Source organism: Cupressus sempervirens, chromosome 2 (assembly GCF_028749045.1).
Source record: "Cupressus sempervirens isolate cs-2001-9-10 chromosome 2, ASM2874904v1, whole genome shotgun sequence".
NCBI classification, from domain to species: Eukaryota; Viridiplantae; Streptophyta; class Pinopsida; order Cupressales; family Cupressaceae; genus Cupressus; species Cupressus sempervirens.
The window spans coordinates 671,027,081-671,099,169 of record NC_143119.1 but is presented as its reverse complement, the minus strand read 5'-3'; the positions used below and the strand labels follow the sequence as shown (position 1 = coordinate 671,099,169).

At 34.3% G+C, this 72,089-nt stretch overlaps 1 protein-coding gene, 1 long non-coding RNA gene and 1 pseudogene across 2 annotated transcripts in view; 1 reads left to right on the top strand and 2 right to left on the bottom strand.

Annotated features, from left to right (window-relative positions):
* LOC149575134 (uncharacterized) overlaps nucleotides 1–696 on the bottom strand; it is a 1,554-nt gene extending 858 nt beyond the window's left edge. Inside the window, exon 1 of the long non-coding RNA XR_016359672.1 lies at nucleotides 589–696. This is a non-coding gene — a long non-coding RNA (uncharacterized LOC149575134). The remainder of the gene's footprint in view (nucleotides 1–588) is intronic.
* A 30,840-nt stretch (nucleotides 697–31,536) lies between these two features.
* On the top strand, nucleotides 31,537–32,179 carry LOC149575133 (peroxisomal 2,4-dienoyl-CoA reductase [(3E)-enoyl-CoA-producing] pseudogene; annotated as a pseudogene).
* A 9,278-nt stretch (nucleotides 32,180–41,457) lies between these two features.
* On the bottom strand, nucleotides 41,458–43,002 carry LOC149575132 (uncharacterized). The gene is made up of 2 exons (XM_089814981.1): nucleotides 42,869–43,002; nucleotides 41,458–42,179 (listed from the first exon to the last, which is right to left on the bottom strand). Exons 1-2 carry the CDS (start codon nucleotides 42,920–42,922, stop codon nucleotides 41,583–41,585), a joined length of 651 nt encoding a protein of 216 aa, XP_089671107.1. The 5' UTR covers nucleotides 42,923–43,002; the 3' UTR covers nucleotides 41,458–41,582.
* Between the last annotated feature and the right edge of the window lie 29,087 nt (nucleotides 43,003–72,089).

The window sequence follows — 72,089 nt, the reverse complement described above, 5'->3', positions numbered from 1 at the left end:
GGAGAGATTACTTGTTGATCAATCATTATGACATTGGCAGACGGCTTAAAATCACACATTAAGGTTTGATTCATGAGTAAGAAGTGTTAAATGGTCAAAGTTGACTTATTTTTCCAAGCTTAATTTCTTCCTTAGTGTGATATTATTGGAGAGCTTGAACAAACAAAAAAATAAAATGTTGTGATCTATTATCAAGATGTTGGAAAGTTCACTTCATGATCTCTTGTTAACATGTTGGAGAGCTTGAGAAAGTAAGAAAACACTGTGAATCATCATTGGGATGTTAGAAAGCTTACTCCGTAATCTATCATTGGGATGTTAGAGACCTTACTTTGTGATCTATCATCACGAATAAGAGAACATTGTAATCAATCTTATGGATGTCGGAGAGCTTACCTCATGATCTATCATCATAAAGTTAGAGAGCTTTAAGAAGAAAAGAAAGAGAACGTTATGCTCTATCTTTATGATGTTGGAGAGCTTAAAGAAGTGAAAAATGTTGATACTCAAAACACTTACACAAACTAATTTGCAGACGAACAACAAAATATCATAAATTTTAAAATAACACAACTTTTACTCACATACCAGCTTTATGGTTTCAAGGTATGCCTTGATTGCACTCTCTTTGTACCACTCCATGACTTGGAAAATTCCTCCTCCTTTTCACATTGCCTATAGAGAAGGGATGTGTTTAGCAATAGGCCATGTAAGCTTGGCCATTTATAGATGGTGAAAACCGCTTGTTTATCCAAACCGGCTGCGTTAAAACCGCCCAATGCACGTCACCATCTGTCCCGTGGGAAGGTTGACAATTTCGTTACGCCACTGAAGACTTTTGCAACTTGCATGTCTTGAATACAATACACTTAGACGTACAATGCTTTGTCGTCTACTGGAAAGTGTACTTATCTTGTGCGCCATATCTTTAACACTCATGAGATTCCCATGTAAAATGTATCGCTTGACTTGGATTTTCAATCGAAGTCAAGGACATGTTTATCACATGTTTAGTTGTTTTAAGAGTTGATATAAGGTTTTTCTATGTTCTTTGGATAAGAACTAAATACGCTTGCACTATATTTTGAATTTCAATGATCTTTTATTCAAGAAAGTGGGTGGATGGTTGTTATCAAAAGGTACATTTGATATTGTCTAAGATGTAATATTTTTTATATTGTTAGAGAGGGTTATTTATATTTTTAAATATTGAAAAATGAAGTATTAATATGAAAATTAAATTGAATAACATATAATGCAGATATATTCAATGTCATATTATTTATTGTTTTGAAATAATAGAGAATATAGCAATGTGTCCAGACCTTGGAGTTCTTCAACTTGGCATAGGAATGGAAGACCTCTTTAGTGAAATCCTTTGATGTGGTCATTCTCTAGGCTCCATCTTGTTGAGTCTTTAACACAATCTACAATATATAACAATAGAACGTCATAAATTTGTCAATTATTATATTCGATATAACACATCACTAATGTAATATAGATGTTAAAAATTATTCTTTTATCTTTTCTTTGATTTGATAGGTGAGAACATAATTTCCCTTCTATTTTTATATGCCCATTTGAATTCAAGCTAGAAGGAAAGCATGTAAATTGTAGGGTTTGTGCACTATTTATTAAATTAAGGATGAAAGCTTGTTGAAGCAGTGTACAACTATAAATCAAAAGTACATGAATGATATAATCACATTCCTATAAGAAACCTATCTTACAATTTAAATCAGTTACTCATAGCTTCATAATTCAAGTAACATATCACAATGCTAATGCATAAAGAAATTAAACAAGGGACTTTACTCTTGAAATGAACTCTTTAACTACTTCACTGCTTTAACTATTTTCCTCTTGCACACCTCAAGAATTTAATCAATACTAAGCTTCATTTAGAACACATTCCATAATTTAGAATTAATTGTCACAACATAAAAGAAACAACCATAGTTACAATTTCATTCTCAAAATTAACATTTAAAGAAAGATTAAAATCATGGTCTAATTTACTACAAAGATTTACTAGTAACATTTTCCAACATAAAGTGTTGTGACCAATTTGGTATTAATGGCTCATTCATGAATCACATCATAAAATTTCATTTAAGTGAAACTCTTATTAATAATAAGTTTAAAATATTAATGCTACCAACCAAAATTTATGAACAGGTAGATCAATTAAAGGTATCTTGTGTCATAAGTGAAATTTCAAATTTTAAAAATTCAATAGCATGTCCTTGATGCCTACTAAAAACTCTATGTAGATGAGATTGTTCTTTTGACACATTTTTTCTTTCAAATTTAATGAATAGTGATATGTACCACTATTGCAAGTAGGGTAATAAACTACACAAGAATGGTAGTTTCTTTATACATGTTGAGAAGACAAAAGAACACGGAGTATTCCTACCAATAAATTGAGTTGATTTGTTTGTTATTTTATCTCTGAGTGCTTGCTTGAACTTATATTTATTATCATTCAAATTGCCTAGTATGTTAGTGATTGTTGATTACTAAGAAAATTTTGAAAGAAATTTATTTTGCATTTGAAAATCACAGTTTATATGAAATTGAACTATCATAAGATTTATTTTGTGATAATTGAATTGGATAGGTGCTAGCATGTTTTGAATAATTACTAAGAAAACCTAGATAAAAAAATTCAAATCCATAGTGTTGTCCTAGGGCTTGTAGTTGATTAGAAGAGAAAAATGTTATTATATATGTTGGTGTAAATAAGTATTTACTTATTACACTTACTTAAGTTTACTTAGGTTAATGCATTAGTTTATTATTTTGCATTATTTTATTTGCGAGACACTTAGGAGTTTGTGCACTCTTGTGTGTTGTCATGATGACATCACAGGGGGTCTGCACCTCTTTTAAGCACATGTTGTCTACAACACAGGAATCTTCTACGCACATATGACACTTTGTCATTCTTATCCATTCATCTAAAATGTTGGATAAGGTGCTTAGTTTTCTTATCTTCTGGTTGTTTCTAGAGACATTCTAGGTGCTTCCTGAGAGGCCTTTATATACAGGCACTCCTAGTGTACTCTTAATTATGGCATATTGAATACATTGTCATTCTGATCATACTCTCTATCTCTCTTTGGTCTATTGTGTGCTTGTGTTTGAGTTCTTAGTTCCTGGGTGAATTTTTCCCTTAGGCAAATTCTTACAATATAGAATGAAGAAAATAAAATTTCTTGATCATTTTGTTTCCACACTTTATTGCCCAAATTTGGCCTAGAGCCCTAAATTGGCATGTTAGTGGGAAACTAGATCTTGTGTCTATCCTAGAATTTTTTAAGTCTTGTTTTGGTGAAGAAAGTATATAAACACCCTATCTCTCCTCATTTTTAAATATCAATTCATTTTCAAGAATTCATTATTAAGAATCATTCAAGCAATCAGGCAATTAAGATATTACATTCAAATAATCCAAGATCTAGTTTCTCAAATCCATTTTAGTTGGTTCCAAGGAAATATTATGCATTGGAGCAATTTTCTATCCAATCATGGCCAAGAAGAGGAATTCTCAATCAAGCAATAAAATCATTCATTTCATCTGAATTCCTCTATCCTTGATTGCAATATACTATCAAGCATATGTACAAGTAATTATCAAGCATATCCACATTTCAGATATATAGGAGTGGTTTTCATAGATTTATGTATTGGTGAGGATATCCTTGATTACTATTCTATATTTCAAGCTCAAATACTTCATTCTAAGTACATTCAAATATATCCATAGTTATGGGTGATTTCTACATCTATTCATGAGAGTTGATGCAAGGTGAATTAAATATTTAGTTGTTTACATTCTATCCTTTATGCAATTTCATTTCATTTTCAAGGTTGACTTCCAAAAATGGGTTTGACCATGGCAAATCCATTTTACCCAACCTTTTTCCTACTTTTATATGTATAGAAATAGATTACAAAGTTGTCAAAAAAATTAAAGCAAATCAAGAACAGTCTGAGCATCCTTGGAAATTTTGTGCAAAATCCCAAGGTATAGAACATTGCAAATGCTCTATACCCCCTTGGTCCATCTTGATTTGATCATAAGATAGGCTACAATGTTAGGATCTCAATCAATACTTAAAGGTATTTATGGGATATCATCTATCGTAAATTTAGATCTAAAATAATATATCTCCTATTTTGATTCTAGGTGCAAATATATCTTTCATAATTGTCATTTCTTATCTCAATATCATTTTGTATTTCAATTTTACTTCCTAGCTTATTGGGACATCTTCATTCAAAATGTATAGCTTTATAAAAGAGAAGTGGTCTAACTCTTTATATTGCTTCCCTTTTCCAATTGTACAACATCATAGATTATATTGATAGAAAGTTAGTATGAAGAGGGATTAAAATAAAAAATGAATGGTAATTGTATTGATGTAATTTTGAAACTATGTAGGTGTAGCTCTAGAATGTGGACTTGTGATGTCTAACATGGCACATATTTTGTGTCAATTGTAGTATCTAACTTTTTCAAAAGCAATATAAATGATTCTAGCCCATATTATCTATTAATTTACCAAAAAAAATAACACCCTTTTAATAAAATTTATTTGTTTATGTTATCATTTTTGCATTTACAAGTTACTTTAATCTAGGAATGTCACATTAAACTCAAATATTGATACTGGTTGTGTAAGGGAAAGGGGTCAGAGTTTGTCCAACCTATCCTTGAAAAAATTGAGCTTCTAAATGAAATGTACATTCTAACAAATCTTTTTTGGTCATGTGACTTAAGAGTTCAGGACTAGTATTTTGTTTTTTGGGTAGTTATGATGAATGTGAGAGGATTCATTATGTGCACACAAGTAGACATATGATCATTTAGAAATGATGTTTGATACCTATTTATAGACACTACAATATTCATAGGCTACAATGCTAAAAATGTTTGCACAACTAGTCTAATATATATTCCTTGATTAGGCTATCCAAAATGGGAGCACAAGTGTTTTATTGAAAGTACTTTGCCTAAGAACCTAGGACCTAGGAGTACCCATTTTGTCAAACTTGGAAAGGGTACAACCTGAACCTCGCGATGTTAAAGTCTTACTCTTGAAAATATTGATCTCTAATAGACTCATTAAGAACCATTCAATTTCATGATACACCAACAACCTATTTCAAATATTCAAATTTAACTAGTAGATGTATAAGTTAACAACAAATATGATTCTAAATTGTCTTTTTCTAGAATTAAGGATTAAACTTTTAAGTCAATAAAAATATAACCATTATAACTTAGGGATGACGAGGGAATCATTTCCCTAAGAATATGATAAAAATAATTTATTCTAATAAACTCTAATGATGGAGGTCTCCACAATCCAAATTATATAGTTGACCAATTTTCAAAAAATCAAAGACATCATGGATTTTTCTAAAAATTTCAGCATTTGATCTTCATGATCTACAAAGTTTATAGTTGAAAACAACAAAAAAAATTGGGAAAAAAATCACTACATTTTCATGAATCTAGAATAAAAAAAGTTTGACTTTATTTTGCCTTTAGTGCATTTTGGATAGAGATTACCATGTCCCATATGACTTTGTAAGTAAGTCTAAAAATATATGAATGCAAAGTAAATTAAAAACAATAGACATGGCTAAGAATCTCATGTACAAAATGATCATCCATCTTTAAGATGAGTGTTTCTTTTTTAGCATTGACTTTGTAATGGTCCAAAACAAAAAAGCTTTCAATAAATATATTAATCGACATCAGTCTGATCATAATTCCACCAAGATTTCAAAGATGAAAGAATGACTTTATCAAAAAATCCTGAATCGTGTCTTTAAAAAAAAACTCCCTACATCTCACATAGGTAACTAAAAGTAATGGAAAAAAACACAACCCAATCAATGAAAATAGATAAAATTCAAGATTAAGAACAATTTTGAGATATTAGATTTTTTAAGTTCATTATATTGTGTAAGATTGTTAATATTTTATAATGGTCTTTCAGATTTATAAGTTATTAAGAAGAATTTTATTTATCTAATAAGAGCAGGAGTCTATAGGCTAAAATATCTTCAACTAAGAGTTGAGGATTTAAGAATGATGGTATCCATTGTATTCCTCATTCTAAAGACTTGCACTCAGTAAGGCAGAATCTCTAATAGACTCATTTGAAACTATTCAACTTTACTAAAACAATTAACATCTACTTGATTATATCAAGATTCATATTAATATTTTGTATCATATTTAATTATTTCTAACACCAAAAAAATAGATAAAAAGAAACTAGAAACTTTGTGAATGATAAAATCATGCTCTAAAACTTTGATGCAATGAAATCTTTAATACCATTATACAACAAATTAAATTATATTTTATGTCTTCTTTCACTTTGAAGAGCTACTAAAACTATATATATATATATATATCCTATTACCAGCTATGCTCAATAGCACATACTTTTCATATTTATAATTCATGAGTGGAAATATCATCTTCAATAATAATAATAATCCCATTCTATCAAACCACCACAAGAGCGAAAAACACCAAGAGATTAGAACTTCATTATCATGTTCTCTTTGATACAATTCAATATATCTATTCTAATAAGTCATCACTTTATTTTATATTTTTACTTGTATTTTAATATCATGTAATGGATTATGAGTACAATTTGAAAGTAAAAAGTTAGATTATGAATACAATCTGAAAACCACTAGAAGAGAAAGATGCCCACAGATTAAAATTCATTATTATATTCTATTTGATACTACTCAATAAAACTTTTCTAATAAGTCATTTATTATTTTGTATTTTCAAGTATCTTGATAATGGATATGAGTACAATTTGAATGGTAATGAGAAAAATACACAATCTAATTAAAAACAACTTATTTCAACATCAGATTCTAGAGTTATTCCATGTTCTAGCTACTTGAACATGGATGGACAAAATTTTTAGAAATCTACATTAAAAATACCAAAAAAATATCTTGTTATTCATCTAGCAGTTTCTATGGATATGAAAAACATGTTCCTCTCTAGTGTGGCTATCAATCTGAACAATCCAATGCTTCTTCATCTGGCATGAATTGACAAAACCCTTTTTAGTTCTGCTAATTTGAAGACTATCCCCAATACGGTGGGTTACATATACACCCACATCTTTCATAGCTACTCTTATTGAAGAGATTATTAGTACTAATAATAGCTCCCTTGGGGTTAAAATTCAGCATCTTGAAAAAACCCACAAATTTATCATTACTACAATCCACAAGGGCAAAATCAATGCTAGAGAATGGAGAAATGAGGTCTTTGGCCTCTCCTACCACGAATTCCACATGATCACCCAGAAGATCAACGACCTTCATTCTCTCCAAGGACTCAGGAAGGCTATCTGGCCTTGTCAAAATGCAAATAACATGGTTGCCAGTTTGTCTGGCGATGGTCGCCAGAGCTATGGTGGTGCACGTCATGGTACTGCATATTTCAATTATGAGCAATGCATTTCTACCAGCCGCCAAAGCTATTGCTAGTATTAATTTCTCCCACTGTCCACAGCCATAGACAACTCATTTTCCATGTGCAACCATCTAAGCACCATCCAACTAACTCAGCCATCCATCTCAGCTACTCTCATTAATATTGTAGCTAATTCTATGCCATAGTCAAGATAGCATTTACTATGTATTTTCTATAAATACAATGAACTAGGCTTGTGATTAGCAGAGCCCATTTTGGGTTTCTCGTTGTGGATCATGAGTGGATGGAATGCTATAGCATTCTAAGGATTTGTAATAGAGTTTAGTTATGTTAATGAGTATGAAGTGCTATAGCACAGCTTGATGTCTTTTTGTTTTGCTTATTGATTTGAATGTTTATCATTGCATTCATGATTGTCTTTGATCCACTCTATCCACCTCCTATAAAAGCCGCCATCAGCTCACTATTTTGATACCCTAGATTCCAAAATGAATGGCACCTTATTTCATGATCAAGCTTGCACTGAACACAGCAAGACCCATTAGAGATAATCAGAAAACCACAAACCCATCACAAGGAAAAAAAGCCAAAAAAAAGGAAGTTTGTTTTCAAAGTTGATTGTGTAAGGTTTTCGAGTCTCAATGTTTTAGATTATACTGCAAGATTTATCATTAGAATGTTGACTAGTTTAAGTAAGAAGATCTTATGATCTATCATTAGATTTTGGAGAGATTATTCGATAATCAATAGTTTCTTATGATACTGGAGAGCTTGAACAGACAAAAAACAAATGTTGTGATCTATCATCAAGATGTTGGAAAGTTTACTTCATGATCTATTGTTAAAATGTTGAAGAGCTTGAGAAAGTAAGAACACATTGTGAATCATCATGGTTTTGGAGAGCTTAATCCATCATTGGGATGTTGGAAAACTTACTTTGTGATCTATCATTGGGATGTTAGAGAGCTTACTCCATGATCAATTATTGGGATGATAAAGGATGTCAGAGAGCTTACCTCATGATCTATCATCATAATGTTAGAAAGCTTTGAGAAGAAAAGAAAGAGAATGTTATGCTCTATCTTTATGATGGTGAAGAGCTTAAAGAAGTGGGAAAATGTTGATACTCAAAAAACTTACATAATCAAACTCAATGGCAAACAACAAAATTTCATTGTTTATAAAAGAACACAACTTTTACTCCCATACCAGCTTTATCGTTTCTATGTATGCCTTGATTGCACTCTCTTTGTACCACTCCATGACTTGGAAAATTCCTCCGCCCTTTCACATTGCCTAAAGAGAAGGTATGTATTTAGGAATGGGCTATGTAAGCTTGGCCATTTATAGATGGTGAAAACCGCTTGTTTATCAAAACAACTCTATTGAAACCGCCCAAAACATGTCACCATCTGTCCCGTGGGAAGGTTGACAATTTCGTTATGTCACTGAAAACTTTTGCAACTTGCATGCTTGACGGGAATTTTCAATCTACGTCAATGACATGTTTAGTTGTTAAAGAGTTAATTTAAGGTTTTAAATGTTCTTTGGATAAGAACTAAATACGCTTGCACTATATTTTGAATTTCAATGGTCTTTTTTTAAGAAAGTGGATCGGTGGTTGTTATGAGAAGGTACATTCCATATTATCTAAGATGTAATATTTTTGATATTGTTAGAGAGGGTCATTTATATTTTAAATATTTAAAAATGAAGTATTAAAATGAAAGTTAAATTGAATAACATATGTGTTATACTCAATATTATATTGATAGTTGTTTTAAAATAATTGAGAATATAGTAATATGTCGAGGTCTTGGAGCTCTTCAACTTGGCATAGGAATGGAAGACATCTTTTGTGAAATCTTTTGATGTGGTCATTCTCTAAGTTGCCTCCTCTTAAGTCTTTAACACAATCTAAAATATTTAACGACATAACATCATAAATTTATCAATTAATAAATTCAATATAGCACTTCACTAATGTATTATAGATGTTTTTATTCTTCTATCTTTTATTTGATTTGATAGGTGAGAACATGATTTCCCTTCTATTTTTATATGTTCATTTGAATTCAAATTGCAAGGAAAGCATGTAATCATACAACTGCAGGGTTTGTGCACTATTTATTAAATTAAGGATGAAAGGTTGTTGAAGACCCACACTAAGAAAGAGGGGTGTACAACTATAAATAAAAAGTACCTAATGATATACTCACATTCCTGTAGGAAACCTATCTTACAATTTAAATTAGTTGCTCATAGCTTCATAATTCAAGTAACAGATTGCAATGCTAATGCATAAAGAAATTAAACAAGGGAGTTTACTCTTGAAATGAACTCTTTAACTAATTAACCACTTTAAATATTTTCCTCTTGAAATGAACTCTTTAACTACTTAACTGCTTGAAATTGGCATAAATGGTTTTTCCTTTCATTTCTTTTTTTGAAATATCAAAGAAACCCTATCTTTTTAGACTCAATTTACTAGTCTACTATGGTTTGAGACAGGTTGCATAATAGCAAGACCCAAAAGTAAGCTACTAAATCAATCAAAACTCCACCATTTCATTGGAGGTTTTCATAGTTACATTATTTTATCCATTTAAATATGAATTGTGTGTGTGTGTGTGTGTGTTATTGATATTACTTTAATTATAAATATATTATATTTATATTTATTAATTGAAATATATAACTTATATTACAATATATCTCCTAATAAGTGTTGAGAACATGTGTCTCAACTTTGCAATCTTTTTTTGGAAAATTCTAGAATTTGTTTGTGGAAGTTTTCCACTTGTTTATATCTTGGAAAAGAGTGTAGGAAATACCAAAAGGTGCCCTATCCATAGTAGAATATAGGAGGGCTATTTTTAGAGCATAGTTAGCTTATTTTATGACTTTTATGGGGGTCTAAACTAAGAGACAAAATTATGGATCAGATTACTATTTTAACCTGGTTGTTTTTTCCATCTTGGAAATGTAAATGTCAAAAATGGGTAACATGTGGCATGGTAGTTTTGCCCCATGGTTTTTTAAAACCACAAGTGGTTTCTAGGTTGTAAAATCACTATAAAAGGAGGGCTTGGGGAGGCGTTTGGGTAATTGAGTTTAGTTTGCAAGACTAGATGATAGAAGGGTTCTCTCTAAGTTTGAGTTTGAGTCTGAGTTTGAGTTGTGGTGATGCACCCTTGTAAGAACTTGCATTGCAAGTGTATTGTAATCTTCTTGATTTGAGAATACATTGTGCGAGTTTTGGAGGGTGAGTTTTTTCCTCTCGGAAGGGTTTCCCTATGGTAATCATTGTGTTATGCATTCATTGTTATTTTGATTATATCATTATCCATTTCTTGAGATCTCTGCAATAGTTAGTTGAATTTTCATAATCGTCATCTCAAAGATTAGTCTAGGAAGCGATTTCATGTACCTTTGCCTCCTTAGAAGTGGTATCAAAGCCTAGACAATTTTGGTTCTATTTGTTGGGTATAAGGTTTTTTGAGCTAATCAAGGTTTGAGTGGAAGCTTGTGCATAGTATTTCATTTCTATGTTGCAAGATTGAAAAGATGGCTAGCATGTTGGGGAGAATTGATGTTGAAAAGTTTTTTGGCACAAACTTTGAGATGTGGAAGCTAAAGATGGAAGATCTATTGATTGATTGGGATCTATAGGATGTGATTGATGAGAAGAAGCTAAGGCCCATAGATCCAACTTTAGCTGCACAATATGATGTGATAGAAAGAAAAGCTAAAGGTCTCATCAAATTTTGTCTTGTAGGCTTGATTCTGATTAATGTCCATGAAGAACCTACTGTGAAGAAGCTTTGAAATAAGCTAAGTGAGATCTATCAAGTGAAATCACTTGTGAACAAGATTTTCTTGAGGAAGAAGTTGTATTCCTTGAGAATGGAAGGTGGACAAATTACTGAGCATCTTGAAAGTTTTAATATATTGGTGACTCAATTAACTTTAGTTGGGGTGTCGATGGATGAAGAAGAAAGGTGCCAAATCTTGCTATGTTCATTGTCAAACTCATGGGACAACCTTGTTATGGCCATAGGGAGCACTTCAGATGTCTTGAAGATGGAGGATGTTGTTGGTTCTCTACTTTCTAAGGAGATGAGAAGGAAGGTCTCTTTGAATGCCAAAGAGGCTTTGAGTGATTGAGGAAGACCAAAAGAAAGAGGCAAGAACAAAAAGAAGCATGGCCATTCTAAGTCCAAGAATAAGGGGAGATCTAAATCTCTTGGTAAGTCCAAGGCAATCTATTGGAATTGTGGCAAACCTAGACACTTTCGAAAGGACTTCAAAGAGGGAAAGAAAAAGAAGAAGAAGAAGCAAGATTCTAATTTTGAGTCCGAAAAGGAAGATGGAGATGCTTTTATCGCAGCCTTGGCCACTCGTGCAAGTGAAAATGCATGGTTAATAGACTTAGGTGCATCTTTCCACATGACTCCTAATAGAAACTAGTTTAGTAAGTATGAAAATTTTGATGGTGGTATGGTGTATTTGGGTGATAACTTAGTTCTTAATACTATTAGTCATGGAAGTATTCATGTGAAATTTTCTGATGGTAGAATTAGAAGATTTGATGGTGTCTTGCATATCCATGGACTAGCGAGGAATTTTTTATCTATTAGTAAGCTAATAGATGTGGGTGTGCATGTACAGTTTTCTGAAGTAGGTGTAGAAATGGTGACATGTGCTATGTTAATAGCAATAGGAAGTAGATTGGGTACATTGTACCAGCTTGATGCATGCATAGTTGAGTGCAATAGTACTTTTGATAAGATTGTGAAAAAGACTACTCAATTGGGAAAGGAGAGGATTTCTCTTTCAACAGATGGTCATAGTTTTTGGGTACCCAAGGGTGCTTTGTCTACCAAATCAGATTTGCTTGCAAAGAAGACCATGTTATGGCACTAGAGACTAGGCCACATAGGTGAGAAGGGTCTATAGACCTTGAAAAATAAAAAAACCTTGTTGATGGGTTGAATGACTACAATCTTGAATTTGATTTTTGTGAGCATTGTATCTATGGTAAACAAAATTGCATTTAGTTTTACTTGAGTTCTCATAACTCCTCATGTATTTTAGATCTAATCTATTTGGATATATTTGGTCCAATTGATGTTCTATCTATTAGTAGATCAATTTATTATGTTTCTTTCATTGATGATTTTAGTAGAAGAACATGGGTTTATTTTCTTAGGAGTAAAGTTGAAGTTTTCAGTCGTTTCAAAGAATTTAAAGCAATGGTTGAGTTACAGACTGGAAAGAAAATAAATTTTTTGAGAACTAATAATGGTGGTGAATTTTTCTCCAATGATTTTGACACATTTTTGTAAACATTATGGTATTAAAAGAGAGAAGACAACTCCATATTCTCCATAATAGAATGAAGTTGCAGAAAGAATGAACAAGACCCTAATGGAGAGGGCTAGGAGTATGCTGAGTGGAGCTAGTCTAGAACAAAATTTCTAGGCTAAAGCTATAGTCATTGCTTTCTACATGAGAAGTAGATCTCCTACATCAGCTCTTATTGATAAGATACCAATGGAAGCATGGTTGGGCCACAAGCCTTCACTTAGACATCTAAGAGCTTTTAGTTGTGAGGCATATGCTCATGTGCCAAAGGAGAACTGGACAAAATTTGACAACAAAGATGTCAAATGCATTTTCATTAGATATGGTTATGGTGTGAAAGGATAAAAGTTTTGGGATCCTATTGCATGAAAGGTATTTTATTCTAGAATTGTTATATTTAGAGAAACTAAGCCTTCTTCTATTACAGTGCAACTAGAATAGATAGAAGAAAAGAAAGATGTGATTCAACTTCCTACTACACTAGAGAAAGTTGAATCGAGGCTCTTAGAAAGATGGGATGTTGAAGAGAGCTCCACGAGTTCTAAATCATCAGAGGAAGAGGGAGAACCTAGTCATGAACCTGAACCTAAACTAGATCTTGTCTGAAGGTCTAATAGATAGAGGAAAGCAGCATAAAGGTATGGTATTCTCCTAATGATTGGAGCTGTATATTTTCTTTGAATGCTAATATTGATGAACCAAAATCTATAGAAGAGGCTCTTGGTATGAATGATTTAGAGTCCTAGAAAATAGCCATGGAAGAAGAGATGATAGCTCTTAAGAGGAATGACATGTAGGACCTTGTACCATTCCCTGAAGGACGTAAACCTGTTGGTTGTAAATGGATGTTCAAAAGGAAGATGGGTTTAGATGGATGTAAATGGGTGTTCAAAAGGAAGACGGGTCCTAGGATGTGATACTAGAAGTTTGATACATAAAGACTTTATAAAGAAGTCAAACCTTTTTGTTTAGTTCATATTCATATGTGGCCTCCATTGAAATAATTATAAATTATGTAAAACTTTAAATCATGAGAGAATAAATAAAGGGAATTGAAACTTTCTATTTTAATGTGAAGTATAAGACAAAATTTAACACAAAGGAATAAATGAAGACAAATAATATTCGATAGAGAAAAATAGATGGATGGAAATAGAGAGACTAAAACTTTCAAAAGAAAACATTAGAGAACAAATGTAGGAATATGTGGCAGATTGAAAAAATGAAATAGGGAAAATACAAGCTTTCTAAATTAAATTCTCAAAAAGTTACAGAAGAAACAATGAAACCTGACAAGAAACAACTATTGAAGGTAACATTAATAAAGATAAGTCGCAAAAGAAAACGTCTCTAAACCAGCTTGCAACCGTAGAAAATAAAATGGGATAGAGGAAAGTGCTAACCAGAATCAGGCTTTGTGGATGCGAAATGCAAGGCATGTTACAATAGCAAAAAGGGTGGCAAAGAACGATAAGAGGGAACTCTGCCAATATGGGGTGAGAGAACAGGAAACACCTGAGAAATGAGAAAAAAAATTAAAAAAAATAAAGAAGAGGCTCATGCAAGAGCCACAATCCACAAACAATGGCTTAAAGGGAACTGATGGAAGAAGGCCGACTCACCACCAAGGAGGGGAAGAAACAAAAAAAATTGGCAAGCCTCCAAAGCCAAGGGTGAGAAAAGAAGGAATGTTGAAAAGAGCTAGAGAGGGGGATGACAACTGAGAATAAATGAGGGGAAGTTACTAAAAAAAACTCACACAAGGAGAAGCCAATTAAGGAATAGTGAATGAGTCGCAACAAAAAAGTGAATGCACAGAGGCTCACACAAGAGGTAAAGATGAGCAGCAAGAACTTAACAACAAAAAAACATAAATGAAGAATGTAAAAACTGCAAAATAAGGAAAGAACAGATTAGAATTTTTCAGACTTTGTAAAAAAAAAATTAAATTAGGATTAAATATTTAAAAACCAAAAAAGAAATAGAGATGAGTGAAAATATAATATTTTCAAAGACAATATGAATAGGTTTTGAACTATTAATTTAAGTTGAATAAGAATTTAATTATAAATAAGTTGTTTTTAAGTGTTTCTATAATAAAATATTAGGGAAATAATATTTTTTTTGATTTTAAATATTTAATCAAAAAAATGCACATTATATAATAAAAATTCTATTAAACTAAGAATTGATAAATGCTACTTGTTAAAACAAGAGAAAATTTTATTTATTTATTTTTAATATAAATACCCTTTGGCAGCAAGCCTTCCAAAGAGGGTTAGGGAAAAAAATGATAAAATAATAAAAAACCTACACACACAAGATGTTAGAATGAGCTAAAAATCACAACACAAATTTCTTCTCTCAATAACATCTCCAAATAAAGTGATCTCCAATGAATGGCAACCTTCAACACTAAACTCAAAACAAGGATTAGTAACCAAGCTCTAATACCATGTAAGAAACGATAAACTAGAGCAAGGAAAAGAAAACAATCCAAGTGAGTTAAGCAAGAAATAATGCTACCATGAGATAAAAAAAAATCCAAGAGCATACACCAAAGTAGATCAATAATGCTTGAGAGAGAGAGAGAGAGAGAGAGAGAGAGAGAGATTAGTGGAGCAAAACAACTCAATACAATAACATCAAGGTGGTGTGGGTGGAAGAAAGAGAAAGAAGCATCTCTTTTAAAGAGATGAGAAAAGAGTTGTATTTGTTTTCATGTGTGACTCCAATTTCTATGAATGTCACACTCATAATAAGTGTGTGCAAATTGTCAAGATCCTCTTAAGGAGGATAAACTAAATTCTTTAATAAAAGAAATTAAAAAAATGAGTTGTCCTCACATGTGGACTAGAGGACAAGAAAATGACATGTTCTCCACATGTGTATAATAGGACAAGCCACATTTAGGGATCCTTGGAATATCCAAAATTAAATACATCCAAGAAAAGATTAATATTTCTAACAACATTTCTAGCCCAATCATCATGTGTGTAGACTTTAAGATTAAATTCACCATCATTTTATAACATAAGCCATAATCCTCAGTTCCCTTGAGATATTTGAATATACTTGTAATCCATTTAAAACATTAAGCTCACCAAACATAGACATCTCAAATTTTGTACTAATTTGATTAGCAAATGTTTTACACAACATGTAATTTCCTCCAAATATTATGTCATCGATAAATATTTTAGCAATTAATATGGTCATATCTTCAAAGTCATTTTTCATATATAATTTAATGTTAGATAACTTGTTCTAGCAAATCTAATCTTAATCAAATAAGAATGTAACCTTTCATACCATGCTCTCAGTGCTCATTTCAATCCATACAACTCCTTGTTCAACTTAGAAACCATGTTCTTCTTTTCAAATTCAATAAAATACTCGGGTTGTTCAATATATTGTTGATCTCATACTAGTTTTGACGAGTGTCAACACACAGGTTAAGTCATTTACTTAGTTCATGTCGAACTAGTAATACATGTTGAACACAACATGTAAATATTAGACCATGCCAAGTTGCAATGAATGCTAAGTCACTCATTTGCTGAGTCACTCTAGTGCCGAGCAAATAGACCATGTCGAGTGATTCAGATGTCGAGTAAATAGTGGATGTTGAGCAGTACAGGTGTTGAGTTAGAAGTAGAAATATAGTGTATGGCGAGCATCAAAGACTGCATATGCTAAGTGACACAGTTTGGACATATTTGTTTGTAATGGCACAAACAACTATGTAAATCATTGGTGAGCTGACTTAATGATAGATTACAATCTTTTGGAGATAAGGACAAATCTATATGTGGATTTCCTATGTAATAACATGTAGCCAATCAAAAAATGGGAAGGTTTAAGTGGAAAAGTGGATGAATCTCAGTTGTAGATCCATACCTAACCCTAAGCCACCTAAGTCTTCTTAAGGAGGACGAAGCTCTAAATTCTTTATGACTGTAGAAGGGGTAAATGATTGAATTGGAAGAGCAAACAAGATAGTTTGCAGAGCATTTAGCATGACTTAGTAGTAAGAGTAAATTGTAGACACTACTACATTTGACCCTAATTTTCAACCAAAATTTTTGACCATCAATTAAAAAGGTTTAGTTTGGTTGGATTGTAGAAGGAAATTTTTCTCTTTTGTAAAAATCTAACCCGTGTTGGTCGAAATTTCGACCAACACGGGCTTTCACTTAAAATGAAAAATCATTTACCTGAGCATGCGAAGGAGCGGGAGAATGGTTATGGGTTTAAGTTTTAATTTGTGATACCGGGACCAAACACACAACAAGAAATGGAGTACTGAGAACGGTTGCAGCAAATCATTCCTCCGCCATGGTCGCCAAAGGCATTCTTTCTGCCTATAGCTACTTATTAGCCGCCTATCCTACCTACCTCGAACTACAGGTATATCAGGTATATTAAACTTCATAAAATGCAAGTGAAGCCCTATTCAATTGTGTAGATGAGTTTGCTTGGCTCTTATAAATCAAATGTGAACATACAGCTGGGAGAATTTATGGCGACACTCCTTGGCGAGAATTTGTAATGAATGGATGTGAAGCGGCAAAAGAAATTTCTTCTTTCCCATCATACAAAAGAGTTGGCGATGGGTTGTTACATGGATGATGGAAAAATGGTTAGAATTATCAAAAACCTTCGAGTATGTGGTGATTGCCATACTACAACCAAGTATATTTTGAAAGTTGTTGAGAAAGAAATTATTGGTATGTGCACAGACCATTTCCACATTTCAAGCATGGAAAATGTTCCTGTGCAGATTATTGTTGACTTAAAGTGAATTAAACTATAACATATGCTTGCACAGTAGGGGTTGCAGTACAGTGATGTTCCTGCAAAAGAGTGGATTGGATTTTTTGCCAGATGTTATTGTTCCCAATGGCCTAATAAACATGTATGCAAAACATGTGCAGGGCCCAGATATCCATGAAAGCATGCTAGAAAATATTTGCAAAACCTTGGTGGGGCTCAAATGGTATTTCACAGTTGTCCTGTGTGCGTTGAAACTCTAGAGAAGGGTAAGAAACACTAAGTTACTAAAGTGCTGTAACTTCTTGGCAAGCATTCAATAATACAAATCCTCAACCCCATCCAAATATAGAATAGACATTCAAATTGTGAGAATATCCATTCCAAATGAAAGTGGGATCATTACTGTTAGTGCTAGTTGAGCTGCAAGAATACACATCGAGAGCTACCAATTGAGCCTTTGCAAAATATGTCCTGAAGGCTCAAATTGGATTTTGAAAGTGCTCTGAAGGAAAACACTTGCAGTATGGGTTTCCTGATGAGTAAAGGCACATCTTTTGATTCTCTTGAAAATTAAAGACCCACATGTTAATTTTGAATGTCACCTAAATGTTTGTTTTTCCTTTAATAAAATGACTGAATTTTTTTATTTTTTGAACTTCAGCTAGATGTTTATTTTTCTTTTCATAAAACAATTAAATTTTTTTTTCTATAAAATATCTCTGAAGTAGAGAGATTGAATATTATGTCATGTGTACTGTATAGTATGAGCAGCCAATCAAGCCACCAGAAATCATTACATTATCTGTTCTCATTTTGGGCTCGGGAATTGATGGTTTATAGCCATTTTTTTGTGCTGTAGGCTTTTTTTGTTGCCTTAAGGCCCACAAGTTGATGACCTCCTTATTATTTTTTAGGGAGTGCTATGAGCATCAAGCCATGCCTAGCAAACCTTTAGTTTAGTCCTTAAAATGTCCATCAGACTATTTTCTAAAATTTGTGATTTAGACTTGTCCTATTGTTGATTTTTACACCTAGAAATTGATGGTTAGCATTTTATTTTTTGTGCTATTGGCATCATTTCATGCCTAGAAAGCATGTGTTTTGATTGCAATAAGTATAATGTGCCATGAATCATGATATCAAAATAAGTAGATAATATTATAATGCAAACAAAAACTACAAGTCTCCCTGCACCCACAATAAAGGAGACTCCATTGCGTCTCCCTGCAATAAAGGAGACTCTGTTGCATCCCCCCTCGCCCACAATAAAGGAGACATTTTTCCATCTCAGAGACCTCTCAACATCTCTAGCAGAGGTGGCACTCTAAGTGGTGCTGGTTGAAAGGTCAAGATGTTGTCTCCCTGTCTCGGGGATGTCCCCGTCTCTGAGATGGCCCAGTTTTGGGGAGAATGCATCCCCATGTTACACTAATTTTTATAGAGAAACCTACATGTTATGCCAATTTTAAAGGTCTTTTCTTTTTAGGTAAAGAAACATATCTTATTTAGGTTTTCCTTACAATTTTTTTCTGAAAGAGATGAATTGTTTTTTCTGAAGTAGATTGCACTAATAACTAAATCACTGACCTTAATTTTTTCCATGGTACAACATGATTATGCTTTACATTGAGAATATGTTTCATACAGTGGGATTGCCAACATAGAGCCTGCTCCCTTTGATTGGCCTAAAATTCTATGGCAACTGGTTACCCACCTGTTAACATTAGCTCAGATCCTGCCAACTACTGAACCCCTGGTCCCAATGCCCAGTTCGGAGTTGCTAGCATGCAGGCATGGTCCAATAATTATCCATGAATATACTGATTCACAACAACTATATCTCCATATATCATATTTTCTTTGTATTCATTTGTACATTGATAGCAACAAATTATTATTCATATGTTGTAACAACCTCTTGAATGGCTTCCATAGACATGGCCATAAGATTACAGTGTTGTAATGGTCACCTAAATATTTTGCACAAGTTATAGTGCACTAGTTTATTTGAGTCTGAAGTTGAAATCTTTAGGAAATTTGATATAATAACTGTGGGTTATTCATGCATGTATCTTGATTACAAATGATTTAGCATTTCATCCTCTTTCTCTATCATTACATGTTCTGTCATGCATGTTAATAACCTTCAAAACCTGTTTAACTTGTGTGCTAGTATTGTGTCTGGGACATCAGATTTGCCCATTGTTTTTGTCACCTCTTAGTGAATAGTGGCTTTAGAGGACTGCCATCATGCATTCTACTATCTCCTTGGATCTGTTTTCATTCTGATGTGATGTTGAAAGTCATTATATTCAGACATATTAACAAATAATAATACTGTAGACAACCATGCCATATTTGATGCTTCCTTTTGCTTTTCATAGACAAGGTGCTATCATGGCTTCCATAATAGACTTCACTTTCTTATTTCTCTTCCTTATTAATATTTAGCTATCTCTTTGTGAACTTGCCCTTTTCTCTATGGACTCCCAATAATCAACAGTCATAAAACTTCTAAAACTTGTGAGTTGTCCTATGCTTCCATTCGTGACTGTGGTTTTCTCTATTAATGACTGTCTTTTCTTGACTGTGTTCTATTAAACAGTCTTTTGATCGGTTCTTTGCCTTACTGATACACTTGCAAATCACAATGTCCTCACAAAGCCTTTGAACATTCCAATCAGATCTCATGCATTAAGACCATTTATAAGTTCCTTCTACTTTTGGAGCTTGCCACTTATCTCTTGATGCTATCATGTTCATACATCATTGTGAGATCAAGAAAATGCAATAAGCAGTTTCACCACTATGAACCAAGACAGTCATACAAGGGTATCTGTCCTTTCAGGAAAAAAATGGTATTTCTTCTCCCTTATTCTCACATTCTTGACTGACATACTATCATTCCTTTCATGAATTTTGTTTGGTCTTTCTCTCATCTTCACACTTTCATCTTTTCAGGATATTCGACCTCACTATTTTGTCCGATTGCCCTTTCATTTTGCTATCATTATAGTCATGATCATTGAGCACTATCCAATATTCTTGTAGATCTTGTGCATGGTTTCTTTCTACTACAAGAACTCTGCTCTTTTATCTTTGCTTCATAATCAGTTCATGATCAAAGGTCCAACTCTTCAAAATGTTCCATATAAAGGTTGGCAATGATTGGGGAGAGAGGGTAACCCATGGCCACACCGTCAACTTGCTCATATATGACACCTTGGAAGGAGAAGAAAGTGGATTTAAGGCACAACTCAACCAAACTTTTGATCTCTATATTGGTCTTATGCTTCACAATTTCAATTGAATTGGGAATTGGGACCTTTGTGAAGAGAGAGACAACATTGAAACTCACCAAGACATCATTACTATCAAGATGAGCATCCTTGATGAATTTGATAAAGTGGGCTGAGTCTTTGACAAAGGAATTAGATTTGCCGACCAAGGGCAAGATTAGTTTGGCAAGATGGATAGCTAGAGGGTACGTGAGGGAGCCTATGGTGTCAAAAATTGGTCTTAGGGGAATACCCTCCTCGTGAATTTTTCGAAGAGCAAAGATGTGGGGAGTGACTTCCCTAGAAGGGACTAACCTCTTTTTGATGTTAACACCAAAGGAGGAGGCCAAGGCACTGGCTTTGACTTTTTTTTAAATTTTGGCACAAGGGATACAAGACAAGGTTTTGTAGCTACAAGAATCAACCAGAAGGTCAAGCATCTTTGCAACATAATCTTGCTTGTTCATGATGATAGTAGCATTACCCTTGTCCGCTTTAGTGATTACAAAGTCATTGTGATGCAACAAACTTTTGAAAGAAATGAACTCTTCTTTGGAGATGTTGCACCTAGGAGGTTTGGCATGCCTTGAAGCAACTGCGCAATCCTATCTAATTTTTTCGGTGGCATCATTAGGGAGAGCAGGGATGGCATTCTCAATCTCCACAAGAAAGTCAATGTGCAAAATGGTATGAGGTGCCATTGTAAAATCAAGACCCCATTAATGTCATTTATAATAAAATAATTTGAAAAAACCTCCCGCCTTTTCCAAATATTTAATATTTTATCATTAATTAAATTCATTTTAGTTGAATACATAAAAAATCACTTTCACTTCCCGGCAGCCCAAAATCTAGTTAGGATGTCTGCTGCCCCATTTCCTTCTCTTAGAGTATGTGTGATCTTGACTTATCTAAACATGGCTATCCTTCATTTACAATCATTCATAAGGATGATATTTCTCTAGGACCTATTATCTTAATTCAAAGGGATATCTGTGATGAGTTTGGATTCCTCTTCCAAAATGATTTTTTCAACTGTTAGTTCCCAAAAAGATCTGATACCATGTCACATAGCCATCCCTTCCACATAACTATTAGAATAGATACCTATATCTTCATAAAAACCTTGGATCTTATCTCCTATTTTACTCCTTACCAACCCTGATATACCAGAGATAATTGGGTTTCCTTGGTCTGGATGGATCTATTTAGTTTCTTTCCTTCTTGCTATGTTCAAGCAATTTAGGTTGCTGAGGTTTTCATTAATATCATCAGTTAATTTTATTCTAGTTTCATAGTGGTTGGGAAAACAATGCATTAAGGGTAGGAAGTAGCATTGAAATTACCACTAACCAATCTCTTGAGAAGGTATTTTATGCTTGATTGGGTGTGTCTCTAAAATACAGAGAGCATATCAAAGCTCAAAGCAATTTGTTCATATTCAGCTTTATCCATCTTGTATTCAAAATTGAATAGCATTTACAGTGTACTGATCTTTACTATCAAACATTTTCATTTATTTTCTTCTTCTATTATCTTTAAAGTTAAAACATCTCATTTCACTATTTTAATCTATATCTATGCCCCGATTTTAGTATCCATGATAAATCTATTACAATCTGAGACTATGGGTTTTCTCTGACAGTTGTTGAGAATGAGACTTTATGGTTGATCTTACAAATTAAGAAGGATTTTTATAAAAATCTAGAAAGTGTTTTTTCTAATAACATGAGCTATAGTTAGAGGAAGGCTGTAATGAGTATAGTTGACTTTGTTGGATCAGCAGATACAATTAATCTTCAAGGTTTTTAGTTTACAAGGTAAATAAATTATAAACCTTAGTATTAATATTAGGTGTAACTTGCTTAACATGGACTTACTTTAGTAACATTATTCAAGTAAATAATGTGAGGAGACTAAAATAGAGGCTTTGAATTCCTTTCCCATGGAGAAAAATAATGCAACTATAGATCTGGTTTTCAAGAAAGCACAACAACCTCTGGAAAACTATGAACAATTTTGCCCTATATCCACTATTTTACGGTCTGTTTCAAATGCTTCTTCATCTACTGAGGTTGGAGATTTTGATTCAGAAACTATTGAGTTAGATAATGAAAAAGCATTCATTGAATCACTGGATGAAAAAATGCAGCATGGCCTTTCTAGCAAAGACGTTGATTTGAGAGATCTAGTGCAATGCCTAATAGATGTTGTCATTCCAACATGTAGAGGTCCAGTTGGAAGCTAAGCATTGCTCATCTACAAACATTGCAAAAGCAAGCAATTCAACTAAGAGATCCACTTGCCATGAAGTGATGAAGTTGATTTTGAAAAAACCTAAGGAATTGGCAGTCAAGTACAAAGATTGCCCCCTTCCATTATCTACCCACCTTGGCAATTCTAATTTTGCTTCTCTATACACTTTTGAGGACAAGGTTAGAGAGTATCCTTTTTTTTTGTCTTTGTCATTTAGACTTTTACATAGACATTTCTTTGAAAGCTCATTAAAAAAATTATTGAAATTCTTCACTCAAGAATAGACATGAATTACAAGTATTATTCGCATGGAAATACTTGCCTTAAAGATTACTGGGAGCATTGAAGAGCAAACAAAGAATAAATTAATAAAAGAAATTTGCAAACTTCTGGAAAACATCCAATTTAATTTTCCAAGAGGAATATTTGGTGGGGAAAACCTAAATGAGTTTGCAAACAGAGTTATTGCATCCAGGTAATTGTCTAACTTATTAATAGATTGTGTCTAATAAATTTAATATCTGATAACACTTAAATTTATCATAAGTTCATATAAGCCATGCCCTTCTTTGTAGGTATATTAACCGACTGGACATGGTGATTAGAAAAGTATATAAGGATATGGAATTTTATGTATATGATGATTCAAGGGATATCTTCAATTCTATGTCCAATGAGGATAAAGATGCTGATATGTAGAAAAATGAGTCTGATGCATGGGCTTCTTCTCAAAATGATGTCATGGCTACTAATGGTGGGAAAGGGAGAAATGCAGGCTAGATAGGACAGTTATATCATCAAATGTTTGCCTTGTATGATGATCAACATTCTCTAAAATTTCCAGAAGCTGAAAGGGTTTCAAGAAAGAATAAGGGCAATGATTATGAACGTAGACTTAAGAAAGCTGAAGAAAACAGGGAGTGTGCACATAGATTTGCACATTTCACAAGTAGAGCTTGAGATTTGCAATGTGTGTGGGCATCAAAACATGCTAGCCATATGATCAGGAAGCAATCTAACAACCAAGTAAATCAACTAAAGAAGAAACATATAAAAGTTATAAAGGTATGTCAAATTGATATTGGACTATGTTAATATTTTTTATTAGATAAGCAAGAATTTTGAAAGAATTCTGAAATAATTTATGCTAATATTACAACTAACATGTTTTGTTACAATTTAGACTAACTTTTTTTGTCTCTTTGTTAACCTTTGTGGACTTTAAATAGGATTCTGATGATGAGGACTAGGTAAGCAATAATGCCACTAGAGGTTCAACCCTCTATTTTCTTGATGTAAGTTCTTCAAACATTTTAGTTTCTTAGGAATAAATTAATCTAACCATTTTCTATTCCTTTGTTGACTTGACTATAACAAGAGTCTGATGATGAAGACCATGTAAGCAACTATGCTAGTAAAAGTTTAGCTCTCCATTGTCTTGATTTAAGTTCCGTGAAGATTCTAATTTTCATAGGAATATTTTATTCTGAGCATTTACTAACCCTTTGTAGACTTGACTATAATAGGAGCATGATGATGATGCCCATGTAAGAAAAATGCTACTAGAAGTTCAGCTCTCTATCATCTTGTTGTAAGTTCAAAGATTCTAATTTTATTGAGAATAACTTAATCTCTACATTTTCTAATTTCCATTTTTGAATGAGTTTATCAGAGATATATTGGGTTGATAATGGACTATGCTAATATTATTTATTAGAAAAGTAAGAATCTTGAAAGGTATGTAATGTCTTGTTCAAATAGAAAGTAAGATTTAAAGGTTATGCTATTGTTACAACTAATATGTTTGTTTTTCTCCTTTTTGATTATCTGCTAACCTTTGAGGACTTTTAATAGGAACCTCATGATGATGACCATATAAGAAACAATACTATTGGAAGTTCAGCTTTCCATTGTCTTGATGTAAGTTCTTCAAAGATTCTAATTTTCTTACGAATAACTTAATTTGACCATTTTCTAATCCTTTGTGGATTTGATTAAAACATGAGCTTAATGATGATGACCATGTCAACCATGATGTTAATAGAGGTCTTCATGTAAGTTGTTCAAATATTCTAATTTTCTTAAGAGTAATTTAATCTAACATTTGCTAACCCTTTGTGGACTTGACTTAACAAAAGTCTCATGGTAATTGCGGTGTAAGAAACAATACTACTAGAAGTCTTGATGTAAGTTCTTCAAAGATTATAATTTTGTTAAAAATAACTTAATCTCATCATTTGCTAACCCTTTGTGAATTTTGACTATTTTGTGAATTTTGACTATAATAGAGTTCTAATGATGATGACAATGCAAGCATCAACGATTCTATAACCATTTGCAACTCTTTGCGGGCTTGACGATATAGAAGTCTAATGATGACCACCATGAATAAAAGTCTGATGATGATGACCATGTAAGCAATAGTGCAACTGTGGGTTTAGCTCTCCATTGCATTGATGTAAGTGCTTCAAAGATTCTGTAAGACATTTTTCAATCATATTGTTTCAGTGATCTATTGTAGTTTGAATGAGGTTTCAAATTCTACTTTTTATTTGGGTGATGAGGCCACTTAATATGCGAATATTAGTTGACATGATTATTTATCTGGAAAGACATCCAAATTTATAGATAGTTTTTGATTTTTAATTTTTTATTATTAAAATCCACCAGCAAAGAGACATCAATCAAGAGGTTACAGAGGTCACAACTAGCTTAAGTTCTCTTCCTCCCTTCTGTAGTGTGTGCTAACTTGTGAGTCCCATAAGCTGCTTTAGTCTTGCAAATTCATTCATTCATTCATTTAAAAGTCTAAAATTGTAATACTTTAAAAACACATGTTTGCGATCTTTTCTCAGAAAATATATAATTAATTGTCAACATTGTTCTTATGCAGGTGCAAAACAGAAGTGATTAAGTAAGAAGGCCAATTGTTGGGGAATCTAAATAAAGAGTGATATCCAAACGCACCCTCCGAACCTTCGAAGTAAAAATTCCATTCAGTTGATTGAATAATGTAGGCCATTACCTTTTCATACAATTGGAAAGAGCATGCAAGTGGTTTGAAGCAACTTCCATGGATATCACAGCTTTAATCAAATTTTTTCTACTATCAACATCAAAATATTCACCTGTTTTGAAATGGGATATTACAGGTTTTCGAATTAATGATATTGTAAGTTTCATGTTCCTCTGCTTTTTTCAATGAATTAAAGGTTTCAGTATATCTTTTGTCCTTTCTTCCCTAGGGTAAAACATGCTTATTTTGGACTTGGTTTGACAATGGAAGTTCAATATGCTATCTCAAGCATTGGGATGGAGGATTCACTAAAGGGAGAAAATAGATTGATGTCTATTTTCTATTGTAGATTGGATAAAACATAATGTAAGTACAATTCAACTATTAATAGCATTGACTGAATGAAAAGAGTCAAGGATCAAGAAGTAATAGCTTTAAATTATCTTTACACTTCTGTGATGTCAGATAAATGTTTACTAGATGACAGTGATTTGAAGCTTAAATGCATTTAATAGTCGTTGATGGATATAAAATAATTTAGATGTGTGAAGAATTAATGGTGCAACATTTGAAATGGAAAGGTAAGATGTAGATTAATATTTAGAAAGGAAACATGATTACATTGAGAAGATCAGTTGTGACTACAAATTTCATGGAGACTTAATAAATTGTGAAAATTGTATCAGTTTGCTTTTGAAAGGATGTGATAATTGCTTTGCTGCAAAGGGATGGGTGTTCTTCTTAGGACATTGTTTTGAATTGTTAAAAGACTCTCAGCTTCAAGTCATTAGACTTTGACTTACTTTAACATGGCAAATTTGAATGTTTTAGATTGAATTTTCATTGATTTTTTTGTTTTGGTAAGATGTCTTGGTTATGATTGTTTACTCAACAGTTTTTATTTATAGAATCTTCTCATGTAATTGAATGATTCACTTTTTCCCAAGATAGGCATGGGCGCAATGTTGGAGTTAATGTGGAAAGCCAATGTTCTGGAGCTACATTGTTGTCTTAAATCTTTTGCAGTTGTGCTTAAAATTAATGTTGGTTCAGCTTCTTGTTTACAACTGATCAAGTCCAGCTATTGGCAGTGTTTCTTCCATGAATCTCTCCCAAAGCTGTTATTGTTTCCAACATTACAAGGATTACATTGGATTTGTAATGGTAATTGGCTGACACATTTGCGGTTGCTCATCTTTCCCTCAACAATTTGCTCCAGCTGCTCCAATTTGTTCATGCAATGTAACTTTTCTTTTCTCCCTGCTATAATTTTTCTTCTAGCAATTATTTTTCTTACAGCAAGAAGGCAATTGGTAATTGCTGTAGACAAACATTCTTAAAATGTAATTCATAATCTAATGACTTTGTTTTAGTGTTGTTCGGATTGTCGAACCTCCTGTAACTCAAAATTGAGTGTCCACAGGTGGTTGTTTTCTTAAACAGTTACTTAAAGATGTAAATAAATGGTCATTGAAACATGGGTCAATGAGTTTGACCCAAAAAGCTACACAATTGAAGTCTGATAGCAATATCACAATTTGACTTTGGAAAATAGGATCAACAATAGGACTACTAAGAAAAATTTCTGCCCACATACGTGTGGGAAAAGTAGACATCTAGACCTTACATCAATATCCTTACTAGCTTGTAGCATAAGTGGGCTCTCAAGGTCACGGAATGAGTTTCCTAGTAGTGGTTCTGCTCCTAAATTAATGTATCAAGCAGATTATTTTTGAATATAGTAACTCTTGTTGGGGTTGTTGTTTTCTGGACTCTGTGTATTTTGATATCCTTCTTGATACTACTTGTATTCTTGATAAACCTTTACCTATTTCTGTAGAAGTCCTATTATCTCTAGATATTGTCAGTAATGTGGAAGTACAGGTTCTTACTTCTCCCAATTGTGGTTGTGGTTATTATTGATTTCTACAAAACTATTTTCTTTGGCTTTGGTAAGTCATATCAAAAGAGGTGATTGTAACCTCAAGCCACAAAGCTTAAGTGCACCTTAGGTTTGATTGAAAGTCAACCTTGTAATATATTCAAGCCACAGAGCTTGAGCACAAGAAGCCATAAGCAGGCATAAATAGTGAATAGCAGTCAAACTTTCAACAATCTACCTTGAACCATAACAAGTTTTAAGCACTCCAAGGAACAATCAAGCATGTGATGATTTTTGAAAAGCCTCCCTGAAGCAACAAATTCTAAATATGGCCTCAAACCAACTTTTACCTTGACCCTTGAGTGTGGGTTCACCATTCAAGTCTCCCTCTGAGATTGCAACTAGGTTTGAAAATGCCAAGACACCCAAACTTTTTTGGTGGGCATCAATTGAATTTTTCAGTCTATCTGAAGTAGCAACATGTACTGAATACAACAAGTCACACCTAGCTTTGTTTTTTGAATGAAAATTTTCAGACATCACCTCAAGCCATCACAAATTAAGGTTGCCAAACCACACTCAAACTCGAGTAGTGAGATTACACAAGCATCCAACAATTACATTATATTGCTTGATGGAATCTAGTCAATAAAATTGACCACCAAGAAACCACTATAACTTAGGTGGCCTCATCTAACATATTTATATTTCTCAAATGTATTTATATGTCATTTTACCTTTCAATGTAGCTCTTGAATCATCTTTTTTGTTGATGCAAGAGTTTTTTAATGTAGCATCATTAATATCAATTTAAATTATGGCTATAAAAACTCAAATATTTGAACATCTTATTATAATTGTTGTGATTGCTATATTCCACATGAATTTTCTTTTATGTACATGTGGAAAAAGTGATTTTTCTACTACTCCTAGGAAGTTATGTGTGAGGTGGCATGTTGGGTTAAGTTTTGCAAATGTGTGAAGATGCCAAATTTTTATACACATTGTTTAGGTTTTGAATGGCTATGACTCAGGATTATCAAATTTTGTAATTCAAATCGATGGGAGGACTATGTTAATACTGGTTTGTTATCATTGATTATAACTTATCATTACCAGCGAGTTTAAAAATGTGAAATCATGTAGGCTCATGTGAATTAAGGCTTTCTTACAAGCTAGGGTTTCCATTGCACCAAAAGATCATCCGGTCAATGCTTGATACAACCACTAGACTTGTTGAATCCACATTTATTTTTGGACAAATGTATAGACACCACAATGTATATGGGAGGTCCTTTTCTTATGAAAATGAATGCATCCACTATATGTAGATTCTTTTTTAATGTAAAATTTTAAGTGGATTTGCATGATAGTGGTTATTGGTTAAACATTTTTAGGTAGAAGGAAATATAGTGCATATAATGAAGGCATTGGCTAGTTGCCCCGGAGTGGCACAAAGTCTGATTGAAGATGATTCACTTCAACTTTTATTTCAAATGGTTGCAAAAGGGGAAAATACGAGGGTTGAGTGACCCTCATTAACAACCATGATCTCTTGTCAAATCTCATTGGAGATTCTAAACTAGATAAAAATGAATCAAGAAACAAAAATGCAGAATGAAAAGTTGGGATGATTGAAGAATTATTTTATCAAAGATTGTGGTATTCATAAGTACCAATGCTGATGGTGCTTTGCACAGGTACTGGATTATTGCTAATGCTTTGCATGCATTTCTCAAAAAGTAATAGGCTCTTAAAACTAATAAGGTTTCATTAAAGTTTGAACATGTACTCCCACATGGGGTAGCTTGCTACACTTGCACTACTAATTATTCCTAACTTTTGAGCTATCTAACTAAACTTTAAGATTCAAAGAGGAGATGCAATTTTTCTCTAGAATAGGCAAATTTCAAATTTGTCATCATTCTAGTCGTTTTTCCTAGGCATTGTTGCCCTTATCGTGTTCAGAGCATCGATATGCTTTTTTTTATATTATCTACATAACAATCAGCTAGTTAATCTTGGATTTCTTAGAAGCAAACATTTCTTCTTTAGATTGAGTTTTCTTCATTTATGCTTATATTAGTGCAAGAAGTTGGTCAAGCTGGTGCAATCTACAACTGTGACAGTTTATTACTGTCTGATGACCAGACCTCTGTAGATCACCTTGGAATGTTGTAGTTATCCTTGTTGGACATCATCTTCTATGATACCATTTTGATTTAGTGATATAGAAATCCAAGATTTAATCTACTTATCACTAGATATATATATGTTATATAGATAAATCTATAGGTACAACAGGTCTCGTGATGAACTCTAAACTAAATACGTACTAAAGCTATTGGGCTCTATTGGTTGCACACTTGAGAAGAACTCCTATTTACTAGCCTAAGGTATTGTAAATGGATATAAGCCTAAGGCATTGTAAAGGGATAGAAATATGGGACCCTCCAATGGCAGTATAGGTCATTATGAGTAGGTTTTACACGTCAAGCTATAACTTTTCTTATACAACAGAAGTATAATGGATTTATAAAGGATATGGTTCTACACTTTTGGAGTGTTGTCATTCTATATATATATTTGGAATATCCCTTGAAAGTTAATTTTTTGGCACAATAACTAAATCCAATATTTTTAATGGATTACAGGTGTTGGGGTCCCAGCTCTGGGCCTTCTGATCAGGAAAATGTTGAGAGCATAAACTATAATCCATTAGTGTGTGTATCTTCTCCTTGATCATATTAATAGAGTCCTATTTAATACATTCAAATAGAAATATGCCATTTATTACTCAAAGGTTTTGTTTAAGGATAGAGTTTATTGGAATCTCCAAAGTTCTAAAGCCTGCCGGTTATTTTTGGAAGCTATTGGATGAAAAATTGTAAGTTTGCATATGCAATTAAAGTGCAAACAGATTCCAAGGCATGTGCCTCCCTTTTTTTTTGGAAGGATACTGTTTATAGATTATTTACAGAACATTCCTTCGATATTGTATGTTTGACATGATCATGAAACCCAATTTTTTTGTACATTTTGAAGGATATGGGGCATAGTATAGGGCCCTCTGGTTGGCTGCATATTACAATAGTCTGTACTATAATGCTTTTGTGTATGATTTTTCATCAACATGCAGTCTCCAAGAGCATTTATGAAACTGAGTTGGCTATCCAAATCTATTTCTTAGGCTTATCTATTGATGAGCTCAAGGGGCTTTCTAATGAATGGTTCATAAGGCACAACACTTGTTGTAGGTTTTGCAAATGGGATTCCAAGTAGAGTGGTTTAAACCATGGAGGAAACTCCATAGTTAAGCTTTGACATTGATGTTTTGTGGAATAGTGCCAAGTCACTTGGATGTTTGAATTGAACTCTATGTTGAAGCATAATTTCTTAAGGACTTGTTTTTGAAGGTTGTAGATGACTCATACTTTTTAGTTCATTATGACGTATGTCAATGGAGGAAGTGATAAGTTTTTGTCAACTCTTTTCAGATGTTTTAGCTTTTCTCCCTAACTATGGCATGAAGTTAGATAAATTACATGTGGTTGCAGTACTAGATATTGATGTTGTTGGCACATTTACAATGAGTCAAGCAGCATTGAAGTATTTGAGGGAAGGTGGAATTGGAAAGCCTCCTTCAGAGGCTGGTATTATTTTAAACTTAAGTGCTACAATACAGTACCTTAGCTTTCTGGCATCAAATTCATGTCTCTACTGCAAAGGTTCATTTTTAATCATTATATTCTTCTTGGATTAAGATTTGAATTAACTATTTAATAAATTTAAATGTTTCAACATAAACATGAGAGTCATTTTACTTACATAATAATTTAAACAAGTTATCTAGCAAAGTTTTGTTTTGTTTACATGCAGCTGCTGATAGTCTTACAAGATCTATGGCTTTAGAGTGGGGGACAGATTATGGAATATGTGTAAATGGTATTGCATCTGGTCCAATTGAAGGTATTCCTGAAATGGACATACTTTCACCCAAGGAATTCCTAGGTGATCTTCGAAAAAACCAACCTCTTTATAAAGAAGGAGAAAAATGGGATGTTGCTATGGCGATCATCTATTTGGCATCTGACACTGGTTAGTATCTCTTGAACCTATCTAATAATCAATATTCAAATCTTAGAGGTGGAAGCAATTTAAAGAAAAATATTGTTTGGAGGGTTTATTTGTTTTTAAATTTCTTTTCCATAGACTTGGAGGTATTTAAAAAAAAAAAATTTAACAATTTTTGAAAATTCCATGGTATAGAACTTTGAAAATAAGAATAGTATATTAGTCATACAAGAATGCTAATAGTGAAGGTTCTCTCTAACAAAGGATCAGTCATACAATTGTTTATGTCCCTCTTAAAAGGTGTATACCTGATCACTATAACTTTACATGGATTTCTATATCATTCAAATTATCAGCTTGAAACATTATATATTCTTGTTTTATTTATTTGCTCTTTTTTGCTTTTAACTTGTATTGCAAAATTCTTCAATTTCTAAAAATTAATGGAGACATATCTCATACTAGAGATGTGTCCATCTTCAAAACATGTCTCAGAAGGTGCAAGATGGCTCTCCCTGTACCAGTGCCTTTTTCCTTAGTCTGGAACTCATTAAAATCCTTCTATCCTAATCAATTTTCATTTAAATTTTGGCATGAATAAGGTCTTTACATTAAAATTTAATAAGTGTACATAAACATTCAAATCAGCATTTTCATCCATGCTCAAAGTGGTAATTAATCTACTAGATGAATTCTCACAAATAAGGGGCATTGACATGTTATTATATTTCTGTGAAGTGTTCATAGTTGTAAACATTAAACATCTGGTTTTCTTTCTTTTCTTTACAAATTTCAAGAAATTGTGCCATTGAATGCTGGGAACATATTGGGTGTAGAAGACAATGGTCCCGCTGCAAAATATGCTAAATGTATATGTTTTGACTCAAACCCTCCATGCAGTTGAATCCTGATAAATTAACATAATTTGATACATTGGAAACAATACTCATATGGGAATTAAAGTTACAATATCCATAAAGATAGAGGTTTGACACATCACATATCCTTTTGTTATTCATTGATTACACGATCAATAAAGTTAACTAAAATCTCTACATTTCATGTTATATCCATTTGTAGCATGTACCTCATGGCTATGTTTTTGTGATGGGTGATAACTGGAACAACAACTATGACTCTCATGTTTGGTAAGTAGAGTGGAAGCTTAAGTTTCTAATAGACTGTGTGCCACCTATATTTGTATATCTGACTTTTAAATGGACTGACTCTGATTTGTCTTATTTTAAAACAAGGGATCTCTTCCTATCAAGAACATTCTAGGAAGATATGTAATGTGTTATTTTCTTGGCGAGTTGACTAGGGGAGTCAACTGGTGAGCTGACATGGCGAGTCAACTTAAAGTGGCGAGTTGGTGGGGCAAGTGGGGGTGACTTGGTGAGCTAACCTGGAGAGTTGGCCTAGGGGGCGGACTTGGTGAGCGAACTTAGAGAGTCAACTTGGTGAGTGTACTTCAATTGTTAGCTTGGCGAGCTGACTTGGGGAGCCGGCCTGGCGATCTAACATGGTGAGCGGGCTTAAAGTGGCAACTTGGTGGGGCAAGTTGGCGAGCCGACTTAGCAAGGCCACTTGGAGACAAGACATGGCGAGCTGACTTGGTGAGCAAGCTCGATGAGCGGACCTAAAGATTGACCTTGATGAGGCACTTTGGTGGGGTGACTTGATGATCGAACTAAAAGAGTCAACTTGGCGAGCATACTTGAACAGTCGACTTGGTGGGGCAAGTTGGAAAGCTGACTTAGCGAGTCCACTTGGTGAGGTGAGAGGTGAGTCAACTTGGTGCGATGACTTGGTGAGCTGACTTGGTGAGTGGACTTAAAGATTGACCTTGATGAGGTGCTTTGGTGTGGTGACTTGATGAGTGAACTTAAAGAGTCAACTTTGTGAGCGTACTCAAACAATCGACTTGGTGACATGACTTGGTGGGCTGGCTTGGCGAGCTGACCTGGCATGCGTACTTGAATAGTAGACTTGGTGAGCTAACTGAAAGAGTCAACTCATTGAGGTGACTGGGTGGGAGTGACTTGGCGAGCTCACCTAGAGAGTTGACCTAGGGGATGGGCTTGGTGAGAAAACTTAGAGTCGACTTGGTGAGCGCACTTGAATTGTCAGCTTGGCGAGCAAACTTCGGGACTTGGTGGGACATGTGGGCGAGCTGACTTGGTGAGGTGACTTGGTGACATGAATTAGTGGGCTCGCTTGGTGAGCTGACCTTAAAGAGTCAACTTTGTGAGTGTACTCGAACAATCGACTTGGTGACATGACTTGGTAGGCTTGGCGAGCCGACCTAGCGTGCGTACTTGAACAGTAGACTTCGTGAGCTGACTTAAAGAGTCAACTCGTTGAGGTGACTCGATGGGGGTGACTTGGTGGGTTGACCTAGAGAGTTGACCTAGGGGGTGGACTTGGTGAGCGAACTTAAAGAGTTGACTTGGTGAGCGTACTTGAATTGTCAACTTGGTGAGCTGACTATGGGAGTCGGCTTGGCAAGCTGATATGGCGAGTCAACTTAAAGTGGCGACTTGGTGGTGCAAGTTGGTGAGCTGACTTATTGAGGCCACTTGGTGAGGTGACTTCGTGAAGTGACTCGATGAACCGACCTACTAAGTGTACTTAAAGACTGACCTTGATGAGGCGCTTTGGTTGGGTGACTTGATGAGAAAACTTAAAGTGTCAACTTGGCGTACTAACCAAGTGAGTTTACATGGTGAGCGAGCTTAGAGAAGCAACTCTATGGGGCAACTTCGTAAGCACACTGAGTGAGCTCACTTGCTGGGGCAAGGTGGTAAAACCACTGGGTGAGTCGAATTCGTGAGCTGACTTAATGAGTCAACTCGTTGAGGTGACTGGGTGAGGTTGACTTGGTGAGCTAACCTGGAGAGTTGGCCTAGGAGGCGGACTTGGTGAGTGAACTTAGAGAGTCAACTTGGTGAGCATACTTCAATTGTCAACTTGGTGAGCTAACTTGGGGAGTCGGCCTAGCGATCTAACATGGTGAGTGGGCTTAAAGTGGCAACTTGGTGGGGCAAGTTGGTGAGCTGACTTAGCGAGGCCACTTAGAGACGTGACATGGCGAGCTAACTTGGTGAGCAAGCTCGATGAGCAGACCTAAAGACTGACCTTGATGAGGCACTTTGGTGGGGTGACTTGATGATCGAACTCAAAGAGTCAACTTGGCGAGCATACTTGCACTAGTGCATTTGGGTTCATTTTTTGACCTTCATTGATCAAATTTTCGAACAAATTTGACCAACCCATTGGTCAAAATTTTTTTGGTCAAAATTTTGACCAACTCACTGGTACATGATTTGTCTCAATCATATAACTAATTATATATTTTTTATATTAGTTACTGTCAGTTTTTTTCAAGCATTCTATAAAATAGTTCACATGCCTTGTGTATGATATGACATTTTGCATGCATCCTGCACTCTCTCTCATCGAGCTAATGATGGATTATGTAGAGTGATCTGAAACCATGATGCTAAAAAACACACAATCAAATCCAAAATAAACTTGCACTACAAATGGATTGTGGAAATTTGATATTGGTAAAATTGCATACATGTCTACCAAGACAATCACAACTTAAACATATATTTTTCCTGGTAGACATGCATGCAAAATTAACAATATCAGATTTCCACAATCCATTTGTAATGCAAGTTCATTTTGGATTTGATTGTGTGTGTTTTTTAGCGTCATGGTTTTAGATCACTCTTTGTAATCCATCATCAGCCAGATGAGAGTGCAAGATGCATGCAAAATGTCATATCATACGCAAGGCATGTGATTGTTTTATAGAATACCTGAAAAAAAATTACACCTACCTGTTGGTAGAAATTTCTACCTTCATTGGTCGAAATTTCTACCTTCATTGGTCGAATTTTTTGACCTTCATTGGTCAAAATTTCTACCTTCATTGGTCAAAATTTTTGACCTTCATTGGTTGAAGTTTCTACCTTTATTGGTCAAAATTTTTGACCTTCATTGGTCAAAATTTCTACCTTTATTGGTCGAAAATTTTTCTCTTCATTGGTCAAAATTTCTACCTTTAATGGTCAAAATTTTCTACCTTCATTGGTCAAAATTTCAACCAATTCCTGGCAGAACTTGCACCATGGCTATGGAGGTTTTTCGACCAACGTATTGGTTGAAATTTTGACCAACCTTTGGTTGGTCAAAATTTCAACCAAAAATTTTTTGACCAATGGGTTGGTCGAATTTGGTCAAAAATTGGGTCAAAATTTCGACCAATAATGGTTGAAAAATGGTCTCAAATGTACTAGTGAGAATCAGTTAGAGAAGAACAGAGGCTAGAGTATTGATACATTAGATTGGGAATGATCAATCAGACATTGTGTAGAGGTGATCTGTTATCAAGTAAACAAGTGCCAACCATAGGATTTATGATGAGACATTTTAACAGGCGATTTTAGTTAAATCTCTTAACAGAGTAGTCCTAATATGCTATATGAAATCCTTTAACAGGGTGCTTACTTAATTGTAAGTTGAAGTTCTCTAACCAAGAACACTTTTAACAGGGTGTTGAAATCCTCTAACAAGGTGGGACTTAACAGTCTTTGTAAGCCTTTAACGGGTCAGGCCTTTCATAGAGCAGACCATGATTCATGGTCAAACCATTGTAACCTAAATTGGATACACTTTATTGCTATAGTATTGAAGATTTGTGGGTGTCATCCCCACCCTGGTTTTACCTTCTCACTTGGAGGGTTTTTGGGTAATCATATTTGGTGTTATGTGTGTGTTTGATTACATGTTTACATGATTGATGCATATTATTTACATGTTATTTCAATATATTAATGCATGTGATGTGTGAATGGTGAAAGTTTTATGGGTCCAAGTTTAAACTCCTGATTCACCCCCCACACACCCCCCCCTAGAAGTTTACTCTCTTCCCACTTGTAAGTCCAACATATATTCCTCCTCTTCAGGTATTCCTTTCAAAAATGTAGATTTTGATAAAGTTTGAACTTCTTATAAGTAGCATAATCCAATAATGTTCTTACTCCTTCCAATCTTTCCACATGTGCAAAAGTATCACCACAATCATTTCCTTCTTCTTGTGCATAACCTTTGCAAACTAATCTTGCCTCATTTATAACCACTTCTCCATTTTCATTCAATTTTTTCTTGATTTTCTATTTTCTTCTTATCACATTCTTGTCAGCAGCTCTCAATACTAATGTCTACTTATTGTTCTTCTCAATCTAATCAATTTCTTTATTCATAGCATTTATCCAATATTTAGTATCCAATGCAGCGTTAATTATTCTTAGTTCAAAATCAACAATCAAATAGGTATTGTCTCTTAATTTCTTGTTTTTACTCCAACACTTCTATCTCCAATTATTTATTCAGGTGAATGATTATTTCTCACATATTTGGCTAGCATAGGTTCAATCCTTTTATTTTCAACATTTCCTCCACTCAGTAGGGGTTCAGCTTCCTACTTGGATTGAACTATCTAATACTCAAGTAAGGCATTATGTAACTCATGGTATTATTGTATGATTCAAGTTGGTTTTTTACTATAACTCAAGCAATGTGTCAGGTTCCTATTCATAGATATAAATGAACTTATTGTAATCTTCCTGTTCCTTCTTTCTTTCCATGTCATTCTTCATTAAAAATTCATCAAATGTCACATTTACAATTTCAATTATCTTCTTAGTAGCTTTGTTCAAACACTTATAAGCTTTTCTCTTAGATGAATAACCAAGGAATATACCTTCATCTCCTTTAAAATAAAATTTTCCATTCCTTGCATCCTTGTGAGTATAACACCTACTCCCAAATATTTTAAAATAACTTACATTTAGTATGTGACCACAAAAAAGTTCATAGGGTGTCTTGTTTGTTCCTTTCTTTGAGTTTAGAGTATAAACAACAATGTTAATTGCTTCTCTCCTGAATATCTAAGAAATCTCCTTTTCAATCATCAATGTTCTTGCACAATCCATAATTGATCTATTTCTCATTTCATCAATCCCATTTTTTATGGTGTTCTCGGTGCAAACAATTGTCTTTTAATACCATTCTTAGCGCAAAAGTTAGTGAATTCAGCATACATAAACTCAAAACCTCTATCAGATCTTAAACATTTAAAAGATTTTCTAGTTTCTTTTTCAACTCTAGATTTATACATTTAAAAATATCAAAATCATGTGATTTCACCTTCATGAACATAATAGTCATCAATCTTCAATGGTCATCAACAAACAATATGAAATACTTGTTACTATAATAATTGTTAACACCAATTGGACCACATAAGTCAGTATGCACCAATTCAATAATTCATGATTAAGAATCATTCAAGCAATCAGGCAATTGGGCAATTGCATTCAAAGAATCCAAGATCTAGTTTCTCCAATCTATTTAAGTTGAATCCAAGGAAATATTATGCATTGAAGCAATTTTCTATCCATTGATGGTGAAGTAGAGGAATTCTCAAACAAGCAAGAAAATCCTTCCTTCCATCTAAGTTCATCTCTCCTTCATTTCAAGTAATTATCGAGCATATGTACAAGTAATTATCGAGCATATCCACATTTAACATATAGGAGTGATTTTCATAGATCCATGCATTTGTGTGGGTATCCTTGATTCCTATTCTATATTTCAAGTTCAAATTCTTCATTCTACATACATTCAAACATCTCCATGGTTATGAGTGATTTCTACATTCATTCATGACAATTTATGCAAGGTGAATTAAATATTTAGCATTTTACATACTTTACTTTATGCAATTTCCTTTCATTTTAAAGGTTGACTTCCAAAAATGGGTTTGACCAAGGAAAATCCATTTTACCAAACCTTTTTTCTATTTTTCTATTTGTAGGAATAGACCTTACAAAGCTATCAAAAAAATTCAAGCAAATCGAGAACAGACAGAGCATCCTTATAAATTTTATGCAAAAACCAAAGGTATAGAACATTTCAAATGCCTTTTACTTAGGTATAACATTTCAAATTCATTATACCTCCTAGATCAATCTCAGTTTGATCAATATTTATAGTTAGTTCTAGGATATCGTCTATCATATATTTAGATCTAAAATAATATATCTCTTATTTTGATTATAGGTGCATATAGATCTTTCATGATTTTCATTTCTTATCTCAACATCATTTTGCATTTCAATTTTACTTCCTAGCCTATTGGGACATCTTCATTTGAAATGTACAACTTTATAATTTAGAGAAGTGTTCTACCTCTTTGTATTTCTTCCCTTTTCCTATTGTACACTATTAGAAAGTTAGTATGGAGAGGGATTACAATACAAATGAATGGTACCAGAACATATTTGTTTGGAGCTGGCAATTTGAAGACTTTATTTTCATAATATTTTTGTGCTTTCAAGCTAATCTACACACCCTTAAAATGGTGAAAATATCCATCTCTTTATCTTTATTTATTCATTTATTTGGATTTAGAATGATTATCTTTGATGTAATTTAGAAGCTATGTAGGTGTAGCTCTAGAATATGGGCTTGTGATGTCTAACATGGCACACATTGTGTGTCGACTATACTATCTAAACTTTTTCAAAAGAAATATAAATGATGATATCGCATATTATCTATTAATTTATCCAAAAAAAGAACCTTTTAATAAAATTTGTTTGTTTATGTTATCATTTTTGCATTTATATGTAACCTTGATTTAAGAATGTCGCATTGAACTCAGATATTGATGCTAGTTAACTAAAGAGGTTGTATAAGGGAAAGAGCCCAATAGTTGCCCAACCTATTCTTGCAAACTTTGAGCTTCTAAATGATATGTCAAATTCTAATAAATATTTTTTGTTATATCCACATGTGACTTAAGAGCTCAAGGCTAGTGTTTTCTCATTTTGGGTACATATGATGAATGTGAGAGAATTCAGTATGTGCTCATAAGTAAATACTTGGTCATTTAGAAGTGATGTTTGATACCTATTTGTAGGCTACAACACTAAAAATGTTTGCACAACTAATCTAATAGATATTCTCTGATTAAGCTACCCAATATGGGAGCACAAGGCTTTTGTTGAATCCTCTTTGGTTAAGAACCTGGGACCTAGGAGTATCAATTTTGTCAAACTTGGGAGGGGTACAACCCCAATGTCATGATGTTAAAGCCTTACACTTGACAAGACTGATCTCTAATGAACTCATAAAGAACCATTCAACTTCATGCTACACATATTTATATTTAACTAATAGATCTATAAATTAACAACAAATATGATTCTAAATTGACCTTTTCTAAAGATAAGGATTAAAATTTTAAGTCAAGGAAAATATAACCATTATAAATCAGGAAGGACGTGGAAATCCTTGCCCTAAGAATACGATAAAATAATTTATTCTAATAAACTCTAATGCTGGAGGCCTCCATGATCCAGAATACAGGTGACGAAGGCAATGATGTTGTAAATATTTCTGAAAAATATGAATACAAACTAAATTAAAAACAATAAACGTGATTAAGAATCTCATTTACAAAATGATGTAAGGATTGGGAGTTTATTTTTTGCCGTTGACTTTATAATGAGAAAAATACAACCTAATCAATGAAAACAGATTAAAGATAAGGACAATTTTAAGATATTAGGTTTTTAAAGTTCATTATGTTGTATAAGATTAGTAATTTTTTAATTGGACTTTCAAGAATTTGGTTCATCTGATAAGAAGCATGAGTCTATAGGCTAAAATATTTTCTATTAAGAGTTAAGCACTGAGCCTGGGATGATACTACTCATTCCACCAAATTCTGTAGATGCACTATCTCAAAATTTCTATTAATATTCTCTATCATATTTGATAATTTCTATCGCCAGAAAACAGAAGAAACTAGAAACTTCATAGATAACAAAATCATATAACTTAATGAAAATTTCAACACAATCAATTCTCAGTATACCATTATACAACAAATAAAACTGCATTTTACGCCTTCTTTGTCTTTTGAAAGCTACTGATCAAACAAATATATAAGTTTTAAAAAATCTGTTAGATCCTATTATCAGCTGTGCTTAACAGCACATACTTTTCAAATGCATAATTCGTCAATATAAACATCATCTTCAATAATAATAAACCTCTTATTCTATCGAACCACCAGAAGAGAAAAAGACACCCACAGATTTATAATTCATTATCATATTCTATATGATACTATTCAATTAATCTATTCAAGTCTTTTGTATATTTTATATTTCTACTTGTCTTTTGATATTAATACAATCCAATGTTCATGACAAAAAATACACAATTTAACTCAAAAACAACTTATTTCAACATTAGATTGTAGAGTTATTCCATGTTCTTGCCATGGATGGACACAGAATTGAGAAATATACATTACAAAACCAAAAAAAAAACCTAATTTTTATTCATCTAGCGGTTTCTATGGATCTGAAAAACATGTTCTTCACCAGTCTGGCTATCAATCTGAACAATCCAACGCTTCTTCATCTGGCGTGAATTGACAAAACCCTTCTTAAATCTTGTAATTTGAAGACTATCCCCAATACGGTGGGTTTTCCATATACACCCACATCTTTCATAGCTACTCTTATTGAAGAGATTATTAGTACTAAGAATAGCTCCCTTGGGGTTAAAATTCAGCATCTTGAAAAGCCCAACAAATTTATCATTACTATAATCCACAAGGGCAAAATCAATGTTAGAGAATGGAGAAATGAGATCTTTGGCCTCTCCTACCATGAATTCCACATGATCACCCAAAAGATCAACGGCCTTCATTCTCTCCAAGGACTCAGGAAGGCTATCTGGCCTTGTCAAAATGCAAACAAAGCGGCCGCCAGTTTGTCTGGCGGCGGCCGCCAGAGCTATGGTGGTGCACGTCATGCTACTGCATATTTCAATCATGAGCTGTGCATTTCTACCAGCCGCCAAAGCCGCTATCAGCTCACTGTTTTGCAGCCCTGGATTCCATAATGAACGGCACCTTCTTTCATGATCAAGCTTGCACTGAACACAACAAGATCCATTAGAGATAATCAGAATACCACAAACCCATCACAAGGAAAAAAAGAAAAAGGAAAAAGAGTTTGTTTTTGAAGTTGATTGTGTTAAGGCTTTTGAGTCTCAATGTTTTAGATTATGTATTATCTATCATTAGATTTTGGAGAGATTATTCGGTAATCAATATTTTATCACTAGATTTTGGAGAGATTATTTGGTTAGGCAAAAAAAAAGTTGTTATCTATCATCAAGATGTTGGAAAGTTTACTTTGAGATCTATTGTTAAGATGTTGGAGAGCTTGAGAAAGTAAGAAAACATTGTGAATCATCATGGTGTTAGAGAGCTTAATCCATCATTGGGATGTTAGAAAGCTTACTCCGCGATCTATCATTAGCATGTTAGAGAGCTTATTCCATGATCTATCATCAGGAATAAGAGAACGTTGTAATCTATCATAAAGATTGTCGGAGAACTCAACTCATGATCTATTGTTGTGATGCTAGAGAGCTTTACGAAGAAAAGAAAGAGAATGATGTGCTCTAAAGATAACGTTGGAGAGCTTAAGAAAGTGAGAAGATGTTGATCCTAAACGTGGATGCTCAAAAAGCTTATACAATCAAATTCAAACACAAATAACATAATTTCATAAATTCTCAGAAATTAGTAACATGAACCACAACTTTTACTCACATACCAGCTTTATGGTTTCAAGGTATGCCTTGATTGCACTCTCTTTGTACCACTCCATGACTTGGAAAATTCCTCCTCCTTTTCACATTGCCTATAGAGAAGGGATGTGTTTAGCAATAGGCCATGTAAGCTTGGCCATTTATAGATGGTGAAAACCGCCTGTTTATCCAAACCGGCTGCGTTAAAACCGCCCAAAGCACGTCACCATCTGTCCCGTGGGAAGGTTGACAATTTCGTTATGCCACTGAAAACTTTTGCAACTTGTATGTCTGAATACAATGTACGTTGACGTACAACACTTTGTCGTCTTCTGGAAAAAGCGTGTACTTATCTTGTGCGCTAAAATCTTTAGGACATTCACATGCAAGTTGTCTCACGGATTACGTCATCACACTCATCATGGGACCCACGTGCGTGTTTTTGGGCTGCGGACTGGGATCATTAGTCCAAAGTCAAAGAAATGTTTAGTGCACGTTTATTTGTTTAAGAGTTGATTTAGGTTTTTCCATGTTTTAATTATCTGCTGCTGAAATTTGCACTCCATCAGCAAATGTCCATTTTGATGAAATGGCTTTGATAAGATGGAGATATTTTTAATTATTATGTTTTGATTCTCTAGTGCTGAAATTTGCACTACATAAGCAAATGTCCATTTTGATGAGATGGCTTGATAAGATGGAGATATTTTAAAGAAAATGGAGATATTTTTTATATTGATTTTGGTTTATGATTTTGATGGTCATTTTGCTTTTATAAAAAAAATTTGATATATAAATTTTTTGGGGTATATTTTAAAATTTTGGTATTGAAATTTCATTTTGGATTTTGATAAAATTGGAGATATTTTGACATTGAGTTTGATCTACGATTAGAGAGTTACTTTTTTTTTAATATTAATTTATTTATTTTAAATTAGAATAAGAATAAAATATATTTATAAAATAATTGTATTTCAAATTCTTTTAGTATTATAATGATCTGTCAATTGTCATTTTAGTTTTGTATATATTTTAATGAAATAATTATATAAAGTTAGCAATTAATGAATAGTACACATTTTTTTAAAGTTTGATCAATCATCTAATGCTTATTATTGGTGTCTACATTACTTTCATATGTTCATCTCTACTAATCATTTGTACACTTAACTTGTGTCTACATATTTGGTTGTTTCCTTGAAACCTGTTCTTCGATATTCTAGATTGATCCAAAGTGCCTTAGCTTAACTTCAAAGTTGGAAAATATTAAATCAAACATTTTAAAAGAAATAATGTTTGCTAATCTTTAGTATGAATTGACCAGATACACGTGTGTGACTAATTGGTAGTCCCTTAGTATTTAAAGATAGCTCATTCCTAGTTATGATCATGGTTGTTGGATTGTTGTAAAAAAATGTGAAGCAAGCTTGCAATAAGAACTTAAATTGATTATTTATGCAGATCTAAGACTAAAGATTAACCCTTAATAAAGTGGTTGTTGAATCAAAACAAGAACTAGAAAACTATTGCACATAAAACACCATATTTATATGGAGAAACCTTTTCAAGAAAAAACTTCACCATAGAAAGAGAGGCAAGTATATTATGAATACAATGAAGAATACAACATAGATACACTTCTATTAGACCCATGTTAAAAACTAGCAATACTCTGTGACTTTAGAAACTACTCAAAGTTGAATGAATTTAACTCCCCAATTTCTAGGAATTTGTGTGGAAGAATACCATTTTAGTATCACAAAATAATAGGGTATAAAATCACCTAGAAAAAATTCAAGTTGATTCCAAAAAAATAGCCTCTTACATATGCTCTTACAACCATAAGGAATCTCTCATGTTTGTCCAAATACATGAAAATAGAGCATTCCAAGAGGGGATGCCCAACTATTTTATCTTTTTCCTAAAAAACCAAATGGTAAAAGTAAATTATTTTTTGCATAGTCTCTTTCATTAGTGTTGATTAAAATTTTTTAATTCTTATGGGTAAATTATAAAAGATATTAGAAAAATAATAAATTAAAGATTTATAGGCTTGATGCCACCTAAATCCTAATATTCTACCACTTGACATCATACATTGCAAATTATCCCATTGAGTTACAGAAGAATAGTGAAGTATAGTGATCAAGACCCAAGACCTTCTTGTGCCAAGAGAACTCGTCTATGGATATTAGATCTGTGAGAAAATATGAAAGACTATCCAAAGTGGCATGTCTAATTTTAATCATTTCGCATACAAAGTGATACTAAACATCAACATGAACTTAATATGAGCATGATAGATAGGATTTTTTACCAAACATATGACACTCTAACTATCACATTCAATTTCATTGACATGCAATCAAAACCAATACAATTACCAAGTCTCTACAATCAAACTACTTTCTTAGAGGCATGTATAGCAGACATATACTCTAGTTTACTGGTAGCCAAGTCAATTGTGGGTTGTATTTTACTCATCCAACTCACTAAACCTCCTAACAAAGAAAACACATAGCCACTTTTGGACCTTCACCTATCAAGGCCACCTACCCAAACTACATCAAAAAAACCTTGTATGTCCACTAACTTATCAATATCATGATAATCCAAATAGTAATTAGAAGTGCCTCACAATTATCTTAAAACACTTTTAACGAAATTCCAATACTTTTTCCCAAGGTTAGGCATAAATATTCTTAGACCTCCCATTGCTTGGGGTATAAGTGGTCTAGTACAAACCATCACATACACTAAACTACCACTAAAACTAGCATAAGGAACATTAGATACTTCTTCAATCTTATTATTGGATTTAGGACACATGTTTGAAATCAACTCAGTACCAATCAAAATTGGAATAGTCACTAGCTTATAATTGTGCATTTTAGATCTATTTAAAATGGTATCAACATTATTACTCTAAGTTAAAACCAAAGTTTTTTGTGAACCTAATCCCTACCATCCCAAGAATATATCTAGCGGTCCCCAAATTCATATAATCAAATGAGCTAGAAATATGATTTTGATCTCTTTAATCATTGTCTTGCTATTATCAATAAATAATATATCATCAACATACAAGATAATAATTAACATCTAATCATGAATAATGTTAATATAAATATAACGATCATCTTCACTTGTAATATAACCTAGCTTTAATAGAAATGTATCAAACTTCTAGTACCACACTGTGGGTGGTTTTTCTAATTAAGCAAACTGGGAAAGGTTTGGAACCCTTAACACAAAAATAACATCAAGCCTAAAGACAAAAAAAAAAGGATTTTGAAAAGTCGTGACACCTTACATAAGTAAAACCAACTAAAATCAAAAACAAAAAACAAAAAATAGCTAAAATAGGGGAAAACTAGCTGGAGAGACCAACTACCAATGACCAGCATCCATGAACCATCAAGCTAGAGACCACAAACTAGCAGACCATAAAACTAGTAGCAATTGAAGCAAACACCAAACATTAGGAACCTTGCCAAAGCACCACCCATGAAATGTGAAGAACCTCCTTATAGCAATATCGTGAGAATGCTCGAAATAACAGAATACAAAGTGATAGCAGAACTCAGAATGAATCTATTGATCGCAGGCCACTTCGAGGGGGTAACCTCCTTTGAGCAAGCTCAATACAATAAATTCGTTCGTGCCCATCAAGGGCCTCAACCTATTCTTATATACTGGGTACGATCTAGAAAAGTAATACTACCTATGCATGTGGGATAATAAAATATACTCACGGGACGACTTACAAAGCATATGCGTCCAACAACACTACTCTAACAAAATAAACAGAAGGAACACACAGGTTCCTAACATCCCCTCTCCCTTAGAAAAAAGCTTTGTCCTCAAAGCTTAAGGTGTGGAAATTGTTGTTGAATCTGAAGAAGGGGTTCCCAGGTAGCATCCTCTGGTTGCATGCCATGCCACTAAATCAAGACCTCAGAGATGGAGCAAGAGCGAAGCTGGCGAGTGCGCTGGTCAATGATTGCCACTGGCTCCAGGATAATGGATCCTTCCGTATCCATTTCAGGGAGAGTAGTTTGTGCTCTGACAGTGGTACCCAGAACTTTCTTTAGACAAGAAACATGAAAGACTGGATGAATGCGGGAAGAAGGAGGAAGTTCCAGTTTATAAACAACTGAACCAATCTTCTGCAGAACCTTATAAGGCCCATAAAATTTTGGGGCCAGCTTATGACGCCCTTTCAGCTTTAGGGAGGATTGTTTGTATGGCTGTAGACGAAGAAAAACCATATCCCCAACTTGAAATGAGCGCTCAGAACGGTGTTGATCTGCTTGTTGTTTCATCCGATTACGGGCCATGTGAAGATTATCCTGTAAGGTACGAAGAATCTGATCCCTGCTGCGGAGAACTATGTCAACTGCCTGGACTGGTGAGCTGTTGGGAGTGTAGGGAAGGAGCACTGGAGGTGCCTGACCATAGACTGCTTCATATGGAGTCATTTTAGGGGCAGTGTGGTAAGAGGTATTGTACCACCATTCAGCTAAAGGGAGCCACTTGGCCCACTGATGTTGCTGTTCGGAAGTGAAGCAACGAAGATAAGTTTCCAAGCATTTATTGACAATTTCAGTTTGACCATCAGTTTGTGGGTGATAGCCCGAACTCATCTTCAGTTTGGTGCCAGTTTTCTGAAACAGTTCAGTCCAAAAATGACTGGTAAAAGTTGCATCACGATCAGAGACAATGGAAGAAGGGAGTCCATGAAGACGAAATATCTGGTCCATGAAGATTTGTGCAACAGAGGAGGCAGTATAGGGGTGGCTGAGGGCACAAAAATGACTATATTTCGAGAGACGATCAACCACAACCAAGATCACTGTCTTGCCACCGGATTTAGGAAGCCCTTCAATGAAATCCATAGAAATATCAGTCCAAATCCGTGTAGGGATGGGCAATGGTTCGAGCAAGCCAGGAAGGAGGGTCGTTTCACCCTTGTGGCGTTGGCAAGTATCACATTCAGCCACCATCTGTTGAATCGTCTGTTTCATCCCTTTCCAAAAGAAGTTTCTCCTTGCTCGCTCATAAGTTTTGAGGAAGCCTGAGTGCCCTGCTGAAGGAGAAGCATGGAGTTCATAAAAAATAGCCTGATGTAGAGCTGGGTTCTGAGGAAGCACTAGCCGACCCTTGTATCGAAGAGAAGCACCATCCCAAGAATAATGTGGTATAGCAGAAGGATTATTGGCTAGCTGGTGAATGATTTGAGATAAAGAAGAGTCACTGTCATAGCCCTGCTGAACAGACGCTAACCAATTGGGAATGGGCATAGAAATAGCGGAAAGGGAAGCTTGATTATCAAATGTGCGAGAAAGAGCATCTGCCACAATATTCTCCTTACCCTTCTTGTAGGTGATCTCATAATCATACCCCATGAGTTTGCTGACCCATTTCTGTTGTGTAGGAGAGGATACCCGTTGTTCCAGGAAGTATTTCAGACTTTGGTGATCGGTTCTGATGCAAAAATGACTCCCTAAGAGGTATGGCCGCCACTTCTGTACAGCATGCAAAATAGCCATCATTTCTTTTTCATAAGTAGAGAGGGCTAGATTCTTACCAGAGAGGGCTTTGCTAGTGAATGCAATAGGATGGTCATCTTGCAGGAGAACAGCACCCAATCCATTGCCGCAAGCATCACTCTCAATAGTGAAGGGTTTGGAAAAATCTGGCATCGCGAGAACAGGTGTACTGCACATAGCCTGTTTCAGTTGTTCAAATGCAGTCTCAGCAACAGGGGTCCAGGAGAAGGCATCCTTTTTTAACAGAGCTATCAATGGTGCTGCAATTTTCCCGTAATCTTTGACAAACTTGCGGTAGTAGCCAGTTAACCCCAAAAAACCCCAAAGGCTCTTGAGAGTTTTAGGATGCAGCCAAGTTTTCATGGCATCTATTTTTGTAGGATCCACCCGCACTCCATGGTGTGCAACAATATGCCCGAGATACTCCACTTCCTCCTGGCCAAACACACATTTAGATAGTTTTGCACAGAGTTGATGATCAGAGAGAAGTTGCAAGACAAGCTCCAGATGATGGAGATGCTCAGCCCAAGTTTTTCTATATATGAGGATATCATCAAAGAAGACCAGAATGAATTTCCGGAGGTATGGTCGAAATATGTTATTCATCACTGCCTGAAATGTTGAAGGAGCATTCGTGAGGCCAAAGGGCATGACTAAAAATTCATAGTGACCATCATGTGTGCGGAAGGCAGTTTTAGGTATATCCTCCTCATTAACCCGAATTTGATGATACCCAGAACGAAGATCTAACTTGGAGAAAAAATGAGCCCCATGAAGTTCATCAAGAAGTTCATCAACAACTGGAATGGGAAACTTGTCCTTTATAGTGAGATGATTAAGTGCTCGGAAATCAATGCAGAGTCACCATGACCCATCTTTTTTGCGAACAAGCAGAACTGGAGAAGAAAAGGAACTGGTACTAGGGCGAATAATACCTTGCTTCAGTAAGTCACGGACAAGTATCTCGATTTCGGTCTTCTGATGAAATGGGTAGCGGTAGGGCCTGATGTTGGGCGGAACACTGCCAGGAAGGAGCTGAATACGGTGGTCCTCTAGACGAGAAGGAGGTAATCCCACAGGTTCAGCAAATATACCAGAATACTTGTCCAAAATGTGTTGGAGATCGGCAGGAGTGCTAGAGACTGTTGATGGCTGCATCTGAATGGAATGGAGCTGAGCGATGACACCATGTGAATTCTTCTTAAGAAGTTTTTCCATACGGTGTGAACTGATGATGCTGAGAGACCCTGGTTGTAAGCCTTTCAAAGTGTGTTGGTGCCCCTCGGCTGAAAACTGCATCCAAAGTTCAGCAAAATCCCAGAGAATGGGGCCAAGAGTGCGTAACCATTGGGCACCCAAAACCACATCACAGCCACCTAAGGGTAAGGCAAACATGTCAGAGCGCATGTTATAATCTCCAATAGAGAGACGCACATTGCGACATTTCCCTTTACAAGGTAAAGTGCCCCCATTGGCAATCATGACTTCAAAGCTAGAGCAGGGATGGATAAAGCTATCAGCCTGTTTGGCTATTCGTGGATCAATGAAGTTATGAGTGCTACCAGAATCAATGAGTATAGTAAGAAGGATCTTCTTGAAGAAACCCTGGACCCGCATGGTTTGTGGAGTAGTGACTCCTGCCAAAGCATGGACAGATATCTCTGGTGGAGCTTCTGGTGAAGGAGGTTCAGGCTGGTGAGGCTCAACCGCATCATCCACTGTTTCCTGAGCATCTACATATTCTTCCAGTTCCGGTGGAGAATCCACATCCAAGAGATAGAGCTTTTGCTGAGCACATCTATGGCCCCGAGACCATTTCTCATCACAATTATAACAAAGCCCTTTGTCTCGCCTGACTCGCATCTCTGTTTCAGACAAGTGCTTGATCGGAGTAGTTCTGGGAGCTGGTATGACTGGAGGGTTGTGAGAACCTGTATTTTTGAATGGAACAAAATTAGATCTGGAGCGTTGTAGAGCACTAATCTTGTCTTCGGCTAACTTAGCCAACCCAAGGGCTTCCATCATTGTAGTAGGTCGAAACATTTTGACTTCTGAGCGAAGTGCATCCTTTAGACCACTGACAAAACAACTACGAAAGAATTCATCAGACAAGCCCTCTGTGTGATTAGCTAATTTTTCAAACTCTGTCTGGTATTCTCTGACAGTGCCTGTTTGACGCAGTTTAGTGAGTGCTCCTGTGAAATCATCAAAGGAACTAGGGCCAAAGCGCTCCAAAATGAGGGTGCACAATTCGCTCCACGTTGGGCCTACATTAGCCTTGATGTACCAACGGAACCATTGAAGAGCTTCATGTTCCAAATGAAAAGATGCAAGGGGGACTTTGTGGTTATCCAAAGTATTATGCAAGCTGAAATACTGCTCTGCCCTATAGATCCATCCAGTCGGATCAGAACCATCGAAGCGTGGAAAATCAAGCTTTGGTCCACGGAAATTGCCAGAAGAGGACCCAGTATCTCCTGAATGGTTTCGGCTCATGGCTGACTACTGAAAGTTAAGACCCAGAATTTTGTCATCCAGATCTTGAAGTTTGGTTTTGAGGGATGCAATTTCCTCTTCCATGATTTTTGCTCCTGTACGCGTAACAACCATAAAACAAGGTTTTTTTTTTTTTTTTTTTTTTTGGAATGGGTAGAAGATGAGAAACAAAAACTTTTTTAGTTACGGCAAACTTGGATTTGGGTAAAACTCATATAGGAAATGGGTGTTCGACGAGTGGTGGGAGACTATCTGGGGACAAGGGAAAAAGAAAAATGAGGGTTTCAAGGGTAGGGAGGCGAAATGAGGCGAACAGTCCAAGAGGGATAAGGGAGCAAAATGAGGAATTGAATCTTGTGGCTCAGTTTGGTGGCGATTGGATGAGAGGTGAAAAAGATAGGGCAAACCCTAAAATTAGATAAATGAGGGATTTAGGGCTTTGATATGTAAAATTTGGGGTTGGGTCGCCAAGGAAGGAAGTATGCGAAATGATATTGCAGACGTTCTGCGGAAGTATGAGCAGAAATAGAAAGCAAACAAGGAAGCTACGACTAAAAAACAGAAAAAATTTTACTCTTTTTTTTTTTTTTTTTTTTTTGAACAGTCGACTTAGAAAAATTCACTCACAGACAGAACAACTGAAAAGAGTTATTGCAATAACAAGAGATATTAGAAGTGAGAGGAACCTGAAGGCCACGACAGAAAAAAAAAATTTGATGTAATTTCCACCCAGCGAGCCCAAGAGAGTGCTCTGATACCAGATGTGAAGAACCTCCTTATAGCAATATCGTGAGAATGCTCGAAATAACAGAATACAAAGTGATAGCAGAACTCAGAATGAATCTATTGATCGCAGGCCACTTCGAGGGGGTAACCTCCTTTGAGCAAGCTCAATACAATAAATTCGTCCGTGCCCATCAAGGGCCTCAACCTATTCTTATATACTGGGTACGATCTAGAAAAGTAATACTACCTATGCATGTGGGATAATAAAATATACTCACGGGACGACTTACAAAGCATATGCGTCCAACAACACTACTCTAACAAAATAAACAGAAGGAACACACAGGTTCCTAACATGAAACCATTAGCAACAACCCACCACCCACGACTACCTCTTCGACTCCTTGAGCTTGTCCAAAAAGGAGTATTGTTTAGGGTGGGAAATAGTAGCATCTCTCAACCCAAAAACATGATTAAATATTTTCTATAGAACCTCCTCCTTACTCTAATATTCCTCCCTCCTCTTTCTTTTGAGCATCTTTTATTCCAACTGCTCCTTAGTTCCCCCTATAGAGGCCTCCATCCTTTTCTATGCAGACTTATGTTGGGTCGCCAATTCCTTTAGTCATTCCTCCAATTTCTCCTAAGAATCCTTCATAGCCCCCAAAAGCATTAATAATCTCATATTTTTTCCTCATTAGTAGGAACCATAAAATGAATCTCTAAGAACTATTTTTCCAGTAACTCCCAATTATGCAATTTATCCCCCACATCTTTACCCAACTCACATAGTGTGTCATATTGTCTACCAGTTGTCCAGTCCTCTACTTTCCTTTTTTCCTCCACCAAAGATTCTAATTTGTTAATTTTCCTTTAGAAATATTTAGTTGAAATAGAAGCCACCTAATGACCTCCTTAAGCATATTATAACACATAGCAAGCTCATCTAATTGTAAGGACAGAACCTATAAACCAACAACACTATCCTACAATTTGGGTAGAAGAGAAGAAGAAATTGAACTTTAGGAATGTTAGGGTCCCCAAGGTAGCTCAAGTTGATTTTAAGGTAGGGGAGAAACAAAGAAAAATTGAAGGAATTAGGAGCACAGAAATGGGTAGAGTGATACGGAGTCAAAGAAGATTTTGTCACCTAAGAAGACCCTCTAGTACAATCATCAAATACATCAATAGTTTCATCATCCAACTCACATTGTTCCTCTTTCTTATGTTTTTCTCTATGGTCAATAAGAATTCTAGTACTTAAAAGAGGGGAGTCTCTTAGGGTATTTTGGGTGTTCAGTGATGGGGCTATGAAATATTATACTCTTATGGGTTTTATGGTTATTTGAAGGGTTTTTTCATTTTTAAGTTCAAAGATTTTTTATTATATACTCTATATAAACCTATAATTACTATGCTCTGTTATGATTTTGAAGACATCATATAGTTTAATAAACATAATGCTATAGTTAGAACTTATATGTGGAAAATGGGATCATGTTTGTATAATTTAGATAGAATACTTTTTTCCTTCTAACTTTTATGGGGTGGGTTGTTGTAGCCATATGTCATGAGAAATGATTAGTCTATCTATGCATTTAATGCTTTCTATTATAAGTTATTGAGATGGATATAAATTTTGATATTTGACATGTGTACTAATCTCTTGCAAGAAAAGTCAAAGAGGATTAGAAGGAGCATGGTTAAGGGGAAGTAATGTAAGGTTAATGCGGTTGTCCTGTGCCAACGATTCAGGTGGAGATCAAGTTAATGCAATTGTCAACCACTCATGCACAAATCCAAAGTTATGGCATGCTATATTTGGTGAAAATTTGTTCAATTAAAAAGAATGTGTTCTATGTTGATGTATTTTATTAATGATGTTGTTGAATCCTCATTTGTGAGGGATCCTAGGTTTACTGAAATTGGTTTTCCTTAGATATTATAAATAAGTTGTTTATTTAATCCTTGGAGTTAGTTTAGAAGTGATTGCAATTCATAACAACATCCAATACATATAGTCTATTACTTTCAGTTTGTACTGTGGATGGTTCAATATCAATAAAAATGGCATTGTTACCTTTTAGCACTCTATCTTGAGTTCATAATCATTCTCTCATCCAAGGGGGCCTACTTGGTGAGTGAATCTAGTTAGTAGGACTAGTATTTTTGTTTCCTTTTAGAACAAATGGAACTTTGTTGATTTTGTAGCCATTGGTAATAGAACTATTGGTTATTCTTGCAACAAAGGAAAATAGTGTAGAATCCTATTTATAATTCAATTCCTACTCTCTAGATTAGTCTAATTAATTATGTCCTTAACTTCAGTATTTTCATTTCTATTAAGTCTAGAACTTTCATTCTCATAGATTAGTAATGGCAACTAGGAGAGTTTAGCACACATACTTTCCAAATACCATTTCAAGTCTACATCCTTGGTTGATAAATTAAATGATTTCAATGGAGTATTTAGATGCTACTTAGGAATACAATCTATGAGTGTAAATCTCTAGTTTCCAGACCAATCATTTGACCAATCGTAGGATCAGAGTTTTGTTTTTATTTTCTTTGTATGAATAGAAGAAGAGACTATCTTGGGAGATTCCTTCCTCAGAATGACCCCTTGGAAATAGAAGAAATTGTATACCCTAAGCAAGAAGATCCCCAAGTTGAGAACCAAGATGAAGACCAACCTATTGAAGAACCACCGTTTAAAAATCCATTTGTTGATGCCTAAGAAGACTTTCCTTCACCACCATCATCTGAAGCATCATTGCACTTGAGTGACCTTATTGTTGAACCTGAATATCAGGACGATCATCTCTCTTGTAATCTACCAACTAGGACAAGTAGTACCACCACCACCACCAAGGATGGCTTAGCCAACCCTTCCCTTTCCTATACCTAACCTCCATGATAATAATAACTTGAAGAACATTCCTTCTTCAACATTGTCAAAATTCTATGGTCTTATTACTGAACACCATGTTGGTGTTATAAAACAAACCACAGGTTGTATAAACCTTGTACCAGGATGGGGAGAAAAGATTAATTCCTAAGGATTAGTTGATTCCTATATTCAGTAGAAATTTTCTCAAATCTAGACCAACTTCAATAAAGCACACATGGGCTTTCTACTCTTTAGGCTTCGGAAGACCAAGGCGGGTGTAGCTAGGGATTAAGATGGGTTTCTTCTATGATTCTCCTTTTCAAATATTTTCTCACAAATATTCTTCTTCTCAGATTTATCCCTTATAGTAGATAAATGGTCAATAATCTTCTTGATATTGTAATCAACTCATGTGTTACAATAGCTAACTATAAACTCCAATGAAGCTATTATAACAAGGGAATGACCAATAATTTAGTTCTTCATTTCAGAAATAGAAATTTGATTTTGATTTAAATTTGTGTTGTGAAACCATATGACTATACCAGCTCACATCTAAATTGATGACCAATGCCTTATCCATTGATATACAGAGTCAAAACCAATAACCCTAGACCTATTTAATTTACTTGCAATTAAATGTATTAGATATTAACCTTGAATTTCATTCTTATGATATCCCTCCCATATACCTAGAAACCCTATCAATTCATAAAATTGTTTACTTAACTAGGTATGTGCAGGATCATGGTGTGCCAAAAAGTGGCAATCTAAAAAATTTGTAGTTCTAAAATATCTCAAACCATTTCAAAATCTATTCCAACTTTTTTCCCACCCACCCCAATGCTAAATGAAAAGAATTAATATCTTTATAAGGTCTACTATATCTTTTGATACCAAACCTATATGGTCAACTTGAAAAAAATCCTAAAAATGTGCTTTTGGTATCTTTTTATGTATTTTTACTTCAAACATGTAGCCGACGACTTTTTTTTCACCAAAATTTGATGAAATGAAAAGGATTTTTGAAGAATGTTATTATCTTTCCATAAATGTAAGGTTTCTCAAATTTTGAGTTTAGTAAGTAATTATTACTTATTTTCTAATGGAGTTACGTATAAAGTGCTAACTGACACACTACTTGAAAAATAACTATAACTTTCAAATGGTACAAGATTTTTTAAATCCAAAAGATGCATCACATTCTATGTTTCTTCTACTATAAGGAAAAAAAATGAAAATTTGAATTTTGTAGAGTTTTGAATTAGTTAAGGTGGTCAGACATGAGGATTTTTTTATTCCAAAAATACTAAAGTCAAAAATTAACTATTAATCATTTATTTAGAATAAAAATACCCAAAATTATGTGTCACATCCAGGCATGAGTCTACTACTGATATCTATAATATTATTAAAATATATTATTATTTGATTTTGATTAAGGTAGTCAGACATACGTCTACTTCTTATTTTTGTTCTAAAATTTTTATAATATTGCATTAAAATTCAAAATTTTGACCAATCAATTTTCATTTTTTTGAGATAAGTCCTAGTAGTTTAGAAACTAGATTCAATTTTTCATAGATTCTTTTCTCTCAACTTTTTGATATAAGGTTAATAACAAGTAGAAAATTGCATGTCAAGTTGACATAACCTTAATTTTCTAATTTTTTATTTTCACTTAAGAGCATAGTTTGGTTGACCATGATCCTGCACATACCCAACTCCTTTAATTAAAAGAAGTCAATGAAAAGGCATACAACTCATAATTAAAAGCATAGATCTATGTCATCGTTTGTGATACAAAAACCTGTTTTGGTCAAATCTCATTTCTCTATCAAAACTCAATTTTTTTTAAAAACTAAAAATACCCTTTTATAGATCTCAGATTCAATATCATCATTATATAAATTTTTGAGTGTTTTGATTAGTTATAATATGTTATAATCTTAAAATATTATAAGTCGATATTTCAACATTTCAGAAGATGCTCTCTCAAAAAATGAAAAAAATAGTAAATCATATCAAAAAAAATAAAAAAATTATATTTATCACTAGAGGAGAGAATCATCTTCACGAATATGTAATTTTTTTTCAAGAAGGTATAGATTTGATAGGGAAGTTTTGACGGGAGGAAAAAATTGTTGGATTCTGACAAGGTCGAACTTGAGTACTTATAACAAAGAAAATATACATCAAAAATAATTATTTCTTCTTTTGTTCACTAGCTATACATGTCATCTATAAAATATTTTCAAATCAAAACAAAAAAATATGATTTGCACATACTTGTTTGACGGGAACTATGTATCCTATATTTTTTACAGTAAAAAAAGGGACTTCAAAATAAAATAAAATGAATAAATTCTTAGTCAAAAAAATTATAAAAATTATCAGCATAAAATTCATACAATTCTACACATTTCATCAGTTTACATCATCTTCATATTTTAAACACAAATACCATTTTTTTTGTCATTAATGTTGAACTGTCACATTCTGATATCATGTTTCTTTATAAAAGGTGACACAGGTTTGTGCTTTTACCCTCATCTAAGTTGCATTAAATTGAAAGAACTTTTCTCATTTCAACCTCAGAATAAAAAATACATGAAAAAATGGAGACAAAACTCAGAGACACGGATATGCAAAAATTCTCCTTTGTATTAATTTTCCTTGAAAACCATACATTATTGGTATGAGACTCAAAATATAACTCAAGACATGGAAAAACATGTCACTCAAGATTCATTGTATTCTCAGATTTACAAAAATGGATACATCATACATTTGACACAAAACTTGGACCGACTGTAATAGACAAAACATTAAAATTCTACAAAATTCAGACCATCACTCCACATCTTGGAAATCCTTTTATAGAAGGATTGCAACAAGCTTCAAATGGGAGGATAGATTTCAAAAACTGATTTGAAAAGTAAATAAAAAGATATTTTTTGTATTGTTACATTACAAATATTCTCTATATTCAGACAAAATTAGGAAAATAGTTCTATAACTGGCAGGTGGCACTTTTCGTAGATGTCTTCAACATAATTATGTTTGTATTCAAACTACATGTCACTTTCCTTGCCTTTGTCTTAATTTTGTCTCTTCTTCCATCTCATTGTAGTTCTTTAATTACTCCCTACTGGCAAAGCCTTGATTTCTCTAACCACTTCCCATACATATATTTCCCTTTTGGTGGGCCATTCAATGCCTCTGACTTCATCTAAGTCTCTTACTACTTTGTTCCACCTAGCATGTGTAATGGCCTTTGATTCTATTAAAAATTTGTTTAAGTCTATTTCAACTTTAAATAATGAATCAATTAAATTGTTAAAGGGAACATTACTGTCATCCTCAAAAAATGATGTTGTTCCTGCTTGTGTTAGTATTGTGCTGAAAGAATCTGACCATTCTTGCTAATTTTCTAGTTTGCTACCAACATCTAAAATTGGTAGGATAAAGGGCTCAATCCATTGTGACAAGATTTTCATCTTACTGTGTATGATCTACAACTTTCTAGTAAAGAAGCCTATTAATTCTTTTACTATTTCTAGGCCTTCTTTAACTATGATGATCTTATCAGGCAGATCTAGTTTCTTTGCCATCAACATGATTAGTCTCTCTAAGAACTATACATATGGCCCCCATATATTGAAAGTGGGTGATATCCATGCAAGTGCTTCATTTCAAACATGCTCAGCATCTTGTAAATAAACATAAAGGGCACAAGCATATTGAGATATTTTTTTCAGAGTTTCTAATGTGTGGCCTATCATGCCTCACATGACATTTACCTTTACTTCATCACCTTGTTGTGTAGATTGAGCATCAATGCTCATCATTCATGACTCAGTATCCTCTTTCTCTAGCTCTATAGTTTGAGTGGATGCTTCTTGTATAATCCTTCCTAGTTGTTTAGTGTTGGCCTATGCCCTATTTTTCTCTGTGTTATTTAGTTGCTCCCTCAAAGATGCAAGTTTAGCTTCCAATCCCTAAGATTTGGCCTCCAGTTCTTCTACCTTATGCTTATGGACATAGTTTTCTATGATTTCTTCTTCATAAAGCTTTCTAATTTCTATGTAGTCATGGAATGTTTGGGCAAGTTTTGTTTCTATCTCCTCCACTTTAGCCTTGTTCATGAATGAGAAGGTTTTCATAGCCTTGGAGATTTTTTTACTAGATCTTCCCTATAGAATCCAAACTATCATGTTTCCTTGGGCAATGTTTTGTTCATCCATTAGTTTTGGCTTTTTTTTCAGGAGCCATGCTCCATACTGCCAAGGACTTGGAATTAACATTTAAGCATGATCCCCTTTGGAGTCTGCCAACACCAAATGCCTCGTAAGATATTGCATTTTCTTGTCTCCTTATCTGGTCAAGCATGAAAGCTTGTTCTAGATCTAAACTAGGCACTAGAAGCATACCACTTCTTTTCACTAAGTGTCTAGCCTCTACAGGAGACATTACTTCACTCTCTAGGTCATAGGCATGAAGTTTGTTAACCAATTCTTGGATCTTCTCATTAGACTCTCCTAGCTTTAACTTTAGGACTAGTTTGATTTGCTTCACCTTATATAGGAAGCTCTTGAATTTAGTAGACTTTATGAACTCATCATCCTCTATGAACTATTGAGCTTGAATGATCCTATCATCCAACCTTGTTGCTAATAGCTCTAGATTAGTCAGAGAATTCTCTACTACATTCACCCTGTATTGAATGTAATTTTTCCTTAAATCAACAAAATATTGATCTCTTCTAGGCATGAGTTGAAGTGTCCTCTATTTTACCTTTTTAGGTATTTGAATCACTTTTTGCCTCTTATTACCCTTGGTAACCCATGATGCTTCAGCAGACTCTTCTTCTTCAACCTCCAAGGTCACATCAAGCTTTGGGCTATCAGGGTTTACCCTTTCCTCCTCTCCAATTGGCCTTGTAGGCATTTGTGACATGATCTTTGTGTAGTCCTCCACCATTTTCTTTATTCTACATGGATAAGGGATATCTGAGTAGAAACTCTTGAAGTTTGGATCTTCCCTTTTCATCTCATTCTCCACTCTCAATAGATCATCAAATTTAGCTATCTTATCTACAACTTCCCCCTCAGCTACAATATTTGTAATCAAGTCTTCTTGGGGTGACTCCCTTGCACTTGGAAATACATAACCCCTGATTTCCTTTAGTGTATTCTTTATGTATCCTTTTGGGTCATACATCCTATAAGGAGTTTTTGACAAATTATATTGGTGGAGGAAAGAGTGAATTTGATCCAGGGATTCTTTTCCAATTGAAAAGTCTCCTATTCTTAAAAATCTACACAAAAATGTGCCTTTATGTATTCTAGGCCCTAGGTATTCCTTATTTACCATCAACAACTGCCACATGAATTCAATGATGGCCAGTCTAAGAGGGATGTATTTTGGCAATATGTGGGGTGGTTGAGGGCATCCATAGACTATCACAAAGGAAAATTTTGGGAATAAGAATATGCCTCCCCAATTGTGGTCTAGCCTTTTATTGTTAGGGAGGAGGGCTGGTCTCAATAAACTTTTCAAAATTTTAGTAGCCCTAAAGAAACTAGGGTCTCGAATCCTCATAATAATAGAGCTAAAATTATTGAAAAATGAAATCGAATGATCAATGAAATCTAGGCTAATATACCCCACATTCTTATATAGAATCAAGTGCATGAGTGATGAATAATGGTGGAATCTAAAATTCCCTTTTTCTTGACTCTGTGCTAGCTCAATATTATCTTTTGATTTTTTCTAGAATATAATCTACATAATCATATTCTCCACCATGATATCAATCCTATACATCTCTAGCCACAATGTATATCGACTCATATACCATATCAAACCCATCTCTCCCTACCACTTTATGGACACCATACACAGTCTTCACAAAGTAATTCTTGAATTTTTCCAAGGGCATAATTTTATCTACCTTCTTTGGATAATCCCTAACCTTCTTGAGATGCATAGGGATGTCTTGCATCATGGTTTTCCCAATTTGGGCCTGTTGGAATTTACAAGTGGGAAGATTTACTTCTAAGAGGGGGGGTGAATCAAAAGTAAACAATATTTGACCTATAAAACTTTTTTAGCTGAAATCATTCACAAGCATCTAATTCATCTAATAAACATGAAAGTAAAGACATTCATGAAAATAGATAACACAAGATTTTGGTAACCCAGAAACTCTCCAAAAATGAGAAGGTAAAACTGGGGTGGGGATGACACCCACAAAGTATCACTGCAGCATATATGTAACTATTTAAGGTTACAAAGTTTGACCACTTCCAATGGTCTGCCCTATGAAAGGCCTATCCTATTAAAGACTTTACACCCTATTAAAAGTGACCTGGTTAAAGGATTTACAAACACTCACTTGGAATGTTACCATAGTAAAGGATTTAGCACCTTGTTTAAAGGCTTACAACATGGCTATTAGACCAACCTATCATCATAATATTTTCATTCCTAATACAATGACTAGAAAATCTTGACTTGATGACTTGCAATCTTCAATTGTTGATTCTAGATCCTCATTTTTCTCTGTCTGTTTTGATCCTTCCTTGATATGATATGTCTCTCCTTAAAATTTTGATACTCTATTCTTGATCAACTAAATTTTGCAATGTTGTTCTGCTCTTTCTATGTCTTTAGACCCCTTTGCACTTCGCTAGCATTCTTCCATAAACTCTTACTCATGTGCACACACAATGGGGTTCCATTCTCCTTTTAAAGACTTCAAAGACTTCGGGTTAGGTATGAATCTATGATCAATATTCATTTTTTATTTTCTCTCACAATTCTTTCACTTTTCCTATTGATTGCATGCCTTCTCCATTTTTCTTATTGGTTGCATGTTGATTACATAGGTAAATGCACAAGATTTGATCTTATCTTTGAGATCCTTCAAGATTCATCCCGAGTCAGCTCAAAAATGGTTTACATCTGAGTTTGTGAAGACAGAAACTCATATGTTCATTCTATATTGCTCAACACTTACTAGTTGTTGATGCTTGGCACATATAGGAATTTTGTCTCACTCAGCTCCTATAGTAATTTCTTTTCACTCGGCATCTATACTTTTCTCGGCACCTACAATGACTCGACATCACTTATCACTTGACACTTGATACTTTCTCGGCACCTATTGAATTTTTGACTCGACACATACTGTAGCTCGACATCTGTATTATACTCGGCATCAACTTAAGAATTGGTTAAGTGTGTTGACACTTAATTGTCAAAACCAATCTGAGACCAACAGGGCCTTCTTATTCCTCTCAAATTTCTTTTGACATTCTTCTAAGTCTAGTGGTTTTCTTATTGCACCATCTAACCAAAAAATTCAATGAAAGAAGCACGATGCAATGTGCACTAAATGGTTCCATCATCCTATGAAATGATTTGTTCATTGGATTATATGACTTAATTAGGGCCTTTACCAAATCAATGTCTACAAATATCTCTAGGAAAATGAGCTTTTCCAAATTTTTCTTCTACATATTGCAGACATGAATCTTATCAAATTTGTTTTTGTAGAAATATCTAAATAATTCATACCCATCAACACCAGTTCAAGTAGCATCTCTGCAAAATGTATACGGGTCTCTAAAAACATGGGCATTTGCAAAGATGGTGTTCGAGGAGTCTAAAAACAACTTTATCCATTCATCTACATATGTAGTAGGTTTCTCCTACCAATTTTTTACTCCTTTGGAAGAAGAGGTCTTAGTAATTTCCATATATTTATCTTGAATCTCTTCAACTTATTTATCTAACATCTTGACTAATAATTAGGAATCTAGAAAACTCAGCAACTAGCACTAAGAACTATAAATCCTTTGCATTGAAAACTCTGCAACTATTGGAAATATTCTTTTTTCTCAAACAGTAATCTATTACTAGCCTAGAGAATGTCTTTATGCTATGTGTATCTTATCAACCATTTATATGCATTGAATTCATCCATGCAAGAGCCTTAAACTCAATTTTTTTTGTCACCTCACTCGAGCATGGACATAACTATCCAATTTTGCATTCTTTGTACTATACTCAAATTTCATTGGTTGAGGACTTATGTCTCTTTTCCAGCTCAGAAAAAGGCAAAATGTGCTTTCATTTCTTTATTTTAGGGCTTATGATCTTACGATTCACTTTGAATTTCATACCCTTCATATACTCTTAAGAAAGAAATTTAGTCTTTACGATCTTACAATTGATCACATTTTGTATCTTCGAAGCGCCCTCTTAAGCTTCTTATGATCTCATGACTAACAGCTTATCATAAGATCAAAACTCTTGAATTTCATGTCTTCTTTTAAAGTCATGAACCTATGCTTTAGCATTTTATAAACCCTTTCATAGCATCATTTTAATACACATAGGCTTCTTACAATCTTATGATCACATCTTTGCATAGCATTGGACCCAATCTTTTCTTATCTTACTAATGCAAGAGCATCTTGGGTTTCCTTTGTTATCCACTCATTTTTGCTCATTCCACATGTTGATGTCAAGTTATTGTAGCTTTAGTGGATGCAAAATTACTGTAACTCTTGTGGATGCCAAGTTACTGTAGCTCTAGTGGATGCCGAGTTACTGTAGCTCTAGTGGATGTCAAGTTACTTTAGCTCTACTAGATGTCGAGTTACTGTAGCTCTAGTGGATGTTGAGTTACTATATCTCTAATGGATGTCGAGTTACTATAACTCTAGTGGATGCTGAGTTACTGTAGCAATCTAGTGTTGACCAAGTGTTCCTTCATGTGCCAAGTTACCCAATGTATGCCAAGTGACTCTTCATATACCGACTTACCCAGTGTATGCTAAGTGACTCTTCATGTGCTGAGTTACCCAATGTATACCAAGTGACTCTTCATGTACCAAGTTACCTAGTGTATGCCAAGTGTCAACATTTGGACGTGATTTCTATGAGCTGACTTGCGAGATTTATTTTGATCATGACATTTATGTTAAGATATTTTCTTTGGATGCGTCCAAACCATTGTTGGGTTGGCCTTCCTCTTATGTAATTTTCTAGAATAATCTGTAAGCCATTTTGGCAAATATATATAGAGTGTTTAAGCTTAGAGTTAGGTAATTTTTTTGGAGAAGAAAAATTTTTTGAGAAGAGGAATTCTAGGGAGTAGAACTGAAAATGTGAATTTGCAGTTGGATCTTTGAATGTGAATGTATTTTTAATTGGCCATAACCCAGAAGGCCTTATAGCTAGGCATGTATGAAGATATTTTGATGAATAAATAAAAATATTTCTCTCTTCTTCCTCATCTAGTTTTTGTTCTTTGTGTTTTCTTCCATTGTGTTAACTCTTGCAGGGTGGTTTGGATAGTTGGGTGAGCCTTTGGCCCTAGTTATTCACACTTTTACCTACGTTAGTTGGTATCAGAGCTTGAGGTTCACCCTTTTGGAGATTGGATCATGTAGAAACCTAATTTGGATTTAGTTGGAGGGTGGAAGATCTATGGATTTTACCTATAACTTGTAGAGGGTTATGATCTTGTAAGAACCTTATTTGTAAAGATGGTTCATGGTAGAGGAAATAATGTTGATAACGCTATATTGGATTAGTTGAGACAAATTATAGCCAGATTAAATGTTGCAGAGACAGCCCAGAGGAGAGGAGCACATCTTGATGATGTAAGTGATGATGAAGTAGCAGCACCAAACCATAATCCAAAACCTAAAGAAGATCAAGATGAGGAAAGATTTTTGTGAGTGTTGTCTAAGGAAAATTCAAATCCTACTATAGAGTTTGTTCCTTATGATGGAAAATTGGATACCAATGTTGTGCTAGATTAGATCTCTAATATGGAGAAGTTCTTTGAGTATGAAAACACTCCTAATAATAGAAAGGTGAAGATTGCAGTCACTAGGTTGAAAGGTCATGCATCACTATGGTGGGAGCACTTGTAAACAGATAAACAAAGGAGAGGAAAGGAAAAGATCGGAACTTGGCCAAAGATGGTGAACAAGGTAAAGAAAATATTCTTCCCTGCTGATTACCAAATTAGCTTGTTGAGAAAGATGCAAAATTTGAAACAAAAGGACATGACTGTGAAAGAATATACCGAGGAGTTCTATAGATTGGACATCAGATCTAGACATGTGGATAATGATGTTGAGAAAATTGCAAGGTACATTAATGGATTGAGATATGGAATACAAGATGAAATAAGTTTGGTAAAGTTGGAAAGTGTAGAAGAAGCATATCAATATGCCTTGAAAGCTAAGGAGATATTGAGAAAGAAGCATGAACAAAGATAAAGAGGTAGAGGTGGTAGATTCTAGAGAGGCAGACATAGATCTTATGGTGAAGATGGTAGATCTGACAATTTTGTGAAGGATAAAAGAAAATCTGAATGGAAGAATGATGACAATGGCAAGATCGAATGGAAAAGTGGTAATTCTTACCGAGGAGGCACTAATTCTTATCGAGCAAGAGGTAATTCCTATTCTAGAGGTGGATTTCATGGTAATTATTTTAGATGTGGTAAAGAGGGACATAGATCTTTTGAATATAGATCCTCTAAAATTTGGCAAGGTAACAAAAATGCTATGATTCAAGGAGATGATGAGGGTTCACCAAGTGGACCTGAGGCTAGAGAAAATCTGATGGTGAGAAGAACCTTATGTAATAAGGAAAGTGATGAGGAACCTATTTTAAGGAGAAGTCTTTTCAAGACCAAATGTAAGATGGCTAGAAAATGCTGCAAAGTTATCATTGACAGTGGAAGTTCTACAAATTTTGCATTAGAAGAGCTAGTTACCAAGTTGTAGTTGCAGAGGCTAAAAAATCCCAAACCTTATCATGTTTCATGGATCAAAGATGAGCATAAGATATTGGTAAGTGAGCAATGCCTTGTGAAGTTCAAAATTGGACATTACTTTGATGAAGTTTTGTGTGATATTATGCCCATGGATTGTTGTCATATTTTGTTGGGTAGACCTTGGCAATATGATAGATATGTTGCACATGATGGAAGATTGAATCAATATACTCTTTGGGTGAATGGGAAGAAGCAAATATTGTTTCCTTTGATTGAAAGTTCAAATGAGGTTAGTTGCACTACAATAAAAGTTTACATGGTTGATGGAAAACAATTTGAAAAGGAAGTGAAGAAGAATCAAGTCTATTTTGCCATAGTTCCTAGAGGATTGAGTGTTGGTAGTAATGACCGAGTAGCAGAAGTTGGTAATGACTAAGTGATAGTAGATAGTGATAGCTGAGTACCAGTAGAAATTATAGAATTTTTGAATGAGTATAAAGACATTATTGTTGATGATATTCTTAATGGTTTACCTCCAGTTAGAAGTATAAATCATTGTATGGATTTGATTCCTGGAGCTAGTTTGCCAAAAAAAGCACCATATAGATTGACACCTATAGAGAATGAAGAACTTAACAGACAAGTGCATGAGTTGTTGCAGAAAGATTTGATCAGAGAAAGCTTGAGTCCATGTGTTTTACCTATTGTATTAGCACCAAAAAAGAATGGGGAATGGAGAATGTGTACTAATTCTAGAACTATTAATGAGATAACAATGAAAAATAGGTTTCCTACGCTGAGGATGGATGACATAATGGATTGCTTGAGTGGAGCAAAGTATTTTACCAAGATTGATTTGAAGAGTGGCTATCATCATATCAAAATCAAAGAAGGTGATGAATGGAAGACTACTTTCAAGACAAAAAGATGGTTTGTATGAATGGTTGGCTATGCCCTTTGGTTTGACTAATGCACCTAGTACTTTCATGAGGTTGATGAATGAAGTTTTGAAAAGATTCTTGGGTAAGTTTGTGATTTTTTATTTGGATGATATTATGATATTCAGCAAGACTAAGGAAGAACATCTTGAGCATACTAGACAAGCATTGTAGAGGTTGAAAGAGGAAAAGTTGTTGATTAATCTAAAAAAGTGTTCTTTCATGCAAGAGGAAATTGTGTATTTAGGATTTTTTATTTCAGCTGATGGTTTGAAGATGGATCTTGAGAAGGTTAAAGCAATTTTGGAATGGCCTACACCTAAGAATGTGGGTGAGGTAAGATCATTTCATGGTTTGGCTAGTTTTTACAGAAAGTTTATAAAGAATTTCAGTGTTGTTTGTAATACTATGACTGAAACAATGAGGGGAGATAAAAAGAAATTCAAGTGGACACATAGAGCTGATAAGAGTTTTGAGACTTTGAAACAAAAGGTTGTTGAATTACCTGTATTGGCTTTGCCTTATTTCAATAAAGTATTTCAAGTTGAATGTGATGCAAGTGGTAATGCAATAGGAGTTGTATTAAGTCAAGAAGGTAAACCCGTTGTTTTCTTTAGTGAAAAGTTGAATGATGCTAAAAGAAAATATTCTATGTATGATCAAAAATTTTATGCTATTATCCAAGCATTGAAGAAGTGGAGACATTATTTGATTCCTAAAGAGTTTATACTGTATATTGATCATAAAGCTTTACAATACTTGGGAAGTCAACATAAATTGAATCAAAGACATATGAAGTGGGTTGAGTACTTGCAGAGTTTTACATTTGTGATTAAGCATAAGAGTGGAGTTACTAACAGAGTTACTGATGCATTGATTAGAAGACATTCTTTGTTGACTGAAATGAAGGTTGAAGTTCTTGGTTTTGATAAAATGAAAGAATTGTATGATGTTGTTCCTGATTTTTCTGAGGCATGGAAAGAGTGCAGAGCACCAAATCTAATAGATCACATAAGTATGATGAGTATTTAATTCAAGAAGGTATGTTGTTCAAAGATATTCAATTGTGGATTCCTAGAAGCTCTATGAGGTTGAATCTGATTAAGGAAAAGCATAGTGGTGGATTAGCTTGACATTTTAGAATTGATAAGACATTGATTTTGCTAAAAGAAAAGTATTATTGGCCACAAATGTATAAGGATGTTCAGAAATTTGTAAAGAGTTGTGGAGTTTGTCAAATTGCAAAAGGGGTGAGTCAAAATACTAGTTTGTATACACTTATTACTGTTCATGTGAAACCTTGGACTGACATCAGTATGGATTTTGTTCTTGGATTTCCTAATACAGTGAAGGGGTATGATTCTATATTTTTTGTAGTGGACAAATTTTCTAAGATGGCTCATTTCATACCATGTAAGAAGACATTAGATTTTGAGCATATTGCTAAACTTTTCTTTAAAGAGATTGTGAGATTGCATGGATTACCAAAAAGCATTATTTCTAACAGAGATAGTAAGTTTGTTGGTTATTTTTGGAAGACTTTGTGGAAGAAGATGGATACTGAGCTAAATTTTAGTTCTACATTCCATCCACAGACAGATGGGCAAACAGAGGTTGTGAATAGAAGCTTGGGTAATTTGTTGAGATGTGTAGTTGGGAATAAGCCAAGTAATTGGGAGATAGTCTTGGCACAAGCTAAATCTGCATTTAATAATTATGTGAATAGGAGTATAGGGAAGACACCTTTTGAGATTGTTACTGGAATACATCCTAGAGGTATATTAGATTTTAGAGATTTTGCTGGTGAAGAAAAGAAAAGCACTGCAAGAGAAGAATTTTCTGATTTTATGGAGTCTTTGCATAAGGAAGTGAAGTCGAGGTTGGAACAAAGTAATCAAAAGTATAATGAGAATGCTAATCAGTCTAGAAGACACCATGATTTTCAAGTTGGTGATGAGGTGATGGTTCATCTAAATAAAGGAAGATTCCCAATTAGAACATACAATAAGCTAAAAATGAAGAAATTTGGACCTTGTAAGATCTTGAAGAAGTTTGACAGTGATAATGCTTATGAAGTTGAGTTATCTAATGACATGGATATATCTCCTATATTCAATATTATTTATCTGTATAAGTATCATGAGTTAGAGGATGAAGTTATTGTATCAGATGATTATCCTAAGAAGCATATTGAAAAAGTTGAATAGATATTGGATCAGAGAGTTGGCAAGAGCAAAAGAGGAAAATATTACTATGAATATTTGGTGAAGTGGAAGAATAGACCTATTGAAGATGCTTAATGGATTTCTCAAATTGAGTTGGATTTATCTCAAGTTGTGACATCTCAATGATTTAGGAGAATCATTTCTTTCAACCTCAGTTGTCTAATGTAGGAGCATCCTAGATTGCCTTGTTATCCTACTCATTTTTTTTCATTCCACATGTTGATGTTGAGTTACTATAGCCCTAGTGGATGTTGAGTTACTATAGCTCTAGTGGATGCTGAGTTACTATAGCTCTAATGGATGCCAAGTTACTATAACTCTAGTCTATGCCAAGTTACTGTAGTTGTAATGGATGTTGAGTTATTGTAGCTCTAATGGATGTTGAGTTACTAGAGCTCTAGTGGATTTTGAGTTACTATAGCAATCTAGTGTTGACCAAGTGTTCCTTCATGTATCGAGTTACCCAATGTATGCCAAGTGACTCTTCATGTGTTGAGTTACCTAGTGTATGCCAAGTGACTCTTCATGTGCCAAGCTACCTAGTGTATGCCAAGTGACTCTTCATGTGTTGAGTTACCCAATGTATGCTGAGTGTCAACATTTGGATGTGATTTCTATGAGCCAACTTGTGGGATTTATTTTGATCGTGACATTTATGTTAAGACTTTTCTTGGGATGCGTCTAGATCATTTTTGGGTTGGCCTTCCTCTTATGTAATGTTCTAGAATAATTTGTAAGTTATTTTGGCAAGTATATATAGAGTGTTTAGGCTTAGAGTTAGGTAAGTTTTTAGGAGAAGAAAATTTTATTGAGAAGAGGAATTCTAGAGAGAAGAACTAAAAGTGTGAATTTGCAGTTAGATCTTTGAATATGAAGGTATTTGTAATTGGCCATAACCCAGAAGGCCTTACAGTTGGGCATGTATGAAGATGTTTTGATGAGTCAATAAAAGTATTTCTCTCTTCTTCCTCATTTGGTTGTTGTTCTTTTTGTTTGCTTCCATTGTGTTAACTCTTGTAGGTGGTTTGGATAGTTGGGTGAGCCTTTGGCCCTAGTTATTCACCCTTTTGCCTGCATCACTTATGATCTCTTGATCACTATTAACTAAGCCTCTTCATAAATTTGAAATATTTCTCTTAATAAGTGCCTTTACCTCCTGATCATATGCTGATTGTGGATTCTCTTTATTGTAGCTTTGAAAACTCTAACATTCACCTTTCCTTAACCCTTATGATCATACACTTCATAAGATCGTAACACTTAATAACCTGCGCTCTTTTTGTCTTATGATTTTATGATTTCCTTTCTTTCATATGATTAAGGGTCCCCTTATAAGCCTTTACGCATATATGCTCTTCAATTCATCGTAAGAACATAACACTTGTTATTTACCATAAGACACTTAGGATGATACAATGATTGGACAATCATAAGATGGAAACCTTCATAATACAATTATGTGATACTACGACTACATTGGATATTTTAACATCAAAAAGCCCAAGTTTTACCTTTATGATCCTTCACTAGCCTTCAATTTATAACATCGAGAGAGGAAAAACTTAGACTTACAACTAAATGCTTAAAACCCTGATCATAAGATTGTAACAAAAGATGGAAAATTTGAAAATCACATGAGGTCTCCTGCATGAACATAAAACCTAGGGTAAAGGTTGAAATTTGATTGCTGATATAGAAAATTTCTCAATGATAAGGTAAAGACATAATCCTTAGGGCACCAAAATCTCAAACTAGGCTAGAGAAAACTTAAGGAGGTTAGAGTTTTTACTAGAAACCTGATGACAAATATATGACAAACCCTAATTTCATAACATATTTCAAGATATTTTCACAATAAATTTTTAAATTTTGGCACATTAAAAATAAGGGCTAACACACCATAAGACCAAAGCTATCAAATTTCCACAATCCATATATAATGTTCTATTAGATTTCTGGGAATGATTATGTAAGTTTTTTTTGTGGTAAAAAAAACTTACACAATCATTCTTAGAAATCGAACAAAACACCCTAAGACCTTCTTGTTTGAGTTTGACATCCTATGTTGGAGCCATGACTACAAAACTAATGCCCACAAGATGAAGTTGTTTCCATCCACTCTAAAAGAGGAAGCTTTAAGATGGTTTAAGGGATTGGGTGCAAATATTGTAGCTAACTAGAATGTAATTAAGGCCTTATTTCTTGAAAAATACAAGGAGTATTTTAGAGGTTTTGATAAGGGGATGACATTTTTAAGATGTCACAAAAAGAGCACAAGACATTAAAATATTATGTCTCTAGGTTCATGTTCAATTTACAAAGGAACACTCAACATCGGTTGAATGAAGAATCATAAAAACATATTTTTCTTAAAGGTGTTAATGATGAAAATGTTGAAGGATTGGACCTCATGGTAGGAGGTGATATCACTCAGAAAAGTCTGTAAGATATAAAGACAATATAGCTTCACTACTCAAGGGAAACTATAAAGAAAGGAAGAAAAATGAGGACTACATCTAGTAGAATTAATGGTTCTAGAATATCCAAGGTGGATCTCTCTAATCTGTTATCTAATTTCAAGAAGGATATCATAAATAATGTTTCTACATAATTGGACACCATACAAGAAAAAAGGAAGCATAATCAACCTAAAGCGATGCTCGCTAAATTTTGTCCACACTGTAGAGAAAAGAAGAGGAGTTGTAAGTGCAAGACAGTGGCCAACTTGGAAGCTCATCCATTGTCATCTGAATTCAAATCCATAGATAAGAATGGGGAGGTTCTATGCATTTCTCAATGTAGGCCTTGGGCCCAAATACAAGGTATGCCTCAAGGCTGCTTGCATAATTTTGGTTATAATAGGAGTTAGTGGAAAAATCGATATTTCCCTAATCTTGGACCTCAAGGTCCTAATTGAAATATTGGTTGGTCTATCAAGTCGCAACCTCAGTGGAATAACTAGTGACAACAACCCCCATATAACTAATGACAAAAATCTAACCAACAATGGATGCAACCTTATCAAAATTGGAAAAATAAGAAATGGCAACAACCTCAACAATCTTGGCAACAGTCTAATCAATGGCAACCTCCACAAGGTAGATGGAAATAGTCACCTTAGTGGGGAACCACCTAGCGTAGCCAACAAGCCATACTATTATCACTTCAATAGTGGGCTATAACACCTCCTCTTGTGGTGAATATAAGTCAGCTGAAGAAAACCCACCTTCCTTCTCAACCTAATCCCAATCCTAATAGCAAGCAACCCATCAACAATAGACATATTCCATCACACTTAATCAAATTCACTTATTTTCAGGAACTTATCTTCCTACACCAAAGGGTATTTTCATTACTAAGGTTATTGTTGATGATCCTCCTACTAAAAATGGGGATGTACCTACTCTATCATCTACTCTTGTAGTAATCGTACCTATAGCAAAGACCCCACCCTTTCCTCAAAGACTTGTTAATCCTACTAAATCTATTGAGAATCCAGTTGTAGAAAACCTACTCAATTAGTTGAGGAAAATGACTATTACAATGATATTGATGGATGTTATTAAAGAGGTTCCAGCATATACAAATGTCATTAGAGAAGCTTGCATTA

What these genes read in the sequence shown, in the direction of transcription:
- LOC149575132 (XM_089814981.1), bottom strand. Translation starts at nt 42,922, where the DNA reads ATGGAGTGGTACAAAGAGAGTGCAATCAAGGCATACCTTGAAACCATA. An exon ending in ACCTTGAAACCATAAAGCTG is followed by an intron (nt 42,180 to 42,868) that starts GTATGTGAGTAA and finishes TGTTGTGTTCAG; the next exon opens with TGCAAGCTTGATCATGAAAG.